The sequence below is a fragment of the Sander vitreus genome, chromosome 5 (assembly GCF_031162955.1).
Source record: "Sander vitreus isolate 19-12246 chromosome 5, sanVit1, whole genome shotgun sequence".
Classification (NCBI taxonomy): domain Eukaryota; kingdom Metazoa; phylum Chordata; class Actinopteri; order Perciformes; family Percidae; genus Sander; species Sander vitreus.
In genome coordinates, this window is record NC_135859.1 from 9008013 (window position 1) to 9071656 (window position 63644).

At 40.8% G+C, this 63644-nt stretch overlaps 2 protein-coding genes across 3 annotated transcripts in view; both read left to right on the forward strand.

Moving 5' to 3' along the window:
- niban2b (niban apoptosis regulator 2b) overlaps positions 1–13834 on the forward strand; it is a 63073-nt gene extending 49239 nt beyond the window's left edge. Inside the window, exons 11-14 of the mRNA XM_078250325.1 lie at positions 2495–2608; positions 7107–7214; positions 8414–8525; positions 12036–13834. Of these exons, the coding sequence (XP_078106451.1) occupies positions 2495–2608; positions 7107–7214; positions 8414–8525; positions 12036–12925 (1224 nt within the window). The 3' untranslated portion in view covers positions 12926–13834. The remainder of the gene's footprint in view (positions 1–2494; positions 2609–7106; positions 7215–8413; positions 8526–12035) is intronic.
- A 13607-nt stretch (positions 13835–27441) lies between these two features.
- Positions 27442–58822, forward strand: npdc1b (neural proliferation, differentiation and control, 1b). Of its 2 annotated transcripts, none has more exons than XM_078249675.1 (9): positions 27442–27802; positions 38244–38402; positions 40105–40194; positions 40282–40491; positions 45662–45728; positions 46441–46519; positions 54298–54377; positions 54516–54615; positions 56831–58822. In XM_078249675.1, exons 1-9 carry the CDS (start codon positions 27733–27735, stop codon positions 56894–56896), a joined length of 921 nt encoding a protein of 306 aa, XP_078105801.1. In that variant the 5' UTR covers positions 27442–27732; the 3' UTR covers positions 56897–58822. The 2 variants fall into 2 exon arrangements, with proteins under 2 accessions (XP_078105801.1, XP_078105802.1); XM_078249676.1 differs by having other exon boundaries at positions 45689–45728.
- Positions 58823–63644: the final 4822 nt, after the last annotated feature.

The following is a 63644-nucleotide window of genomic DNA, read 5'->3' on the forward strand; positions in this document are numbered from 1 at the left end:
CCATCTCTACTGTTCATTCCCTTTTCTCTTGGGTGGGGGGGGCTTTTTGCAAGGCAGTAACCAAATGTATTGGACTGCTCAGAGGCCATCTGTTCTGTGACGATGTATAACAGGATACAGAATTGGATAATAGAGGAGGGTTAATAATATAAAATGTAAAACAAAATTTGATTAGCAAAAGTCTGAAAAGAAAAGCTTGGAATGCCCATACATTGATGATTGATGTGATGGTCTTGGCCTGAGAAACTCCCACAGTATTCTTTTGTTTCTAATTCAGACACAAGTAAAATCAGGGTGTTAAGACAGTGTAGCATAGGATCAAAATATCACTTGATTCAGGTTAAAACATGATGGTTCCCACATTGGAATGGAGCTAAATTATTTTCTGGCATATTTTTTTTTCAAGATTTAAACACTGAAGATGTAGTTTGTATTCATATCCAGAGCAACAGGAACTCAGTCTCAGGGAAGAGATTTCAAGAGGCAGGCACCCCCCCCCCCCATGGAGAAATTACTTATCACAACTTCCTCAGTTGGGCCCGGGGCTAGTGGGGGTGGGGTGGAGGTGGTGCGGCTCAAGGTCATTCAAAGTTCAAGTACTGTTTAGAAACTACAGATACTCAAGCTGTGAAACCCTTCCTCAAGTCCTACACTGTAAAAAAAGAAACTTCAAAGCCTTAAAAATAATGGGAATTTGAACATCTACAATTCAACGACAATTAGTAGAGTGAGTCACTCCTAAATTTGAGTCGCTCCTTTTTCAACTAAATTTTTTTGTCAGCTTGAGTTATTGGATGATTTTAGTTAAAAATCACCCAATCATGGTAAAATATCTTGTCAAAATATAACTTTGAATTACATTAATATATAGCAGGGGTTTGGCAACCTTTTTAAATACAAAGTGTCTTTTTAAATTGGTCATGCTAATCAGTTTGCCATATCAGCATTAAGCCTGCCATCATCTATCGAGCCTGCTCAGGCAGTGTTATTTTTTTCCTTTGCGTAGCATATTGTGAAGAAGGCAATGAGTACTAGCCAATCGTAAGCAGGGTAGGACAGGTCTTCACGAAATGCTAATGGGGAAAAAGTCAATCAAACTATTGTAAATAACAGGCTGTGCTTCTTGATCTGGCTGTGAAAGAGTCATTTGGAATACGGATAGGAACAATTCCCCAAAACTCTCTTGCAGATGTACTGCTAGTGTGCTATTGGTTAAGCTACCTTGTGCCAATGGTGGCACGCGTGCCTAAGGTTGCTGACCCCTGATATATAGTTGAGTCCTTTTAAGTCATCTGTCTCATGTCTATGTCAAGTCTCAAGTCTTGAATACCAAGTCAATGTCAAGTCAGGTTGTTTATCAATGTGAGTCAAGCAAGTCTCAAGTCCTCCAATTTGTGACTTGAGTCAAGTTGTGCGACTCAAGTATCCCACCTTCTGCTAAACAAACACAATGTACACTGTTCCCCCTCCCATCGCTACTGAAATGTGACCTCCGTCATGGCTGCTCGGTTCGGCAGTAAATTGCTGTCTGACACTCCGTTAATTTGTTAATAAACAAACAAAACATTGTGTTAATCACAATGTACTACTACTAAGCTACTTGGCTACATCAACATGGCAAAAGTAGTTTACTACATCAGACCCATAAGCCACTAAAAATATACTAAAATGTCAGGGTTTAGTGTATTTCTTACTACAAAAAACATATGTTCTATATTTCTGGTTTGTCAGAATCAGTCACAGGGGATCATTTAGTTATTATTGACCAAACACTTGATGATGCTGCAAAACCTTAGTTAAATCATTTGAATTAATTTGTTGTGCCTGTCTGAACTTCTGACTTATGATGCTAGCTATAGACATGTGGTATAATAATGTTTGAACTTCTTTTGCATCCAGCTCCAGTCAATACAGGTTCCATGTTTAACATGCATGTTAGGGTTTTCAATCTTAAAGCTGATTTATCTTTATCTACCAGTGGTGTGAGGTAATTTAATTTACTTCCAGGTCAGTTTAAAGAAACAAAGGACAGTCATAATGTTCCTTTTGCTCAGAGTGTGTGGAGGGATTGGACAAGATTCAGCTTGTGCTGACACCTGCAAGCACAGTAAAACTGTAGGAGCGTGGGTGCCCTCTAATGGTTTGTTCACTTTCTTAGGAGAACAGGACTTAAGAAGTTTGAATGGGGGATATTTGTGTACATGCACATCATGGGACAGAGACAGTTTGACTTGGGGCACTGCGTTATTACATTTTAACCTTTTGAATGCATGAATATTTCACCAGACAATCCTAAATACATCAGTCAGTTACATATGTTACAAAGTTTGAGCTACAAATTATAATATTGCTTGCAAACGTTTTAGAACCTGCTTTTAACACAAAAAACAATTATTGCCATTTTTTTTTCCTATTATCAATACCAAATATGATCAACTTACTGATACAAATATAACATTGTTCTCTCTCTCTTTCTTTGTACGTGTGTCCACAGCAAATGGATCATGCAGTGTATACATTTGAGCAGATCCTTCACCAGAGTCTGGAGTCTCAGTGCACAGAGGAGCTCTGTAAGTCCATCCAGCGCTGCCAGGACAGAGTCATTAAGGTAAAACACGCACAGAACTGGCTAGTAGATCATCACTTAATCATAACTTTTTAATAGTTTTAAACTCTCTCAAGGGTGGTCTGGAGGAGGAGACGCGACCCGATAAGGCATCCTCTCCAGTCCACGTCATGATACTAACTTATTAATTAAAGAAGTATTAAAGTCCATATATATGTACAGACTGACATACTTTCCCCATCACTATGGTACTTTTCCATTTAATCAACACATTTGCATAGTATGTCCTGTAGATGAACAGACATTCCAACATGGTTGAATCAACAACACAAATCAAACCTTCTCCTACTATAGGCTACAGGGTGTAGTTAAGGCATGCAGCAAAATTGCAGGCCTAACACTGAACGACCTGACTACACTGCATCAGGCTAGGGTGCTTAAAGGGTAACTACGTTTTTTTTAAACCTGGACCCTATTTTCTTATGTTTTTGTGTCTAAGTGACTGGTGGGAACAACAATCTTTGAAATTGGTCCAGTATTAAAGGTGCAATATGTAATACTGACAGCTAGTGTTTATGTAATATTGCTAGACGCTTGTCTCACATAGCCAGGCATACTTCATAGCACAGTGGAGTAGCTAACGTTAGATGCTGTCATAAAAGCCCGTGCTCACACGGAGCTCTGTACCCAACTGACAGGCACATTTTTTCGGCTTAGAATTACAGTAGGAACCGTTAAAAATGCAACAACCTCGCTGTCCTCTCCACCCGACGGACAGACACACTTTCTAGGCTTAGAATTACGGTAGGAACCGCTAAAAACACAACAACCTCACCATCCTCTCCATTCAACGGACAGACACACTTCCTCAGCTTAGAATTACGGTGAGAACTGCTAAAAATAACACTACCTTGCCGTCCTCTCCACCCAACTGAACACACTTTATTGGCTTAGAATTACGGCAAGAATCGCTAAACACACTGCAAACTTACGGACCTCTCTTCCCACTTTACAGCCCCTCTCTCTTGGCTTAAAATAACTCACCGTTGTCGGCTACGGCCGCTGAACAGGCTACACATTGTAAACAGCCGTGGCCCGCTTGCCTGGTCCTCCGGTAACGTTAGCTAGCAGTTAGCAGAGTTAGCATGGCAGCGTTAGCCAGGACCAGTCGGGATCACTTTACTGGCTGTGTCTCAATTGTTTTTGCAAGTAACCAACTCGGGTATAATGTTGTATATGTATAATAATAAATGTTGAAATGACATAAAATGCCCGTTTCAGGAGGAAATTAGCCAACTCTGCGTCCTTTTGGGCTCTAAGCTGTCTCCATCTTTCAAATACATCTCCAGTATTTACCTGGGGTTTGTTACGTCTCTGGTTACACAACTGTTAGAAACATGCCGTTTTTTTTTAGGTCGGGTAGAATCTATCTCTGTTGATCCTGTTCGTTTGTTTGCTGCTTTCATGGCTGTACTAACTTTACAGCTGTAGCGCGCTGGGTTTACGTTTTTACAGGTATATCTGGCAACCCGGCCTGGCTGTCAAACTGGGCATTTGATAACAACACACAGGCCAAAACAGAAATTCCATCACGGAACGAAAATTTCAAAAGGAGAAAATACTGACATTAGCATCGTTGTCAGAAAAGAGAGGGTTTTTCAAATTAGCATGTTTCCATAATATCTGATGACGCATTGGGGTCATTTTTGGATTTATTACAGTTAATATACTACATATTGGACCTTTAAGCAAGATCACTGCTGGACTGACTCAGGCTCAGATTAATATTCTAAGTGTCTGACAACATTATGGAAAGGATCGCTTCAGAGATACACCTTTAAAACCTCTTTGAGACCTTTCTGTTTAACCAGAAACCGCTCTGAAGTCGCTAGCGCTAATCCCACCAGACTCAGCAATACTTTTAGCGTGTATAGAGCCGACATATTTTTACATGTAAATCGGTAAACTGTGTTTATTTCACCCAAAACTAGAGTTGTGATGGTTGGAAAAGTGGAACGACGACCCTAAACGGCTTTTCATAGTTTTATTTTGTTTGTCAACTTTGAATTCAATAAAATTTTATTTATAATATCAAATCATAATAGGAGTTATCTGTCTGACGGTGCCGGTTGGGGGTGTGATGAACAGTGGCAATGATAGTCACAATAAAGATAATGACTAGAAATAGTAGTTGTTGTAGTAGTTAATGGTGTTGGTTGTTGTTCATGGGCGCTACAGGGCATAGTAGGGCACAGCAGAGCACAGCAGGGTGTGGCAGGACATTGCAGGACGTAGCGGGCATTGCAGAGCGTAGCAGGGTGTAACAGGGCACAGCAGGGCATGGAGCAGGACCACGGTGACAGCTGCAACCATGATTTAGGTGCCATCCTAATCCAAGGAAACATGCTGGGCAAAAAAAACGTAAGGACTCGGGGAATAAGCTCCCCAGAGCTAGGTTAGTAACAAGCATTTCTGGGACATGGATACACACAGATGGAAAGAAAGAGGAGACCGAATTTTAGTGTGTCAAAGGAAGTCCCCCGGCAGTCTAAAACTATAACGGCATAACTAAGAGCTGCAGAGATAGGGAGGCGGCGTGCCGTGACTGTGGCTACACACCCTCCCCCGCCGGTCTAGGCGAACGCTGCAACTCCTCACTCCCTAAATACACGTAAGCTTTCTATGAAGAGAAGTAGAGATAGGGAAGGGGTGCGCCATGACTGTGGCTACACACCTTCCCCCGCCGGTTTAGGCGAACGTTGCAACTCCACACTCCCTAACTATAAGCTTTATCGAAGAGGAGAGTTTTAAGTTTACTCTTAAAAGTGGTGATGGTGTCTGCACCCCAAACCCAGCTTGGGAGCTGGTTTCACAGGAGAGGAGCCTGATAGCTGAAGGCTCTGGCTCCCATTCTACTTTTAGAGACTCTAGGAATGTCAAGTAACTCTGCATTCTGGGAGCGCATCTAGTGGGACAATAAGGTACTATGAGCTCTTCAAGATATGATGGTGCTTGACCATTTAGAGCTTTGTAGGTCAGAAGAAGGATTTCAAATTCAATGCTGGATTTTACAGGAAGCCAATGCAGAGAAGCTAATACAGGAGAAATATGATCTCTTTTCTTAGTTCTTGTCAGAACACGTGCTGCAGCATTCTGGATCAGCTGCAGAGTATTTAGGTTTTTAGTTGAGCATCCTGATAATAAGGAATTACAGTAGTCCAGTCTGGAAGTAACAAATGCATGGACTAGTTTTTCAGCATCGTTTTGAGACAAGATGTTCCTAATTTTGGCAATGTTACGAAAGTGAAAAAAGGCTGTTCTTGAGGTTTGTTTTAAGTGGGCGTTAAAGGATATATCCTGATCAAAAATAACTACTAGAATTAAGTGTATTTTAAGATGCTAAAATAGTGCTGGGCAATATATCGATATTATATTGATATCGTGATATGAGACTACATATCGTCTTAGATTTTGGATATCGTGATATGACATAAGTGGTGTCTTTTACTGGTTTTAAAGGGTGCATTACAGTAAAGTGATGCACTTTTCTGAACTTACGAGACTGTTCTGTTCTATTATTTGCCTTTTCCCCACTTAGACATTATGTCCACACTACTGATGATTGTTTATCTAAAATCTAAGTGTGAAGATATTTTGTTAAACGTGTTGAAGTGTTTTACGACACTGCCTGATCAGTTCTGCGCTTGCGCGAACACCGGCAAACTTCACAGCTCTATGCACGCATTGGTGTAAGGATGTTTGGACATTTCTGGTTACCAGAAGAAAACATTAGACAGTGACAGTAAACCGTTATGATGGCAGAGATGAAGTTTACAAGGTGTTTGCTGGAGTTGGAGTTGCCTAAAGTATCTGTTAATGATATACGGAGGGTCGTCCGGCCATCCAGTACAACACCATGTAGCAAATTAAATAAAGGCTTCAAATTTTACGTTTCATCATTTCTTTGCAACTTGAAGGTAATTTGCTAACGCTAGCTATCCTGAGCTAGAAGCCTTGCTTTGGTGTTTTAAGTCATGACTTCATCCTGCTTCAGGTTAATCATGCTTTAAATAAAGTTTAAGCATGTGTATACCTCTCACTTCATGTGTTTGTACTTCGATGAAAGTATCGGGTAAAAACAGGGCTACAAATGAGATCTCTGTGAGAGACCAGCAAACCCCTAGCAAACTATTATGTAGCTCAATGCTGGACATTTCACCCCAAATTCCGGTCACTTTAGACACTGCTTTTTGTAACAAATGCAGTGGAGGAAAAAATACACTGTCTCTCTGACACTTAGTGGGGTACAAGTAAAAAGAATTAAATGGAAATACTAAAGTTAAGTACAAGTACCTCAAAAGTATACTTAGCTACTAGAGTAAATGTACTTATTTATAGTCCACGACTCTTGTGTCAACAATCAAGTCAATCAGAAAGAGGAAAATAGATTTAGTTTTAAAGAAGCTGTTCACTAATGAAATCGCAGAAAACTTCTATGGTGGTAATAATACTTTTTTGTGTGTGGTTTTTTTCGGTTCAGAAATTTGACTATGACAGCAGCACAGTAAGGAAGCGTTTCTTCCGTGAGGCTCTTCTCCAGATCTTCATCCCCTACATGCTGAAGCAGCTCAGCCCTTCCTGTGCATCGGTGAGTCTCAGAGCATTGTGTCACCAAAAACCTCAAATATTAACGAAACTATTTTAATTCATGTGTTCCATCATTTGAAAGGAGGAAAATATCCAAAATGTATTGGCAGTGAGGTTTACACTAACAGTCAAAAGTTTGGGATCACTTAGAAATTTCCACTCCATTACAGACAGAATACCAGCTAAGATCAGTTGCATTGTTCTTTTTACATGTATGTATGTACTTACATAATTGCAAAAGGGTTCTCCAATGTTTTCTCAGTTAGCCTTTTAAAATGATATCAGATTCTTAAACAGAATGTGCCGTTGGAACATTGGATGAATGGTTGCTGATAATGGGCAATGTAGATATAGCATTAAAGATCAGCCACTTCTTTCTACAACAGTCAAGAACCCTTTTGCAATTATGTAAGCACATAATGTAATCTGAAAATTGCTGCCCTGATTAAAAAAAACAATGCAACTGATCTCAGCTGGTTTTCTGTCTATAATGGAGTGGAATGGAAATTTCTAAGTGACCCCAAACTTTTGACCGGTAGTCTATGTATTGTGTGTACTTGTGCAGTGTCAAACTGTACCATGTATCTTTGTCATCTAGCTCTAGACAGAAAAAGACTTAACAATACTAGTTTAAAATACTGTGTATCAAACAGACGGTAGGATAACCGTCTGGATTCTGCTCATCTTAATCTGCATTAGAATAATACTTTTATTTGTTACAAAAACTACCCTGAAATGAGCATGTTTATAGAGATGTCTGGTTAACCCTCTGAGGACGAAAGACGCACCGGCGCTTCCAAATGTTTGACAAAACTCCTACTCAAAAAGCTATATTACAAAATTTCATTTCAGACATTTATTAACTATTTTATCATATATAACCTAAGACTTTGGTAAATTACTTTCAACCACCGAAACAATTTGTACAAGACATCAGTTAAGGTTTGTTTTCAAAAGAGATTTGAGGAATTTCAAAAAGCTAACATCAATGTTTCACCTTTAGCGCCAAATTATCTCTTTATACATTGCTGAGTTTGTTCTGAACATTTTGATATGAAACCCATGGAGAACAGTTTTATGCAAAAACCCTTAAAAAGCTAATTGTAAAAAGATATGTGAAAATCCCCTTAGACATCAGAGGGTTAAAACAAATATTAAACTCAGATGTTAAAAGGTTTTGACTGTTGTTGTGAACACCAGGAGCTGCCGCGCTTCCAGGAGCTGATCTTTGAGGACTTTTCCCGTTTCATTCTGGTGGAGAACATCTTTGAAGAGGTGGTGCTGCACTCTGTGATGAAGGACATCACGATGGGTCAGTTTTCTACAGTGTTATTCTTCCTGTCGGTTTCTACACCCACATAGTTCATTATTTGCTTTACTGAGCTCTTTGGTTATCACTAGGTAAAAAAATATTACTAGTACCTAAAAAACCTTTTGTCTTATGTCTAACTCCCATTTCTCTGATGAGAGACAGCTAATTATATCTATTTTTCCCTTTTATTTTATTATTCATTATAAATTTATAAATTAATCATTTGATAGCCTGTTGTCGTCATGCGTTTATGATTGGCTCAGCTGTTTTACCAGATAGCAGGGGGGTGAGTCCTTGGCAGCGGCCCTTATTCAAATCTGATCCCCGCGGCCCTTTGCTGCATGTCGTCCCCCCTCTCTCTCCCCTTTCCTGTCTTCAAGCTATCCTATCAGTTAAAGGCCACAGAAACAAAAAACAAAACAGATAACAGTCCTTTCCAGGAAATTTCCTGAAAAAAATATAGTTGCATTAAGGTGACCAGACGTCCCCGGTTTCCGGGGACAGTCCCCGGTTTCGGTGACATGTCCCCAGCTGGAGCTGTCCCCGGAAATGTCCCCGGTTTTCACTGTGACTGACAGACTCGAAATTGGAATGAAAGAAAGAAAATATTGACCAAACGTATAGTTGCGCACCCTACATGCACAGGCTCAAGACAGCCAGAGCAAGCCCTGCTCAGAGCTCAGAGATGTTCTAGAATGCCCATATTTTACAATGCTAAAATGACTGTTTATTTACAGTGGTGTGAAAAAGTGTTTGCCCCCTTCCTCATTTCCTGTTCCTTTGCATGTTTGTCACACTTAAGTGTTTCGGAACATCAAACCAATTTAAACAAAAGTCAAGGACAACACAAGTAAACACAAAATGCAATTTGTAAATGAAGGTGTTTATTATTAAAGGAGAAAAAAAATCCAAACCATCATGGCCCTGTGTGAAAAAGTGATTGCCCCCCCTTGTTAAAACATACTATAACTGTGGTTGTCCACACCTGAGTTCAATTTCTCTAGCCACACCCAGGCCTGATTATTGCCACACCTGTTCACAATCAAGGCATCACTTAAATAGGAGCTGCTTGACACAGTAAGGTCCACCAGAAGATCCTTAAAAGCTACACATCATGCCGAGACCCAAAGAAATTCAGGAACAATTGAGAAGAAAGTAGTGAGATCTATCAGTCTGGAAAGGGTTATAAAGCCATTTCCAAAGCTTTGGGAATCCAGCGAACCACAGTGAGAGCCATTATCCACAAATGGCGAAGACATGGAACAGTGGTGAACCTTCCCAGGAGTGGCCGGCCGCCCAAAATTACCCCAAGAGCGCAGCGACGACTCATCAAGAGGTCACAAAAGACCCCACAACAACGTCCAAGAACTGCAGGCCTCACTTGCCTCAGTTAAGGTCAGCGTTCATGCCTCCACCATCAGGAAAAGACTGGGCAAAAAATGGCCTGCATGGCAGAGTTCCAAGGAGAAAACCACTGCTGAGCAAAAGAACATCAAAGCTTGTCTCAATTTCTCCAGAACACATCTTGATGATCCCCAAGACTTTTGGGACAACATTCTGTGGACCGATGAGACAAAAAGTGGAACTCTTTGGAAGGTGTGTGTCCAAGTATATCTGGCGTAGAAGGAACACTGCATTTCATAAAAAAGAACATTATACCAACTGTAAAATATGGTGGTGGTAGTGTGATGGTCTGGGGCTGTTTTGCTGCTTCAGGACCTGGAAGACTTGCCGTGATAAAAGGAACTATGAATTCTGCTGTCTACCAAGAGATCCTGAAGGAGAATGTCCGACCATCTGTTCGTGTACTCAAGCTGAAACGAACTTGGGTTCTGCAGCAGGACAATGATCCTAAACACACCAGCAAGTCCACCACCCGAATGGCTGAAGAAAAACTAAAATGAAGACTTTGGAGTGGCCTAGCCAAAGTCCTGACCTGAATCCTATTGAGATGTTGTGGTATGACCTTAAAAAAGGCCGTTCATGCTCGAAAACCCTCTAATGTAACTGAATTAGGACAATTCTGCAAAGATGAGTGGGCCAAAAATTCCTCCAGGGCGCTGTAAAAGCCTCATTGCACGTTATCGCAAGCGGCTTGGTTGCAGTTGTTGCTGCTAAGGGTGGCCCAACCAGTTATTAGGTTTAGGGGGCAATCACTTTTTTCACACAGGGCCATGATGGTTTGGATTTTTTTTCACCTTTAATAATTAACACCTTCATTTACAAATTGCATTTTGTGTTTACTTGTGTTGTCCTTGACTATTGTTTAAATTGGTTTGATGTTCGAAACACTTAAGTGTGACAAACATGCAAAGGAACAGGAAATGAGGAAGGGGGCAAACACTTTTTTCACACCACTGTACATGGAGTCTGGTGGGTTTAGCAAACTCAAAAAAAAAAATGTTTAAAAAAAAAGGATCTTACTCTTTAACAGAAAGGTCGACCTCCTTAGAAATCCTTTCCATAATATTGTCAGACACTTAGAATATTAATCTGAGCCTGTCAGTGGCAAAACGAGCACTTTTATGAACGTAAATACAAGCTGGACAATTGTCCTATTAACTTACAATGTAGCTTGTTTCGCCGATGCCGACTGCAGCGATACTAGGATCAGATCTTTAGGGGGCCTCAGCCCCTAATGAGAATGTGACACGGATATAGTGCATGCAAAAGTGTTAATCAAAAAACTGACAGACTCAGCCAAAGGCTTGAGTCTGGCACAACCACCTCAACCATATTCTAAACTTTCCAATGATATTAGCACCAGTTGCTGTGACAAATGGTTTGCGAGAAAATTAACATTGAACTTACATGAAATGTTATAATTTTTGCATTCTGCATTTCTCTGCACACCCATTACTCTCTGTGAAATATCTCACAAACTCTTCACTCAACACATGCATCGGTACAACAAGCGGTTCCCGGGTAATCCGGTTTTAAAATTGCAACACATTTCTACATGGTCTCCAACTTTGGGCCAAAATTAGAATGTATTCTCATGTAAACTATTTATGTCAGCATAGACATTTTTGTAAATTGCTTAGCCAGTGTATCCCACCATAATGGTTATTATATTGCCAGATCCCTTACAAATATGAATATTTTGTATATATAATATATATTTCTACTGGTATGCTTCCTAGTGACATTAATGCGAAAATATGAAGAAAAAACTATTCAACCTGTGTGTGCATGGTTACAATTCTGAAGTGCAAAATAGTTCAGGCTACAGCACAAATATTTCCATCCATAGATAAGAATAATCAAGTCTAACCTCTGAATTTCTTTTCAAAGTGCACCAGATTGATGCATTTAAATGTTAAAATAGACAAAATCTTCTTACAGGGGAGCATGCCCATGGACCCCCCTAGGGGGGCTTGTGCCCCAGTGCAGCTCTAGGTCTAGTGATGCCCCTGGGGCAGTGTCCCCGTTTTAAGTTTTACAAAGATTACAAAGACACTTTTTTTCTTTATCACTCATCATGCACATTTTGACCTCTTCTTTCTGTAGCTGTGAAGGAGGCGGCGGTCCAGAGGAGACACAACCTGTACAGAGACAGCATTGTCCTCAGCAACAGCGACCCCAGCTTGCACCTACTTGGAGAAAACCCCTCCATCGACTGGGCTGGGGAGTACGGAGGAGCCCAGGAAGAGGTGGATGGAGCAGTGAAGGACACTGAGTGTGGCAATGAAGGTGAAGGCGGGGCAGCCCAGAAGAGAAGGAGGATGAAGCAGGTGGTGTCCATGATCCAGGTGGAAGGCTCCCCAGTCCTGCCCAACGAGTCATGCATGGAGGTGCCTAGTGTCATCGACATCCCAGAAGAGGATGGAGGAGAGGAGGAGGAGAAGGATGGAGATGGGGAGGAGAACTCGGATGATAAAGCTTCTGCTGACCAAAATGTATCTGCAAGTCCCAGAGCTTCAGAGAACCCTCCAGACTTGTCAAATGGTTCTGTCTTGAAGGAAGAGGAAGCCAAGTCAGAGGAGCAGGGTAAAGAAGAAGTCCCACAAAAGGTTGAATTTGCTCCAGAAAGTGCTTCAGTCGTGGAAGAGAAGGGTAAGGGAGGGGACAACCTGTCGATGGTGGAGGAACAACCGCACTCCGACCAGGAGGTGTCAGAGGAGACACTGCCACCGCCACCTGAGGAAATCCTATCTGGGGCTACAGAAACTGCTGCAGAGAGCCTCCCAGAGGCAACATCTGACTTCCCTTTGCCTCCACATGACGACAGTGGCTTCCAGTCTCCCACCAATGAAGGGGGAGAGGCAGAGAACGACGAGGAGGATGTGGCCCCTAGCGCAGCAGTCCCACAGCCCTCAGAGGAGCACCCTGAGGTGAGGGAGACTAGTATTGCTGCAGCGCCAGGAGCAGAGACCAAAACCGGTGACCAAGACCAGTGACTCTGAGACAAGTAATGAAATGATTTCCATTTGTTAGACCTAAACAGACTTCTGTTTTTATTTTTATTATTTTTCTTTCTTTTTTGGACAGAGATTAAAACGCATGACGCATGTTGTTTTAACATATCAGTTTTTTTCAGTTCTACAACAGTTTTAGGCACCGTAATCATTTAGCAGATTTTTTTTCACCGAGCAGGGCTCAGGTGCTCATTCACAACTGTTGCATCTGACAGAAAATCCTCAGCAAATTGAGTTTTCAATCCACATATGTTTCATGTTTTATTTTCTCTTCACCTGATATTAATGTAAGCACAGTGGACGACCTTGAGTCCGTAATGGTGTGTTTTAAGCATGCAAGAACACCCCGGGTTGATTTAGCTCTTAAGTCTATCTTGTTTAACTACTGTGATGCCTTTAATAACCTTCAGCAATTTTATTTTTTTTTGTTTTTTACATGTGTTGGTCTATTTACTTATAGAAACTTACTTATTGTTTAACAGAAAATACTTTCCAGAATGTGGAAAAGTCTCACAGTTGATTTTCTTTTCCATCTCAAACTTGCATTACAATTCATTAAATTGTCTCAATGTACACATTGACATCTTAAGACTTGACTATTTCTTTTGTGTTGGTAAGAATAACACTATTTTATAAAAGTTTATCCCTTAATAAAGTAAGCTTGTGTATATTATGTATAAATACTTCTATGGACCAGTGAACTATACCAGACTGTCATTTTACATAATTTTATATAATTTTATAAGTGCCTTAGCTGATCTCTCCACCCCCTATTTTATTTATTATTTTGTAACCCCCCTTCTTTTTTGACAATGTACTTTTAGATTTATTTTACTCTTGCGTGATGCAAATGACTGTTATTGATAATAAATAATTATCCATAAATTATCAGTTTGTCGTCATGTCTTTATTATAAATACACACACACACAACTAAGTTTGTGAACTGAGAGCCAAACTCTCTTAACATCTTTGATTTATGGGATCAAGACTTCCAGGTTTAGAGTTGCACAAGGCAAGATTATGTAAAAAAAAATCCTATTAAACTTCTGAATATTCCTGGCCTTGCTAATTATTACCAATAATGGCTGCATTACATTTAGTTGTACTAGTGCAGGCTGGTTCAATGGGATGGCTTACGGGCACTTCTAAATTAAATGATAATAGAGTTACTGGTTACACATGGCAAAATGTCTGCCACAATTCTATTTATTAATTTAATAGTCTTGCTGCGTAAGAGCCTGATTAAGTCTGAAACGGCAAACTAAATATCAATCACCGCAACAGTTTTCACTCGTATTTTCCCAAATGTTTTTATACCTCAGGGTATCTGCCACCCAAATATTGTTCTATTGGGGTCTGACCTTCAATATTATGATAATAAAGCTACTTTGACTACTTTGACTTGACCTTGCCACTGCTTTTTTTAAATACAACTTTTGCCTCTCATTCACCCATTCGCACACACTGATGGCAGCAGGGCTGCAAGGCGCTGGCCTGACCATCAGGAGCAACTTGGGGTTAGTGTCTTGCTCAAGGACTTATTGAGATGTGGGCAGGAAAAGGCAGGGATCGAACCTCCAAGGTAAGCCCAGGTCAGCGAGGTTTGATAAGTGGGCCAGGCCAATTCAGTTCAATTTTATTTATAGTGTCAAATCATAACAGGAATTATCTCAGGACACTTTACAGATAGAGTAGGTCTAGACCACACTCTATAATTTACAAGGACACAACAATTCCAGTGATTCCCCCAATAGCATGCATGAATGAGTAAGTGCGGCAGTGGCGAGGAAAAACTCCCTTTTAGGAAGAAACCTCGGACAGACCCAGGCTCTTGGTAGGCGGTGTCTGATGGTGCCGGTTGGGGGTGTGATGAACAATGCCAATAATAGTCACAATAAAGATAATGACTAGAAGTAGTAGTTATAATAGTTCATGGTGTCGTAGAGCACAGCAGGGAGTGGCAGGGTGTTGGCCGGACATAGCAAGTCGAAGCCGGGCATTGCAGAGCGTAGCAGGGTGTAATAGGGCACAGCAGGGCGTAGAGCAGTGTGTAGAGCAGGACCACGGCGACAGCTGCCAACATGATGTAGGTGCCATCATGATCCAAGGAAACATGCTGGGTGGAAAAAGAACATAAGGACTCTGGGGAATAAGCTCGCCGGAGCTATGTTAGTAACAAGCATTTCTGGAACTTAATACACACATTAATAATACACACAGATGGAAAGAGAGAGGAGAGAGAAGCTCAGTGTGTCAAAGCAGGTACCCCAGTAGTCTAGAACTATAACCGCATAACTAAGAGCTGCAGGGAAGGGGAGATAGGGAGGCTGTGTTCCGTGATTGTGGCTACACACCTTCCCCGCTGATCTAGGCTAATGCTGCGACTCCTTACTCCCTAAGTATACGTAAGCTTTCTATGGGGAGAAGCAGAGATAGGGTAGGGCTGCGCCATGACTGTGGCTACACACCCTCCCCCGCCGGTCTAGGCAAACGCTGCAACTCCTCATACCCTAAATATACTAAGCTTTCTATGAAGAGAAGCAGAGATAGGGAGAGGGTGTGTCATGACTGTGGCTACACACCTTCCACCGCCAGTCTAGGCGAACGCTACAACTCCTCACTCCCTAACTATAAGCTTTATCGAAGAGGAGAGTTTTAAGTTTACTCTTAAAAGTGGTGACGGTGTCTGCCCCCCGAACCCAGACTGGGAGCTGGTTCCACAGGAGAGGAGCCTGACAGCTAAATGCTCTGGCTCCCATTCTACTTTTAGAGACTCTAGGAACCACAAGTAACACTGCATTCTGGGAGTGCAGTGCTCTAGTGGGACAATAAGGTACTATGAGCTCTTCAAGATATGATGGTGCTTGACCATTTAGAGCTTTGTAGGTCAGAAGAAGGATTTTAAATTCAATGCTGGATTTTACAGGAAGCCAATGCAGAGAAGCTAATACAGGAGAAATATGATCTCTTTTCTTTCGTTTTTGTCAGAACACGCGCTGCAGCATTCTGGATCAGTCTTAAGAGTTTTATTTGAGCATCCTGATAATAGGGAATTACAATAGTCCAGCCTGGAAGTAACAAATGCATGGACTAGTTTTTCACCATCGTTTTGAGACAGGATGTTCCTAATTTTGGCAATGTTACAAAGGTGAAAAAAGGCTGTTCTAGAGGTTTGTTTTAAGTGGGCGTTAAAGGATATATCCTGATCAAAAATAACTCCTAGATTTCTGACAGTAGTTCTGGAGGCCATGGCAATGCCATCCAGAGTAATTATATCTTCGGATAATGAGGTTCGGAGGTGTTTAGGGCCCAGCACAATGACTTCAGTTTTGTTTGAGTTTAAAGCACCCATATTATGCTCATTTTCAGGTTCATAGTTGTATTTTAAGGTTGTACCAGAATAGGTTTACATGGTTTAATTTTCAAAAAACACCATATTTTTGTTCTACTGCACCGCTCTCTCTCACTGCTGCAGATCCTCTTTTCAGCTGGTCTCTGTTTTAGCTACAGAGTGAGAACTTTTTTCTTCTTCTGTACTATCTTTGATTGCACTCGCACATGCGCAGTAGCTCAGATGTAGATCATGTCAGCTAGCTAGCTCCATAGACAGTAAAAGAAAGGCTGTTTCTACAGCTTCGGTCAGTTACAAGGCAGGATTAGCTGGGAGACTTCTAAATGAGATCGCGCATATGTAAGTAGTTCTTTTGTAGATTATGGTGAACTTGTGTGTGTTGTAGCAGTGCTTTGCTATTGAGAACGCGGTAGCATGCTAGCGTTAGTATTAGCGTTAGCATGCTACGAGCTAATGGTTGCAGTTAGCCAGCTCATTTCGGCTTGTGACGTCACAAGCTGTGCCGATTTTGAACAACTCACCCAAGAAGGCAGGACACATTCAGAAACCGTATCTCACTCAGAACAGCATGGATGGATTTTCTTCAAAGTTTGTATGTGTGTGGAAGCACCAGAGACACAAAAGAACACCCCAAATCCCAGAAAAAGTGTTTTTTCCTAATATGGGCACTTTAACATCAGAAAATTGTAGGTCATCCATGATTTTATATCTTTCATGCATACTTAAAGTTTACAGTCATGTGAAAAAATGACAACCTAGAGATTGGCATGGGGTACTTTCCATAAAATCATCTCTCAATGCAAATCAAACCAGCTATTAGGCTAACTGAAATAAAACCATGCCAATCTCTAGGTATGGTGAAGGGTATGTGATGATGTGGGGCTATTTTAATTCCAAAGGCCAAAGGAACTTTATCAGGATGCATAGTATCCTGGATCCATGAAATAACTGGCCTTTAAAAATAAAAATCTGCCTGCCTCTATGGGAATTTAACATAGGGGTGTACTTACTTATGCCCCCTGTATTTTAAGGAAGAACATTTATTTATTTACAATACATTATTCATTCATAAACAAAATTGGTGTCCTTAAAGGTTGGATTTTTCCTCATTTTTTTAATTAAGGCATTAAGATCAATTTCCAAAAGATGATTTTTTTATCCCTCTTTTTAGTCAACTGTAGCATGGGTGTCCTAATTTTTTCACGACTGTAGCTAACTGACTGGTTTTGTCTGGCATACAAGTATAATTGGGTGTCATCCGCATAACATTGAAAGTTAATTGAGTGTTTCCTAATAATATTGCCTAGAGGAAGCATATATAAGGAGAATATAATTGGTCTAAGCACTGAGCCTTGAGGAATGCCATGGCTAACTTTAGCGTAATTGGAGGATTTATTGTTGATATTAACAAATTGAGATTGATCAGAGAAATAGGACTTAAACCAGCTTAGTGCGATTCCTTTAATGCTAAATGTTCCCATCTCTGTAAAAGGATGGTATGGTCAATAGTGTCAAATGCAGCACTAAGATCTAATAAGACAAGTATAGAGACAAGTCCTTTGTCAGCAGCAATTAGAAGGTTGTTAGTAATTTTCATCAGTGCCGTCTCTGTGCTATGATGCTGTCTAAATCCTGACTGAAAGTCCTCAAATAGACCATTCCTATGTAAAAAGTCACATAACTGATTAGCGACTACTTTCTCAAGGATCTTGGCGAGAAAGGGAAGGTTAGATATAGGTCTATAGTTGGCTAAGACCTCATGATCGAGGGTGGGTTTTTTCAGAAGCGGTTTTATCACAGCTACTTTAAATGACTGTGGTACATAACCTGTTAATAAAGACATATTGATCATATCTAGTAATGAAGTGTTAACCACGGGTAACGCTTCTTTAAGTAGCCTCGTTGGGATGGGGTCTAAGAGACAGGTAGATGGCTTTGCTGAAGAGACCTGAATTGTTGAAGGTCTATAGGAAGAAAGCAGTCTAAGTATATGTCAGGTCCTGTCGTTCTTTCTACCACTCCTGCATTCAAAGGTGAACCGTTAGAAGTTGAGGGCAAAAGGCGATGAATTCCATCCCTGATTGTTATAATTCTATCATTAAAGAAACTCATGAAGTCGTCACTCCTAAGAGCTAGGGGAATAGATGGCTCAGTAGAGCTGTGGCTATCTGTCAGCCAGTGCTGAAAAGAAACCTTGGGTTGTTCTTATTTTCTTCTATTAGTGTTGAGTAATAGTCTGATCTGGCATTTCTGAGCGCCCTCCTATAAATTTTCAATTATTGCCAATCTAAACGAGATTCTTCCAATTTGGTGGAACGCCATTTTCTTCAAGTTTTCGTGAGATTTGTTTTAATTTGCGAGTTTGGGAGTTATACCAAGGTGCTAGTTTCCTTTGCTTCATCATCTTCTTTTTGAGAGGAGCAACAGAGTCTAAAGTCGTCCGTAGGCAGGCCATAGCACCGTCTACAAAATTATCAATTTGGGAGGGACTAAAGTTAACATAAAGGTGTTTGTGTGTGCTCTGTTATATTGAGTTGAGACATTGAGTTAAATGCTGTTGGAATATCTTCCTTAAATTTAGCTATAGCACTGTCAGATAGGCATCTAGTGTAGAAGCTTTTATTTCATTTCATATAGTCGAGTAGTAAGAATTCGAAAGTTATTAAAAAATGATAATATAATCCAGATTTTAGGACTACACATGACAAAAACTCTGAGAATTCACATACAAATTCAGAATACGGGCCTGGCACTCGGTAAACAAGAACAAATATAATTGTTGGTTGTTGGTTGTAATGTTTTCCATATCGGATGTTGAAGATTAAGAACAAGACTTTCAAACGAGTTATAATTTAGTTTAGGTTTAGGATTAATTAACAGGCTTGAGTCAAATATGGCTGCAACTCCCCCTCCTCGGCCTGAGCCTCGAGGAATTTGAGTATTATTATAACTGGGAGGAGTGGCTTCATTTAGACTAACATATTCTTCGGCCTAGCCATGTTTCCGTAAAACAGAATAGATCAATTTGATTATCTGATATCAAATTGTTTACCAATATTGCTTTAGAAGACAGAGATCTAATATTGAATAGTCCACATTTGATTCTCCTATTCTGTTCTATCGTTGCAGTGGTTGTTTTAATTCCAATTAGGTTGTTAAGTATACTACCTCGTTGGTTTATGTACCTCGTTGGTTTACGTTGATTTTACCTCGTTGATTTTACCGATCTCAGTCGGGGGAGAGACACCGCAGTTATGGAATTATGAATGGTTGGCTGCTCCAAAGGAAGCACAGAGGAGCGTGTAGCGCTGTACCTCTGATTACTGATATTATTGATTCTTACTGGAACGATATAACTGGTCTGTGGGTTAGCAAAGTTATTTGTAAAGGAGTGAGAGCTCATGGGAGAGTGTGACTGGGAAAGTGCGCTTGTGCGTGTGTTTACGGGGTGCAAACAGTCAGTCAAAGGTCTGGGTCTGCAGGGATGAATCCCATCCCTGCTGAACAGGGAGCCACGTTCCCAAAACAGATTAAAATTGTCAATAAAACCTATCTTGTGAATGCTGCATGTAAACTGGAGCCAGGTGTTGAGGATGAGTATTCTGCTAAAAAGGCATACTCCGCGACCTCGAGATGGAAGTCGGCCGAAATAAAAATCAAAGCACCCAGTGCTTTTTAAAGCTTCAATGAGAGTGCCGAAGTCTTTCTTTGTGCGCTCACTCTGCTGATAGGACATGTCGTTATGTCCACAATGGACCACGATGCGTTTAGTAGAGGTCGGGAGTGAGGGTATCAGGTCCATAGCTTTAGCCAGGATGTCTGCAACTTTGGCTCCAAGAAAGCAGTGTGTGACAGCATTAAAAAACCGTATATCCCGGGTGATGGAGTCACCAATAATTATTGTGGTTGGGGGGAAGAGCGGACGAGGAGTGGGGGGGGGGGGGCGTGAATGGCCGGTGACGGGAACAAAACAGCCAGTATCGGTTTCAGATGGACAAGGAAAAGAAGAGGAAGATTGCTTACCGTTTGGTGGGGGAGATTGTTTTTGAGGAACGTTGTCATTTGGCCAGTTCAGGCAAGGGAGGCCACCGGACCGTCTGACTACCGCATCCCTCAGAAGTTTTCGCCGGGAGGCAGCGGTCCTCTCCTGTGACGACAGCTGGTCAGTCGGCTTTGAAGCGGGGCGAGCCCGGATAACCACATCGGCCGTTACCGGGGGAACATTCGGCTTCGACAGGGCATCGAAGCGACTGGAGAGGCTGAGGGCAGGAGGCGGTGAAGCCCTACCCGAGGCTCTCTTTCAGCCGCAAACACTTTAGTCCAGGATGGCCTGATGGCCGGTGTCGAGCAAAAAGATAGATGTGGGCAGGCAGATGAATCCCAAGGCGCAGTATCCTGGAAGGCCGCCGAGACAGTTGTGATTTGGAGTGATTGATTTTGAGCAACGTCCAGGTAGGCGGTTAACAAGGCATCTTTGTTTTTTAAGTCCTCGGAGATCCAACGAACTTCTTTTTTTTTTTTTTTCATTCAAACCTTTATTTAACCAGGATAAAGAACTCCTTGAGATTACAAATCTCTTTTACAAGAGTGTCCTGGCAAGTGGCAGCAGCGTGGTTTCAAATAAATACAAAGACAATAACAAGTAAAAACATAGACACACTTTTACTCATCATATTCAAACAACAATGTCATCATAAAGAAAAATCTGGGTCCTAAATCAATTTTAAAACAATGACAGACAGACTGCCTTTCTGCAAGATCCTTTAAAAAGCCTTTAAAAGAATAAAAAGAGACCAACTCCTTCAACTGTAGTTCATTCTGAAGCTGATTCCATGCAGATGGTGCTGCAAAATTAAAAGCCTTTTTACCAAAGTCAGTGCGGGCTTTAGGGACTGACAATAAAAACAGATCCTGTGAACGCAAGTGATATGTCCCTGCAGACCTCGGGAGGATGTAAGCGTTCAGATAAGGAGGAAGTAGTCCTAATACTGCTTTATAAATAAAAAGATGCCAGTGCATCCAACGCCTGATTGAGAGGGAGAACCACTTGACCCGAGAGTACAGCAAACAGTGATGAGTATGAGATTTTAAGTTTCTGATGAATCTTAAGGCTCCATGAAACACTGTGTCCAAAGCATGAAGACACTGGGAGGTTGAATACATATATAAAATGTCACCATAGTCCAAAACAGACAAGAAAGTTGCATTTACAAGTTGTTTTTTTGCTTCAAAGGATAAACAGGACTTGATTCTAAAGAAAAAACTTCAACTTCAGTTTTTTAACCAAACCTTGGACATGCAATGTAAAAGACAGTGATTGATCAATAATAAAGTATTTGTAATGTGACACTTCTTCGATTTCTGTACCTGAAAGTGTACAAATGGTTGGGACATTGTTTTTAGATGATTTTCCCTTAGTGAAAGTCATGACTTTAGTTTTTTTTTAGTTTAAAACCAATTTTAAAGTAGCCAAATTATGTTGCAGGGATGTTAAAAGCAGATTTTAAATTTGTGATTACTTGACCTAAAGTGGACCCAGAACAATACTGACAATTTAGAAATAGGCCTATAGTTATTTATGTTTGCAGGATCACCACCTTTGTGAAGGGGGAGAACATTGGCAGATTTCCAGATGGCTGGTACTTGATTTGTGGCTAAAGAAAGGTTAATTAAATATGTAACTGGATTTGCTATCAAATCTGCAGCTATTTTTAGAAAATATGGTTCCAATTTGTCTGGACCTGATGATTTTTTTGGATCTAGATCTTTCAAGGCCTTTCTTACTTCTAGTACGGTTACTGTCTTGAAATGAAATAGTTAAGCTGACAGTAACTGATCAACAGAACATGCAGTGGGAGAACCGGAAACTGGACTATTTAGTGTTTCATAAAGGGAACCAGCAGCAATGAAATGATTATTAAAACTATTGAAGATTTCATTTTTGTCAATGATTTTTTTGTCATCAACAACAATACAAGATGGTACTTCTGTATCTGTTTTTGACTCCGTTAATAATTAGATTTTTCGATATTTCAGAAAGGAAATAGGCGGATTTGGCATTACGGATTTTTACAGTACATAAATTACGTAAACGCCAAAATTTCAACCAGTCAGACTCGAGCTTTGACTTTCTAGCTTGAGCCCAGGCTTGATTTCGCTCTAGAAGAAGATCAGACAAGTCATTGCTAAACCAAACGTTATTTCGCCCTTTCACTCTGTCTTTTGAGTGGGGCATGCTTATTTACCAGGTCTGTAAAACCATCATAAAAAAATGTCCAAGCATTTTCAACATCATCAATAAGACTAATTCTTCCCCAATCAAAATCATACAGATCATGTAAAAAGCCCTGCATTGAAAACTGCTTCATTGCCCTCTTAAAAATTATGCGCGGCCTTGTTTTAGGAATGTTTGTGTTCCTTACAGATGCTATAAGACAATGATTGCTTATATCATTTGCAAAAACAGAGGCACAGGAATATTTGTGAGGGGCATTTGTAAGAATGAGATCAATTAATGATGATTTTTCTGAATGTTTTAAGTTTGGTCTGGTGGGGCTATTCACAATCTGAAAAAAATTAAAAGAATCACAAAATGATTTAAAATGGTCAGATATTGGCAGAAGCCAGTTCCAATTAAGATCTCCTAATAAGACAATTTAATTATAATTCAGATTTGTTAAAAACTCCCTCAGAGAGGAAAGAGTGCTACTGTCAGCTGAGGGGGGTCTATAACAACCAACAACCATGATGTGAAGACTCTTAGAAACTTCTAAGTCAAGGGCCAACAATTCAAATTGTCTACTTATTGACTTTGAGACAATTACATTCACAAGAAATGACTTTTTCACATATATCGCAACACCTCCACCCTTTTTAGGTCGGTATGTTCTAAATAAGTTGTACCCACCTACAGTTACATCCTTATCAGAAATAGATTTATTGAGCCAAGTTTCACTTAAAACAAAAAACATCGGCATTGGTTGAAAGTGCCCAGATACGAACCATATCTATTTTGCCAACCAGACTACAAACATTCAAATGACAAAATCCCACGCCCTTTCTGCATTTAAAGCTTTCAGGGGTGTCATATAACATATTTTGCTCTGGGCCTGGATTTGGGTGGACATTTCCAGAAATTAATAGCAGCAGTATAAGCAAAAGTCTCTGTTTAGGCAGTTTACAATGTTGGTGGTTGTGGATGACTGCCAAATTTAAAAGGGCTACTCCATGAGACCCCAGATGGTTTTGCAGAGCCATAAAACAGCTTAGTCGTTGCACTTCTAATGTGCCAGAAGTGAAGAGCAACTTCTTCCCTAAGGTCAGCAATTTCTTTGTTTGCATTTTCAAGCAAAGAGGAAATCCTGTGGGGAAGTGGGGACTCGCCAGGTGTAGAGGTAGCCATGGAGCTGGCGTTAGCCTGAAGCTAATGTTTACTACTCGTAGAAAATGTGCGGTCCTCCACGCACAGGTACGTAGATTTGCGTAGATGCTGACTCTTTCTAGAGACTAAAGGCTACCAGGGGGCTAAAAAGAAACAAAAAACTAAGCAACTAGTACAATATTTTCAAAATAATACTATTTTCCTCCGCAGCCAATATGGGAAACCTTAAAGCTTGAGGGCCAGATGTACTAATGCTTTTGCGCCCACTTCAGGCGTATTTGTTTCGCAACGTGCGTGTAAGAGCATGGTGAGGTATGTACAAACAGGCCGCACAGAGGTAAAAGCGCAAACTGTCTGTCGTGGAACTGAAAATGACAAATTGCGAAAGTCAAAGGGAAAGTGGGAGTTTCCCATAAAGAGATGGGAGGGGAAGCGTAAAGTGTGCCTAATTATGTATTCCGCGGTATGTACAAAAACTGCCAATGAAAGCGTGTCTCTATTTTGCGGTGAAAATTCTCCGCCCCTTAAAAGCAGGTGTAAACCAGCCGCAAGCGGGTTTCCTCTCATATGCCTCATGGTGAAATGGCAGCAGTAATCGGAGCAAGATGAAGACATAGGCCAAGGAGACGAGCTGAAAAGAGAAGATAATGACCTCTTCTGAAGAGTCCATCATGTTGTTTTAATCCTCTGTGTCCTCCTTGGCTCCAAGCAACTGTGTGGAGAAGGGGTGGGGGCGCGTGTGCGATCACGTAAGGCTTGTATCATGTGGACGCACCAACAGTTTTGTTGTCATTACTTTGAAGTCCTCATGGGGGCGACAGAAACTACCCACTATAGCTTTAACCAGAATTATCTGCACCTAAAACTAATGTAGAACGATGTCTTCCTTGTCATACATTATTTTTTTACACTAAAACCTTAAATTTAACATCTCAGTTTATTTGACTAATGTCTTGTTCATTAGGCCAAATTAAACACAGCAGAAAGATGTTTAAAAATCTGAGTTTTGAGTTTACACCCAGCTAATTATATTTAGCTGTCATTGGTGGGTGATTTTTTTCTGTCTATACATATCAGCTATTTATGCATTATTTTCATCACTGTGAATTGCCAATCAATCAATTTATTTGTCACATGAAATCATACAAGGCACATTTCCAGTGAAATGTAATCCCATCAGCTCCTTTAACTTGTGCATGATTTATTATAAAGTATGTTGAGCTGATCAAACCACTCTTTGCAGGGCCTTGTAGGCTCTTGATGATGCAGGAGTAGAAATTCCTCAGTATTTAAGGTGATCCCAGGAATTTCCTCCGGCATCTGAGGTTAAACCGTCTCTGCCTTGCCTTTCTCACCACTGAGTCAGTATGCAGCACCCAGGTCAGGCTCTTAGTGCTACGTTGCCGACGGACATTCCGCCAGATTTCACTCATTCAAGCCGGATATCCGTTGCCTTGGGCTTCCTTTGTGTTGGCATTTTAAACTCAGATTCATGAGGAATATGGTTAACCTTTTTCTCAGATCTCTGCAAGGTAAATCCAGACAGCTAGCTAGACTATTTGTCCAATCGTTCTGTTGCACGACTAAAACAACTTTTGAATGTAGACATGTTCCACCAAAACAAGTTCCTTTCTGAGGCTATTTTGCAGCGCTACCGCGGCTTTTCTGGGTGCAGCGCTGAGGTGGAGGAAGGTATGGCAAAGCGAGACTAGGCTCTCAGTGATGTGGATGCTAAGGTACTTAAAGCTGTCCACCCTCTCCACCTGTTGATTTTAAGGGAGGGGGGTGTAGTTCCTTCTTTGCTCCTTCCCAGTCCACTATGAATTTATCATATTTAGGCCTATTTAAACAATCATGACATTTCGACACCACACATTTTCAGAAGTGTCAGTGATAGCTAGAGATGGGTGGATGATACCGAAGCTTGTTTCACTCCTGTGAAGCACATATCAAATGAGGAATACCACATGACTAATGACAGCTGAAGCTTCAACTGTCCCTGAAGCTTCACACGCTTCATTTTGTTTGACTGTTTTGAAAGTTTTGCTAGTAACTATATCCATCCATCCATCCATCCATCTTCATCCGCTTATCCGGGGTCGGGTCGCGGGGGTAGCAGCTCCAGCAGGGGACCCCAAACTTCCCTTTCCCGGGCCACATTAACCAGCTCCGACTGGGGGATCCCGAGGCGTTCCCAGGCCAGGTTAGAGATATAATCCCTCCACCTAGTCCTGGGTCTCCCCCGAGGCCTCCTCCCAGCTGGACGTGCCTGGAACACCTCCCTAGGGAGGCGCCCAGGGGGCATCCTTACCAGATGCCCGAACCACCTCAACTGGCTCCTTTCGACGCAAAGGAGCAGCGGCTCTACTCCGAGCTCCTCACGGATAACTGAGCTTCTCACCCTATCTCTAAGGGAGACGCCAGCTACCTTCCTGAGGAAACCCATTTCGGCCGCTTGTAACCTGGATCTTGTTCTTTCGGTCATGACCCAGCCTTCATGACCATAGGTGAGGGTAGGAACAAAAACTGACCGGTAGATTGAGAGCTTTGCCTTCTGGCTCAGCTCTCTTTTCGTCACAACGGTGCGATAAATTGAATGTAATACCGCACCTGCTGTGCCGATTCTCCGACCAATCTCCCGCTCCATTGTCCCCTCACTCGCGAACAAGACCCCAAGGTACTTGAACTCCTTCACTTGGGGTAAGGACTCATTCCCTACCTGGAGAAGGCACTCCATCGGTTTCCTGCTGAGAACCATGGCCTCCGATTTAGAGAGTAACTATATTACTATGCTAAATAGAATAACTGAGAAATATGGTGATGTACACTAAAGCCATAAACATAAGTTTGAGAACATTTCCACCTGATAGCAAGTAAAAAGGTAATCAAATGAATAAGCTAATTTAATCGTTAATCATTCTCCAATCACTACACGATTCATATGAAATGTTACGTTAATATCAACCATGAAGTTAAAATATGTGAACCCAAAGTGACACCACACCAATAATGTACATTAAGATGTGTCAGTAAAAATGTGTAGGCTTTTGGGATAATGCATTAATTAAATGAATTAACTAATGTAATTAGTTTATTAATTTACCCTAACCCTAACCCTAACATTGCACAATACATTTAATGCAGCACTTCAAAAGTTTACAGATTTTAATCATAACGCACAGGCTTGTTGAACTTTTATTTCAGATATGAGACTAACCATTAAAATCAGAGAGGTGTTGTAGTGTTTCAGACCGTCTTGAAGGGCTGCTATATGTTTTACAATCCACCAGATGTCACTGTGTTTGCTGTGTTTGAAGCCCTAAAGCATCAAGTCTTTCTCAGCACAAAAGAAAGAAAGCCCCAAAGCCTTATGAGGCTTCATTCACCTATTACTAGTGATAGCTCACAATCAACTCTGGTGAAGCAGAGTTGATTATATTTTTAAGGTAAGAATACTGACTCATCATATTTCCACATCTATGATCAAACATAACAACAATTTAGTTAAAGAGCACATTTCTAAAATGTGTTAGTGTTGAGAGTTGTTCTGAGTTGTACTCCTACATAGAAAATCTGCTGCATGAAGGGGGGCACTTCGGGTAAATTAGCTCTGTCTATCTTTAGTGCTATAGACGACTACTCGGGTTTTACCATAGACTGTATATAACAATAGTGGTCATTTGATCTTTAGCAGCACCTGAAGGCAGCACGGAGGGAGCGTAGCGTGTTGACGTCACACCTACGTGCCTGCCGCTATAGCTCACCAAAAGTAACCACAATCAGAAACGCTTTAACGGTGTGCATATATGTTGCACGTTCGCGGTGGAGAGCAGACACCCTGCGGCAAACACACTTGAGGGGCCGAATGACTACTGCTGCCTGCATTCTCTCCTAAATTGTTTTGGATTCCATACAGTTGTAGTTATTTTTTTACTAGTCCCGTCCTCCCTCAGCACCAGCGGGATGGGGGAATGATTAGCACCGACTCTCCTCCTCCTGCTCCTCCTTCGGTAGGTCCCCGTGTCCCCTGTCAGTCGTCGGAGCTCTACCTACGATGTGGGCCCAGCTGCTCTACCAGGCTGCGGTGTTTGCGGCCCTGTTGACGCTGAGCACCTGCTTGACAGGTAAGAAGCTGCTGCTACCTGTCATTCATACAGAGGCTTGTGTTGTGAAGCAGCCATGGGCCTCCAGGACTATCGTACATCACTCTTCACCACCGTAAATGTTTCTAATATGCACGGTACCCAATCCTCAAATGAAATTATGATGATTTACTGTAATATAGGATTGTACAGTGTCTCTGTGGTCCTTTTATCAAGAGTTTATAGTGACCTTAGGTAGCCTACTCATTCATCCTCTGTGGCATGGCTGTATTCTATAGGCTATATTCCTATGTTATCTATGACACCTGATTCATTATCCCCTATGGTTATAGAGTATATTTTAGTGGGGTTAGTCTGTTTATGATACTCAACACAGTGAGTGACCAATATTGACCTATCATGCCTGATTGTATTTTTTGTTATGAGTATTATTATTGTACAATATTTCGATATAGAGGTACATCGGTATGATGTGTTTAAATTTGTTACAGGATTTAGAACTATAGTGATTTGGCAATAAATCAAATTGTCATTTAACAGAAAATAACTTATTACATTGCTCAACAAAACGAGTAATTTAAAGACACCACCTTGGGCTTTCGGAAATTATAGTGGGTATTTTAACTATTTTCTGACATTTTATAGACTAAATAATTAATGAATTGAGAAAATAATCAGCACATTAATGATAATAAAATTAACCAATAGTTGTAGCCATAATATAATTATTTGATTATTTTTTTAACAAAGAATGGAGGCTATTAAAAATGCTCAGTGAAGGCTAAATTAATTAAAGAGATTTATTAAAATTAAGGTTGAAAATGAGTTTATTATTTGTACTACGCTATGTATAGGGCAGAGAGTGTTGCAAGAGTGTGTTTAAAGGTCCCATGGCATGAAAATTTCACTTTATGAGGTTTTTTAACATTAATATGCGTTCCCCCAGCAGCTAGAAATGGCGATAGGTGTAAATCGAGCCCTGGGTATCCTGCTCCGCCTTTGAGAAAATGAAAGCTCAGATGGGCTGATCTGGAATCAGTCTCCTTATGAGGTCATAAGGAGCAAGATCACCTCTCCTTTCTCTGCTTTGCCCGCCCAGAGAATTTGGCCCAACCATGAGAGAGGGACATCATGGCTTGAAAACAAGCAAAGTGGCAGTTGGTCAAGGCCACACCCCCACCCTCCACCTTCCCCCTTCCCCCTTCTCCCTTCTCCTCAATAACTACAGACAGAGAAATTGCTCTAGTGGCTGTAATTCTGCACCAAGGCTGAATTTGGGGAAAGAGGCTTCAGATACAGTATTAGGGGACCACTAAGGCCTATATAAAAGCATCCAAAGAGCACCATGCCATGGGACCTTTTAAAGACTTTAAATACTCTGTGCTTTGGGAAATCCTAATGGCCATATTCAGTACTTTGTGACCTTATAGACTAAATGATTAACAGTGAATCAAACAAACAATTGACGGATTAATCTAAGGCTGCAAGCCTGCAACTAACAATTATTATATTCTAAGTCTGCCGATTTATATTCTTGATTAATCAGCTCAATGTTTAGTCTGTAAAATGTCAAAATAGTGAAACATTTCTAAAACAACTTCCAATAGCCCAAGGTGATGTCTTCAAGTTGCTTGTTTTGTTTTATACTTTTTTGCTGAATGACTAATAAATTAGGTTATTTCAGCTCTAGTTTGATCCATGTAAAAGTAATAATTTCTTTTATAGCCATGTATACATAAGAGTACATTCTAAGACATAGTTGAAGATGATTTGAGATCTGACTATGAGGATGAGTTGCATTATATTTACATTCAGCCCCGCTGCCTTTTTTTTTCTGAATTTTGTGAATGTCTTGAACTATTAATGAATAGTGTGTTTACCATGATGAAAAAATGACTACTTCAGTATAGGTTAGTATGATCCTGTGTTTATATCACAGCCAATAATGCTATGCTATGGAAATGTCCTCACAGGAACATTTTGTATAATATTCAAGGATAGAAATATTAAAATACAGAATGTTAAGTCAGTTCGTAGGAAATACTCAAGTCCCAAAGATATAGATATACTGGTGTTTTTTAAATTAGTTTTTAGACACCTTTTACATTTTATATTAAAGTTGCAGTGTCTGTCAGTGCAGTCATGTGCCCCACAGTGACGCATGCTTTTGTGTCTGTCTGAGAGACGAAACAGAAATCACATTAGGCTGTGAGGTGGGAAATTGATTCAGTGCCAGCGAAATGGATAGGGCAATATGTTTCCAGTCTGCGTCCATGGGTATACTGTGATGACATAGCCTTAGTTATCATAGCAGATGTGTTGGCTGTGTTCTGGTTGTCTTCAGAAACACATTCCTGCTGTCAGAGCTGAAGAGCTTCCCGTCACTGACCTAGTATGTATTGTCACACAGTTTATTCTAAGATTCACACACACCCCTCCATTATTTTATTCAGCATGAAAACAGCAGTGCTGTAACATCAGGACATTGTGATACAAACAACCACAAATTAAAGTGAGTGTACTCTCTTGGGCTGCACAATTAATTGCAATTTTATCAAAATCGCAATATGAACTAGTGCAATATCCAAATCGCAGGGGGGCGCAATATTTGTTAAAGGCAAAATATGTGTCAAACCATTCTAAAGTAAAGTATTGTGGTGCTGCAGAGACATCCCGGCCTACAAATCGTATCCTATAGACTAAAGAAAAAATCTTTGTTTGGTACAGATCCTTGCAATTCAATAATTTTTCAATGAAAATGAGAATAATGATAGAAAAATTATCATTCCCTCCAATATCGTGAATCATATTGCAATCGCAATATCAGTCAAAATAATCGCAAATAGATATTTACCTAATATCGTGCAGCCCTACTCTCTTGATATCCCACCACAAATCCATCATCAGTCTCCACTGAAACAGGGATAATTACATTCTTTGATACAGGGTGCCACATCCTGATCATTAACTGACAGGCAAAGCTCTTAAATACAATGTTCCATCTTGGGCTGGGCGATATGGCCAAAATCTGTCTATATCCCCATACATTATAGGTCATTTCATATCTCCATAGTGATATATATGACGACATAGCATGTTTTCTGGTAATATATATATATATATATATATATATATATATATATATATATATATATATATATATATATGTGTGTGTTTAGGCTATGGACTATAAAAAAAGGTTTAGCCACAGAGCTAGCGACAACTTCAGCTCAAGCTCAGTAATTTAAGGTAGACTGGTGCTAAAGAGCTCAGAAATATAACGTTTAAGTTCTTACCTCAACTCATGATTATATCCCTGCGCTGCTTTTGCAAACAAGAAGACGAAAGTCTGTGACTGATTGAATGGTGAAATAATAGCATTTAGATGACAGCAGCACTTCTGTACATGTTTCTAAACAAAAACGCCAGTCCATTACTTTCTGCTCCCTTCCAGGTTTTAGTTTTGTTTCCATTTTATCATACAAGGGCGGGCAGCAACCAGCTTTACACAATTGATATCACTAAGAGCAAATGACAATTGGAGGGGCACACACAGGGGCCAATCAGACTACAGGGGGTGCGGGTGCCAACCTGAGCCACCACTGTCGGCCACTGCTCCTTCATAGCGCCATTCAGCGGAGATGGCTCGGCAGTAAATTGCTGTTAGACACTAGCACCCAGTTAGTTAGTTTGTTTTTAAATGTTAGGCAAGCTACTTGGAAAGTTTAATGAGCTAACCTACCAATTATTCTACATTAAATGAACATACAATGCTCATTAAACTGAAGCCAACATTAGCATTGTATGTGCTGATGGTTTTAGTTGGCAAACGCATGTACTGATGTAAGATGTCAGTGTCAGTTCATCCAGATCTGTAGCTGCATTACATCTTGCAACACCACTGTCTCAACAGTCAGTCAGACCGGAAAACTCCCACAGCGGACCAACTCTCCAGAGCTACAATGATGCAGCGCAGTTGATTTTTCTGACATGTTATTGGGACATGAAGCATTAGCTAGCGTTAGCGTCAGTTAAAATAATACTCCAAACATGGTCGTGGAGTCACCTCAATTTCCCCTGTTAACGATTTATAGCTGTACAGTTAGTGCTAGACACAGTTACTTCTTTCACTGTACCCATAATTTCTACATAGTCATGTTGTTACAACAAAATATAGTTTAATTTCAACTCTGTTCAGGGCGAATGGTACATTATTTTAATAAATGCAAGAATAACAATATTTTCGGCCAAGTCTGTGTAGTTTCAGCTCTTTTTTTTGTTTTATGTTCTAGAAATGAACTGAGTGCAGCTACTTCATCTGAGACACACAATATCTGTGTGGTCTATACTGTGGCTGGGAAACAGGGCAGCATATTGTCCCAGTGCATTCTGCTTTCCATCATCCGGTTGTAAAGCTTTGCATAGATTACCCACTGCTGTTGTAGTCTCCAAGGGCAGGCCAATTTGTGTATGAATGAGGTGTACAGTTTGATAGCAGTCGTGGCATTATTCATAGTGCAGGAAGGGTCATTGGCCCACATTACTGTTGCCAAGTAGCAAGTAGTAAAAAATACTAAACATTACAGAATCATTTCATTGTGAAAAATATATGTGCCTTTTTGAAAATAAATTAAATTCTTAAAAAAAATAGTAAATAGCTGTGTAAACTCTTTTTTTCAGCACTTACAGCTATGCCATTGTTAGACTATTAAGTATTGATTGGTAAAGATTAACAAATCATTTATATTTTTACGCCCTGACCACAGTTTTAAATTATTTTTTAAAAAGATAGGCTACATGGTATCGAGTGTGAAATAACCCCCATATTTTTTGGGGAATATGCCAACCTAAGGCCATATGGTAATCTTTTTGGTCAAAATAAAATAATTTATTTAAAATGTAATAACACCAACTTATTTCACCAGGTAATTGGGAACAAACTGTTAAAGCTTTAGTGCGTAACTTTTTGATATAAATGAACGTCCGTTACATTCAAGCTATTGCCAAATGAGTTGCTACAAAGCTAATTAAGACTATCAGCTCCACACAACTCTCTCTGTATTTCTCAGTATGGCTGTGTTCAGAAGATGTTGAAGTGTTGTCTGGCGACTTTTGCGTGCAGAAACTCGAGTGAAGATAATTACCTCTTCTGAAGAGTCCATCATGATCATGTTTTTTTAATCTTCCGTGTCCTCCTTGGCTACTAGCAACGGTGTGGAGGAGGGGTGGGGGCTGTGCGCGATCACGTAAGGCTTGTATTATGTGGACGCGCCGACAGTTTTGTTGTCATTACTTAGAATTCCTCATGGGGCGACAGAAACTACGCACTATAGCTTAGGTTGGAATCGAACCGGCGGCTACTGCGTCGAGGACTGAGCGTCTGTATATGGGCGCGCGCTCTACCAGGTGAGTTTACCAGGCGCCCCTTCTTAGATATATTTTAAACTTCATACAATAAAAACTGTGCACTAAAACAAGTGTTGGGACCAGCAGTTGTGTTAAACCTGATTTTTAACCAAAATGGCCTCAGAGCGTCTGTCTCTGAAAGACAAAAGACCATGCAGTCTTTCAGACAAAGAGATTTTCGGCCTACATGGAAAATTCCAATCAGTATCTCCTCAGAAAAGAGGGTGAAGCTATTTCACGGCAACAACCCGCAAGTCACACGTAGGTGTTGCTGCACAAAATGGCCACAGGTCAGAGAACTCTGATCTCCCATTGGTTCCTGGGACCATAAAACAGCATGGAGCTGTTCTATAAATAGCTTGAGCACCCAAAAATCTGCAACAGCCGTTGCGACAGGGAGCGTGAAAGCGCTTGTGCTAAAAAACTTCCATTTCTGAAAAAGTGGATTTAATTTCGGTGTCCAAGGAGCACCGTGGATCCTATGTTTTTTGTATCTGCAGGAGAAGGACAAACCACCTTTTTCTTCTCAAAGTCGACAGAGCTCCCCTCCTTCTGCTCTTGTTGGAGGGAAAGTTTCTCCGTGGCCGCTGACGAGCGACACTGGCCGTTCTGTTTTAACGTGGAAAGCTATGGACAGACACGAACGGACTGAACACACAGTAAGAAGGCTTAAGGTTTTCTGGGCAGAGGAATAGTGTCTTTTATTAATGTCAGTAAGGCTAATACTGCCACTTGTTACGCCATTAATATGATTTGCGATTAATAATATGCTATTGCTGCACGCTTGATTTTATTAATCTGATTGAACCGCCGAGTCCAATCTGTTTGCTGTGAATGTACTCTGATCACGGTGCATTGTTGATATGTTGTGTTGAATATTGCAGCTAGCTTGTTAAAACTGTAATTGCTACCTGCTAACTCCCCTTTCACAGAGTTGTAGTTATTGTATTGAGTGAGATAATCAGGTTTCTTTCTCTAAGGGGCTTTCTTCCCTCTTTCACTAACCGCTCACACACACACACACACACACACACACACACACACACGTACGGACATACACACGCCCAAGTGAACAGCTGGCCAACAGCTAGTCACGGACGTCGAATAGCTACACAGCTAGCACAGTTTAGTGTGTCTGTCTACAACTGCGCTCCTTGGAGCGTCTCTTTGTGTCAGCAACCCGTTAGTTGTAGAGCTAATGGGCTAGCTTAGTCACGTGGCGTTGCAACGCAGCCCACTACCGCCCTCTTGAGGCTAAATAGCTTTTGTGCACTAACACATAGCCTAGCTTCAACGAGCTAATGGCTAATCTGGGCGTGACCCATAGACATATATAAAATGGACCAACAGATCCCGTTGCTCTGGACGGAGACCAGTGAAGGATATTAGAAGCACTTTTCCAGTGATGGCTGAGCGTTACTGGGCAGCCTCCAACTGAGAGAGACGACGTAAATGTGACGTGAGCAACCTGTCTGAAAGTTGTAAGTCTTCTGGTAGCTGTGCCAAGAGAAATCTGTCATTCCGAAACTTGCAGAGACGGAGAGCGTAGGTATATGTAAGGAGATAACATAGGCACAGGCTAATTATTGCTAACTAAAATGCTAGTTAACATTAGTAATTAAACTTAAACAGCGAATGTAAGGCGAAACTGCCTGCGAGCTTCTTCTGTACTATACGGTAATTCCTCTACTATGCGACAGTAAGTGGCGTGGTTATGACACAATCGTTAGCCTGTTTTTACAAAAACGTCTACTACGGAGCCATAACGTGAGATACAAGGTAATAGAGCCTTTTATACATTGTTGCGTTTCTTTAGAAATCAACAATGGACAAATAGAGTCTTTAAATCGCTGTCAAAGTGGCGCCAAAATGAATGGTAGTCAATGGAATGCTAACGGGAGGTGATGACTTGGTAGCATCAAAATAGCGCCGTAGGAGCTACGCGTTCCTGGGAGAGGCTTACCCCCTTGGCGTCACCCCCTCCTCCTCGCACTCTCTCTCACACTCACACACTCTCACTCTCACACACACACACACACACACACACACACACACACACACACACACACACACACACACACACACACACACACACCCAGACACAGAAAGCGTCTCATCACATGCTGGTTTGTTTTTGTTGTACTTTTAAAAGGGTATATTGGTTTTAATTGATCGAAGAATTATTGATCGGCCATTGATGATTTTAAAGTTAATAAATTCTACTATACTTTAAATAGCAATTATCTGATTGTTTTGTGTATTTTTTTGTAATAATTGCTGGTTGAACACAGGTCAGTGCTCGAATTCCTTCCTTTTGTTCCTTTTAAAGAATACCAGATAGATTAACCAATTTAAGATCTGTATTTTAAAGGGAACACCACCTAAATGAGACTGTTTCACAGTTTGATTATTGGTCCCTGACTTCCAGGGTGGTGCCCCGTTTTGATTGTTTGTCATTTTGGTGGAGTTATGAATACACATATTCATAACTTTATTAATATTGATAAAACATCTTTGATAATTTGCCAATAATTGAATCTGTACCCTACAAATTCCCTAGGGAATGTTGTATTCATATAATATTAATATCTCTCTTATTTTCATTTCATGTTTATTTGAATAGGGACAGATGCTATGACAGACATTTGTGCAACAATGTACAGCATCACAGTATTTATAACTATTTCTAATGCCTGTCCCTAGAAGGGCTTTTAAACAGTCATAAAAACAAACATTAAAAACATTGCCACATTGTAATACATAAAGCGCATAAACATACATGACACATCCATCTTTTTCTACTTGACACACCAGCCTGAAACAAACCTTTTATCCTTGACTTGTGCCTCTGTGCAGTGACTCATCCACTGATGATGTCACACCTCCTTCGTTGCCATGACAGTCGCCAAGGCAACCAGTGTCTAGGTTCCTGTAGCGGAGACGAGAGCATTTCTGACAAGAAAGCTAAAGGGGTTAATATTGATAGCTGGATCTAACTATCTTCCCCAGCCACAGCTGAGCTTTATTCTTCTCTGCACATTGGTGTTGGGCTCAGATGTCTTCTGGTAACTAAGAAAACACTGTGAGAAGTACATGGATGCAATAGATACTCCCTGTGGGAAAGCACAAGCAGCAATGACTCAGTGAGAGTATTGTAGGTGTATAATGAAGGATAAACCCAACTAAACCTATTTCATTCACCTTTTGAAACTGACGGAAACAGTATTTTTTGCTTTAATTAATTGTATACATCAAAGTATTTAAGTGACGTTACGAGGATGAGAAGATGATATAATCCTGGTTGTTTGCTCTCTGATGATTGCTGATTGAAGGTAATTGTAAAATTACCATTATATTTAATGATAATATTTTATTTTGTATAGCAGCTGTCATATGACAGGTGCTATACAAAAGAGATTTTGTATAGTTGCTGCCAAAAGCTGCCTTTTTTTCTTGAGATGCTTTATAATAAAGCTTGGCTATCATCTGTAACCTTAAAGGTGCAATATGTAATACTGACAGCTAGCGTTTAAAATAGTTACTGCAGTCCAAATTCAAAATTCTAATTCCCCAGACTCGAAGTTCACGGAGGTTGCCAGGTTGAGACCACAGCATCCACAACAATGTTGCTAGATGCTTGTCTCACATAGCCAGACATTAGTCCACAGCACAGCAGGGTAGCTAACGTTAGATGCTGGCTATACTAAGAGTCATAAAAGCCCGTGCTCACGCAGAGCTCTGTACCCTACTGACAGACACACTTTGTCGGCCTAGAATTATGGCAGGAACCACTAAAAAAACCCACAACCTCGCCGTCCTCTACACCGGCCGGACAGACACACTTTCTCGGCTTAGAATCACGATAGGAACCACTAAAAATACCACTACCTTGCCGTACTTTTCCACCCAACTGAAATACACACTTTATTGGCTTAAAATTACGGCAATAATCGCTAAACACACTGCAAACTCATGGTCCTCTCTTTCCGATTTACAGCTCCCCTCTCTTGGCTTAAAGTAACTCACCGTTGTCTGCTATGGCCACGGATTATGGATATACATTCCTAGACATGAGAGTAGTATTAATCTTCTCATCTAACTGTAAGAAAGTAAAGTAGAGCATTTCCCAAAAATGTTAAACTATTCCTTTAAAAAGCCAATTAAATTATTTTTTTTAAATTGTATTAAATTTTCCAAAACTGTAATGAGTCTTAATTAGAATAGAATCTACTTTATTGTCCCCTAGGGTAAATTTGTCATGGACTCAAGAGTGCGTAGTGCATAGTAGTAGCTGCCATTACAGACAAAAATAAATAAAAAAATACATGTAAAATACAGAACACTGAGTTATTGCACACTTCTCAGGCCTATCATTACAAATCGCACAAATCTATTTACAATTTAGATTTAAATAAATATTTTGATGGAGACTGGTACAAAGGAATATTTAAAACAGTTCAATTTAGTTGTAGGGATTCTGTACCTTCTGCCAGAAGACAAGAGCTCGTATTCCATTTCTCTCCGTGCCTGCCTAAGTACAGACTGCTCATAGATGGACTAAAGGGAGAGCTTATCAGTCCTCCCCATCACCTTCATAGCAGTCTGTACCAGGCGCTGCAACTTTGATTTGGACTGTGTGGAGAGATTGCCAAACCACGCTGTCATCCAACCTGATAACACTCTCTATCACTGCCTGATAAAATAAAAACATGATGTTCTGGCTGACACCAAACACCCTTAGTCTGCGTAAGAAATACAGTCTTTGCTGTAAACGGGAACATACATAGTCTACGTGGTCACTCCAGCTTATGAGGTTATCCAGGTGGATACCCAGATACCTATAAGAAGTGACCTGTTTTGATATCCTCCCTATGAATGGACAAAGGGGTATGATCCCCCACCGACCGAGAATTAGCTTTGTAGCAGCTCATTTGGCAATGGCTTGAATGTAACGAACGTTTAATATTTAAATATTTAAAATTGAATATAAAAAAGTTACGCACTAAAGCTTTATTTTCAGAACGTAAGTAATTCTGGATCATGGCTTTCTTCACAGGATCTCATCTGTGCCCTCGGAGTTTAGACTGTGCCCGGGCAGGACGAGACTTCTGCCAGCCCGGCAGCTCACACTGCGGACCCTGCCTGCGCCCTCTGGTGGAGAACTCCCATGGCCGCTGTGTGGTTAAGAGGAGGCATGCTCCTCACTCCATTAAAGGTAGGTGGTAGCAATAAATCCCTGCATTGTTCATTATAGTCAAAATTATAAAACAACATAGAGCATACATAATACGGGAAACGGAAGCCTTTTTTGGAAGTTTGACCAATACTAGGGACTAAAAGTCATGATATCTCAGCCTCTACTGCTTCGATTTTCTATCTGTCTCTTGTGATTTCAACTTTGTGGAAGTGCATTGTTAAATCGCTGGAGTTCTTCTTTAAGTTATTATTTTACACCAAATGCAAGATTTTGACCAATATAGGTTCTTGAAGGCTAATATCAGTACCAGTATTTTGTGGATTAATGTGTCTCTCAATAAGTCTCCCAACTTTGTGGAATCTCAGGTACCGAAATTTCGACGTTTAACGTGTAAAAAAGGGGGCAAATTTACTGGTCACACGTGCGACTGGATGTAAAATTCAGTTGCACACTCTCAAATTTTCCAAATGGTCCAGACTGCGACCATTTGGTCCCAGTCTGGAGCCCTGGTTAATGCTAATGCTTGGTGGATAACAATATAGGGTTACAACAACGTTCAACACGCTCATAAAGTTATTAGTAGTATGATTGTTTTGACCATGGATAAAAGCAGCACTGGGCTAACCCACGAATGAGTTCACCAGTAACGTTAACATTAGCCTATAGATAGACGATTAATCTAATGCTAAATTAGCCAGCTAGCACACCCTGGTCTGTCTGCCTCACTCCCTAGTTACCGTTAGCCCCTAGCCAGCCAACAGCCAGCCACTATCATTACAGCAGTTCGTACCCGGCCAGCACTTAACTCCAGTGCCGGGTGCTTACGACACTAACAGCAGTTTAATGAAGCATCAGGAAACAGACCATATCAGACCCAGGCACCCGAGTCACAAACAGCGGCCATCCATAACGTTAGCTACGTCTCCGTTAGCGCTACCGGTGTTCATGCCTAAAATCTCCTTCCTGCCGAATTTCTCCCCCCTTCGCGTTTAGCTGTCTTTACAGTTAGCTAAATTAATCCGACAAAAGGTGGGATGAGCACCAAAACGAATAGTTAAGATTACAGAAAAGTGAAGGGGGAGATCATTCCGGGCTGTTTGGAGATGTTCTGCTGCTGCACAATGGCCGTTAAACATCTAATGCTGTCCCGGAGATTCCCCTGGCAATCCCCACTCACACCCGTCTCTCAGCCTCGTTGAGTAGCTAGCTAGCGTTACAACAAACCCCGTCCGCCCGGTGTTGAAACTATCCAAAAGGTGACATTGACGTGAAATATTTGTGATAGTGTGGTTTTAGCTGCTGGTTAATATTAGCTATATATATTTTGGGGGAAATGCAGCTATTTTATTAGAATGACTTGAATAAACATAACGTGAATAAACTTGAATGGGTACACTCGTCTGTGAACAGATGCATTCTAACCAGCGATGGTGTTTAACGATAAAAACACTCCCATACAACTCCCATAATTCCACGCAACTTCCCAACGTCATCAAAAGTTTACAATTCATTGTTTTGGTTGAGAGACCCCTAGCGGCAGAAAGTTACATATTGTACGTTTAAGTGAAGGATCTGAATACTTCTTCCACCACTATTTTCACTATGCAGTTTTACCTCTTTTGAGGGTTGGAATAATAATAGAGTGTTTGGATTGAACCCTTTTTGTATAAATTAGTCTTTTGTTAAAGGCAGCCACGGATCTGGTTTTATGTTCCTCCAGGTAAGGTGAGCACTTATCCTGAGCTGGATGAGGAGATTGACTTCCTCTCTGCCATCATCAGTGAACAGAGAACTGAGTCCAGGCTGCCAGGTACTGGATAGGCCAGTATTAGACTCATATTCATATTTACCCCTACATCCCTGCTGACATAACGACTAAAAATGTTTTATTCCTTAGCTCCACCTTCCCAAGACGTCTCTAAACCTAAATCCAAGCAGCTCGGTGAGCCCGGCCACGCCCATAGAGCATCTGCCACAGAGCAGCCCATAAGCCAGAGCGTCTTGTTCACCAGCATGGCTCCACCCACCACCACCACAAACCACACTCCTGCTCTGCTCAGCGATCCCATCATTCTCCCCTACCCTTCTAATGACTATGTGTTCATCAGTAAGTCTTTTCTGTTATTTAGCCATGACCTAATTTCTCTTTTTTTAATTGTACTTCTTGAGCTTGAAGTAGTATTAGTTGTGACCTGAGTGCTGTGGTGAGTAAGATTTAGTTTAATGACTATATATTAAGGTAACACATTTATAAAGAACACCACAAAAATATTAGTAGAGGATGATACAGTAGCCCAGCAAAAATCTGAATGATTTGTTGAATGAAGTGTATTAATCCATCTTAGAAGACTGCTTGATTTCAGTTAAGTTGACATCTTAATTGTCCCACAAGAGGAAATTAGTTTTGCAGCAAGGACGCATTAAATCTAAACACAGTAAGACAATAAGACATATGAAGCGTTGACCATTAGAGCAGCAATACGTGCTATCAATTAACAAGCAGCTGCAGATGAAAAGAGCAACAATATTGAAATTCCTGCTTTAACCCACTGCACCAACAATAAAACATTCTGCAGCCAGCCGGTTTATAGATCGACAGAATCTAACAAATGTACTGTCAATCAAATTCCAAAAAGTAATTGTTGTTTCCTAAAATATTTTCTTGCTTCATAGCTGATACGGAGTTCTGATCCGTTCAGATCCATTTGGGTATTAGACATATTGACACAGACCGGAGAGTATGATTTGGATTGGGGTCCTGGGTCGGCTCTCCATTCCTCAGAACTTAAGGGACCTGTGAAGACCATTAGTGCTCAGCTGTCCAAGTAACAAAAAGGCGGTTTCAGGTGTATTAGAATAAAGAGCTTTTATAACATATGGGATAAATATGTTACAATAATTAGAATTCAAACAAATTAAGACTGCAGTCTGGAAACATGGACAATTTTAAAGCAGCAGCCTACAATGTAAGAAGAGTAGTAAAGGAGGCAACAAGGGACTACAGGACGAAAGTGGATCTACAATTGCTGTAGGGCAACCCCAGACGCATGTGGGAGGGTCTAAGAACTATGAAATATTACAAATGACTGGTCAAAGATAACATCTGCTCCTCACTACCCAGCACAGGGACCCATTACAGTTTCCCTACTGTCCCAAACTATCAACGGAGGACGCCATAGCACACTTTCCACATTGCCCTATGTCCCCTGGAGAAGAAGGGAGCTATGTGAGCGTTTTTCCAATTTGGAGTAGATTTTATCGAAAATTCTTGGGAAATACCAGGATGTCATTTCCCAGATATCAACCAAGGCAGCAGCAAGTAATCAACTTGAACTGCCCTCATTTTCAATCGTGGAAATAAAAATGGTCCATCATCCATCTTTTATTTTTTATTTATTTTTTTTGATAAATTCTTTATTGAGAAAGTCACAAGATTAACAACATTACACATCACAGTTTTAGCCCTTTCTTTTCTTCAGCCCCCCTATCCCTTAACACACACACATACAATGTAAGACAATCCAAAACTAAAACCAGAAAGTGTAGCTAAGCAGCTAAGTCCCTATGCCATGTGGCTTCTACTGGTAATCGTTTGCCAGGAAGTTTAGAGACCCTCCCTCGTGTTGGTCCCACTGAGGCTAATATTATATGAAGAGGATGTGTGGGGAGTGCTGATCTCCATGGGACACCATATGCCTTCATGGCTGACCTGAACTGCAGGTAGAAGAAAAAAAGAGGATCCCGGAAGATCATACTTAGCCTGTAAATCGTTAAAGGCTCTTAAGCCATGGTCACAATACAGGTCTTTTAAAACATAAACTCCCATATTCTTCCAATGTGGGAATGAAAAAGGTATATTGCCTTTTTAAGAAGTGAAAAACTGTTGAAAATTGTGGAGTGATTGTGCCATTTAGGATGTGCGCGCACATGTTTCATTACAGTATGGAAAGTTGTGAGTAGAAATGAAATTATAGGGCCTAAACGTAATTTAGGCTTTTTTCAGTGGTATATTGGAATACACTAGATCCTGCAGTCTGTGAGGCAGCGACAAAATTTCCTCAATTGGTCTCCAAGAGACTGAAGAACCAGGATTGAACCAAATAGATAGGGGGCGTAACACAAAGGACCAAAAGTACCAGAGAGCCAGCCCTCCCTGTGCCTTGTCTCGAAGAGTTGTGAGTTTTAAACGAGGCCTCTTTCCTTTCCATATGAATTTAGATATTTATGATATTAATGAGTGTAGCCAATAGGACGAGTAAGAGGAATCATAGATGAGTAAAAATTAACACGAGGTAGTACATCCATTTTAACTATTGATATACGGGCTTGAAGTGAATTTGGGAGATTGGACCAGTGGTCAAAGTCCTTCTCTATACGCTTGTATGTACCTTGAAAGTTTTGTGCTGCAATAGAAGGCAAAGAAGGGAAGATATCAATGCCGAGATAACTGAAACTCTTGACTATTGGTATGTGGGAGGGCAGGGGAGTTTGAGATGTAACAGAATTTAAATGCATCAGTGCTGACTTTGTCCAGTTAATTTTGTAACCAGAAAACAAGCTAAATGAATCAAACGTGGAAAGCAAATGTGGAACTGAGAAACCTGTGTTGCCTACGTAGAGAAGGATATCTTCAGCATAAAATGATATCCGATGATTTGTATTGCAAAATGTGATGGGATGCACTGACGGATGTTGTCTGATTTTCTGGGCCAGTGGTTCGAGGGAGAGGGCAAATAGTAGCAGCGAAAGAGGGTAGCCCTGACGAGTTCCCCTAGACACTGGGAACTGGGCAGAGCAAAAATTGCCAGTGTTGACCATTGCCGAGGGATTTGCATATACATTTTTTACCATACTAATGAATTGTGCACCTAGCCCAAATGTATCCAAAGTAGCCCAAAGATAGTCCCATTCCAACCTATCAAATGCTTTCTGTGATAGAACCGAGCAGGGCGTGTCTATGCTACTTGCTGCATGAATAATGTGCAGCAGGCGACGCACGTTATCCGATGCTAGTCGAGTTTTAATAAAACCGGTTTGATCGTTATGTTTAATCGAGCTGCAAGCACTTCAGCGTATAATTTAATATCTCCATTAAGAAGGGAAAGAGGTCTGTAATTACCACATTGAGTCAAATCTTTATTTGGTTTGGGAAGCACTGTAATTATGGCTGTGTTAGCACTAATATTGAATTTGCCTTTGCCAGTAGCTGTATTAAACATATCCAATAATGGTCAGCCCAGTTAATCCCAAAAAGCAAGATAAAGCTCTGGTGGAATTCCATCCCACCCTGGGGACTTGCCTTTCTTCATGTTAGCAAGGGCTAACCTTAACCCTTCTAGGGAAATGGGGGCATTGAGCAATTCAGCGTCATTGTCAGACAAAGAAGGTAAATTGAGTCCCTGAAAAAAAATTGTACATGTACTGGTGTCGAATGAGATTTCAGATTTATAAAGGGTAGAGTAAAACATCTTGAATTCTGTGTTGATATCCCGGGGGTCACTCAAAGTACACAGAGGTGTTTTAATGGCCATAATATTCGAATATTTTTCATGTTTTCTCAGTCTTAAAGCTAAAAGATGGCTTGGTCTAGCTCCATTAAAATAATATGTTCTTCTGGTCCTGTGCATCAAAAACTCTGCTCTACGTCTTAACAAAGAGTTCAGTTCAGTCCTTGTCACAGCTATTCTTCCCTGTTAAGTCTCTACGCATGCGACTTGCTGTTGTGCCACAAGCTGGGTGAGGACATTCTCCAGTTCAACTATCCTGCTTAGTCTACTTTTGTTAAGGTGAGATGAAAACGCGGTTGAGGAATCCCTGATACAGCCCTTTATGGCATCCCATAACGATCTGGGATCATGTACTGAGCCTGTATTAATTTCTAAAAATGTATTTAGTCTTTCTTTAAAAAAAAGATACAAAAATCTTAATTTTTGAGAAGTGAAACATTGAACTGCCAACGCGATGCCCTAGAAGGCGTGCCCAGGAGTGTAACTTGCGCAGAAACAATACTGTGATCTGATAGAGAGCAGGACTTGATGACAACATTATGTATCTCCGAAAAAGATGCAGCTGAGGCTAAAACATAGTCTATTCTAGAAAACGTCTGATGCCTTGCAGAATAAAAAGTGTAATGTTTAGATGTAGGATTAATAGTGCGGTAAAGATCTGTTAAGCTAAGTGTTGACAGGAAGTTCTGAAAATCTTTAGATGAACGTAACTGGGCTGGCGTAGAGCGGTGAACAGATTTATCCAAAGTCAGGTTTACAAATGAATTCATATCTGCACCAAGAACAAGCGAAAAATCCTGGAGGTGCAGTAAGGTTGTAGTTAAATTGGGGAAAAACTGAGGTTCATACTGGGATGGACCGTAGACAGAAATAAAAGCGAATTTGCGCCCAGCTATAATAGTCTTAATAAAGGAAATCCTACCATCCTCGCTACCAAATATACCAATATATTCATTGAGATACTACGCTTCAGTACTACTAATGAACCCCAAGTTTTGGTGTCTAGCGATGCAGATGCTGCTACATAGTAGTAGACGCAGAAAGCCGGGTGTCTATCTCCGCCAAACGAGTCTCACTCTTCTCCACATAATCCATACACTTTGAAACATCAGTCTGTATGGACAACTGAGACACCACGTCTTCAACAAGTGCAGGGATAGCCTCCTTGAAAGCTTCCGCAACTGCTAGCTTAACTAGCTCAGCTAGCTCCTCGTTGTCAACAGAACGTGAAGTTACAGGCACTTTACCCGCCGCCTTTCTTGAGTTTGCCGCCATCACAGTGTGTAAAATACTATTAGAAACCCAAAAGTCGACAGGAACTTTTAAAAAGTAGCGTAAAACATGTATTTTATTCAATTTTGGGGGGCGATGATCGAAACCTTCTACATCCCTCGCGACGGTCACGTGACCCCTGTCCATCATCCATCTTGACGTCAACAGGCATTCAAAGGTCTTCTTTGTCTAACAAAATGTTAGCACTTTCTCCTAGCATGCTCTGAAATCTCCGGACTAACCTCAAATATGCTATGGGGTTGTATAGAACAGAACTGGTATGGTACTGTGTCACTTAGCCTCACTCTATTATTGTTATCAATGCTGTTTTCACTGTTGATTCCTGCAGGGCCATAACCGACACGACACTTTTCAGCAGCTCTTCTTCGAGCTCTGCACTCTGCTTCAAACACGGAGCTTTGAGTCAGAGATCATTTGATGCCAACAGATCTACATGGCGTGCTCTCCTTCTTACTGTGTGTTTGTATTTCTTCTCAGTCATGAGCAGTGTCTTCATTGTGGCAGGTTCGCTGGCTTTGGTCATAGCAGGGGCCTGTTGGATCAGGTAAGATATGTATTCCTCCCTTTCTACACTACTGCATGCAACTCTCTTTTAGGAGTCTCCCTTTTTAGGATTTGACAATATAGATTTGATTTTATAGATTTTAGACAATGGACTTCTGCAATTTAGGGCTGAAACTCATTTTCATTTCAAGCTTTCATTACCGATTAATCTGCCAATTTCTTTCTTGATTAAATCGATTACTTGGTTTATTCAATGTCAGAAACATACCTGTTATAATTTCCTAGATCCCAAGGAAATGTCTTCAAAGATATCCTGTGTACCATCATAGAAGACTAAGGAAACTAGTTAATATTCATATTTCAGCCGTTGGAATCAAATAATTCTTTGCATTTTTGCTTAAAACAATTAATTATCAAATGTAATATCCTGTCAATCAACTAATTAATTAATCCTCCAATTATTTGTGCTCTACTTCAATCAAAAATAAATTCTGTATACTGTGTTGTTGATATCAGCTATCAAAAACTTGCATTGGTCAGCATCTAGTCCTTTAGCATTTAGTTTAAATCATAATTTAAAGTGCTGCTCCACTAACTTGGTATTGCAGATTTATAATTTTGTAAAACCTAGACAGCAATGCATGCCAGTCAATTCCAAATGCTTTCAAAAACATCAGAAATTAAGTACTGTATACCTCTTTATTTCTGATTCACCATCTACAAGTGGGTCACTTTTTAAATCTTTTTTACAGATTGCAGAAAGGTGGGCGTTTAACTCAGAAGATGGACTACCCTGCATATAGACTGATGAGAGACCAAGCCTTTGATTTGGTGAGTAGAACATTTCTGTAATCTGTTTCCTTGTTACATGCAAAGAAACTTACTTTGGGTACTTGGACAGGTGGGAGACAAAACATGGTAAAAACACTTTTCAATCAATGCAGTTTTTCTAAACACTGATATCTTTATGTGTACCTATGCAGAAAACTACTACTATCATTTGTTTAAGTTAAACAATGGATCAACAAGCAGTCGCATGTACTGCCTTATCCACAGAGACTTATCACCCCACTGCAGTTCCCTGCAGTTCTCAGCTTTATGTTGTGTTTTAGCCTCTTACATCCATTGTTTTTAGTTTTACGGACCAGCAGCAGCAGGCAGTGGTTTTCAGCAAAAATGAAATGCTCTGGAAACTGTACACTACCTGCTCAGCACCAAACCGACAGTTAGAGACTATCTGTTTGTTCTGTCTGAACATAGTGGAGCTTTAGGCAGCTAAAGAGGCAACGTTTATTTCTCAGCAAACGGCAATGATCAGGGTCATAGCAGATTACGAGCATTTGGATGCTTGTTTCTTATATATTAACTGACGAGAAGGAAAACTTAATTTTCTTTAAAATAATCCATCATGGTCATAACTATATGCTGATGCTCTGTTGAGTTATGTCAATCTTTTAGAAACATTTGATGTAGCTAATGACCTTTGTTTCACATGACTACATTTGTAGCTATTTTGATAAAAATTGATTGGGTTTTATAATTATAACAATTGACGTATAAAAATGTCGTAACTTAAGATCAGTGGAGCCTGTGGATGATCCTGACTAAGTTTTGGGACGATTGGCCACTGGAACAAAGATGCAGATGACTTGACAGATTACGAAAACAACGAGCGCTTAATGAGTGTCATTTTCTTTGGCTAAGGAGTGGTTGGAATTTGCAACCCACCTGCCAATTTTTGATGTTTCTAGGTCTTACGGTTTTCGCTGCACAAACACTTTTGACAGAAAAATTAAATGAATGAAATTCACACAGTAGACGCTTGTGAATATAATGGCCTTACGCCGTAGGGCTGGGTATTGTGAATGATTTTTCGAATTGATTCTAAATCACAAGGTCCCGAATAGATTTTTTTTCCAGATTAAATTTCATTTTTGATTCAATATCAATTAGGTTAGGTTAGGAACATTTCAGTTACAATACCAATTTAGCTTTAAATTTGAATGTGATTCAATCTAAAAATGTGATTCCCTCTAACCTGCTACATTCATAAAAGTATCAATGTTTACATTAAGAACTGACCCCAAAGCGGTTACATACATGTACTGTTTATTTAACATGAACACACAATAAAGTGCATCTCTACAGACTCTACAATCAGTGAGTATTGAGTGACATTTTCATTCAGATATCTTGAGGTGACAGAGGGACCCCTTTGAAAATGGCCATGCCAGTTTTTGCCCTCACCAAAATGTAGCCTAACTTTGGAGGGTTATTTAACCCCCTTCCTGACAAACTAGCATGACATAGTTGGTACCAATGGATTCCTTAGATTCCATTGAAAAAGATTGATTCTTGGATTTTATGAATCAATTTTGTATTATTCAAATGGAAAAATGGATTTAAATTGGAAAATTGTTTAGTTTTTTTTAAACCCAGCCCTAGAAGAAAGAATAATGAGAAGAAAAACAATAGGGCTCCAGCGTGCGTCGCTGCTTGGACCCCTAACTAATGTTGCTCTATGTCTGCTGAATCTGTAACTGAGCAACTTTTTGTTGACACTTTCACCATGTTGTGTTTACAGCTTTTTCCTACTACTACTTTACTATTACAACTATTGTTATGTTGGATAACTATGTAATGCTAACCATCAAAAATTCATATTTCTCATAAACCACATTATAGTGATAGTAAAAGCAGTAAGTGTAATAATTGTTTATATCATATACTACAAGTTTACACATATTTTCTATTAGGCAAACAACTTATTATGAGAAAAATGAACATAATGGCTCAGGTGGTAGTCACCTACCAATTGGAAGGTTGGTGGTTCCATCCCTGGCCCTGCAGTCCCATGTCGAGGTGTCCTTTGGCAAGACACTGAACCCTGAATTGCTCACGATGCTGCGCCATCGATGTGTGAACAGTGAATGGTTCCTGTACTTATTTTATTTTTTTTATTTTTATTTTTTAGATACATTTTTTATTGTTTTTATATTTAGAACATACAGAACATACAAATACAATTTGAACAAGAACAAAAACCCTCTCCCACCCCCTACCCTCTGCGTTCTCAACAAAACAAACAAACAAAAACAGAAATCACACCTTGCTTAGTCACTCTCCTCTAATTCTTGCGATGCTGAGGTCACTAGGACCGAAATAAAGTTGCCTTGCAACCTCAGCCTGTCAGTCAGTCCCCAGGGCACACAAACCACCGTTGTACCTGCTCAGAGGAAGTGTAATGTCAACACCAACACGACTGCTTTCGGCTCGCCATTAATATCATATCGCAGTGAATGGTGTCTGCATGAAGTTTTGAAAAACTGTAACCACACTTGAAACCGCTTTATCGGGATTGCTGTGACTCTCTGTGACTTCAACAAAACTGCATAGCCGACGTAGTTTGCTCCATCCGCGCGCGCGCGTGTGTGTGTGTGTGTGTGTGTGTGGGACCTCTGCTCTCTGTCAACATGCAGAGAGGACAGATAAGCTTGTGCTTACTCTCAGGTACCGAAATTTGGCACCGTTTGAAGTCGAAGTGGATCTGCTGGTGATTTGGGTTCTTGAAGCAATGGAAAATGTTGTCCCAAACTGCCTCCCAATCAATTGCATTCCCCTCAGGGCTCAGCCCTCGCTCCCATCTCCCCGCCATTCGGGAGTTCTTCTATAGATACCCGCAACAGTTCAGCATATATCCTGGACGCCAATCATCTCACAGGAAAATCAACAAACCATTCAATGACTGGGTGCGCCTCAAGACTGTTTCCCCATGGTACTCCATAATATTTTAGGGCTGATCTTAAGCGCAGATACAAGAAGAAGGATGTCCTGGGGACCTCAAAACTAGCTCTTAGGTCTTCAAAACTCAACATACCTTTCTCATTGAATAACTGGTTTACAGTATAAATGCCTCTGTCTCTCCACTGCTTACAAGCAAAGGGTTTGTTACCAGACAAGTATGTAATGTGCCAAATTTTTGGAATAGAGTCCTCAAGATCAGCAATGTACAACAAAATATCGTCTGCAAATAATGATATTGAGCTGCTACTGGATTTAATCTGGATATTGCAGATTTTATCTTGCCTTATGGCTTGGGCTAACTGTTCAAGAGAGATTGCAAATGGCATGGGGGATGGCGGACATCCCTGTCGCGAGCCCCGCTTAATGGAAACGGCTGAGAGTGCAGTTCATTGGTTAAGATTATGGCCGTGGGATTCGCATATAAAGTATGCACCATGTCAATGAATTTGGCCCCCCAAACCAAGCCTCACCATTACTTGCCAACTAGTAGTTCCACTCTAGGCGGTCGAAAGCCTTTTCTGCGTCCACTGATAAAACCGCTGCTGTTGTTGGAAGGTTTTTGGCTTCTATTACATGAAATAGTCTACGTATATTGTTTGCAGCATTACGCTTGGGTATAAAACCTGATTGGTCAGAGTGGACTAGCTTCTCGATAAAGCGCTCTAAGCGGAGAGCCAGGACTTTGAAATAAAGCTTAATATCAGTCCCGATGAGGCTGATGGGCCTGTAATTTGAGCAATCCGTAGCATCTTTACCCTTCTTTGGCATAACGGAAATCAGCGCGGTGTTGGTTTGTTGGTGGAAAGTACCCTTCTCTATGGCTGAAGTTAAAGCGGTAGGTCCTAATATGTCTAAATACTGTAGAAGAAGTTCTGATGGAATTCCATCCAACCCTGGTGTTTTTCCTTTTTTAACTGTTTTTAATGCTGATCTAAGGTTATCGGTTGACCCAGTTCTTCTGCCTCTTCTGGGTCGAGAACAGGCAAGTTTAGTTCTTTTAGGAACTTCTGGCACTGTGTCAGATCCGGGTTGCAGGAGGACTCATACAACTTTGAGTAAAAGGTTTGAAAAGTGGCGCTGATATTCTTAGGATTTGTTGAGGTACCTCGGTCTGTGCGGATGCTGTTGATAGTAGCTCTGGATTTGCTTTGTTTTAATTTCAGAGCAAGTAATTTGCTTGGTTTACAGCCATTAAATTTTGCCTCACTCTGTGCATTATGAACTCAGCTCTCCTTCTTAGTAGATCATTCAGCTCTGTTCGACTTGTGACTAGAAGAGTTTGTGTAGATTTAGAAAAACAAGTCTTAAGAGATTGCTCTAACGATTTACAGCGTTCTTCCAACTCCGCTATCCTTGCCTCTCTTTTCCTCTTCAAAGTGACCGCAAAGGAGGATGTAAAATCTCTAATAAATCCTTTAGTTGCTTGCCATGTATATGCAGGGTCAGAAACTGAGTCGGTATTAATTGATATAAATTCAGCCAGTTTGGTTCTAAATTCTGTATCAAAAGCTGTGTTCTGGAGAAGGGAATTATTAAATTGCCATCTCCTAGATCTTTCTCCTAACATATCACAACAGAATATGGTTATCAGCACATTGTGATCAGACAGAATTGCTGGTTCTATTGCTATCGTGTGAAACATTGTCTTAAACTCACTGGAGCACAACATATAATCAATGCGGGAGTGGGTGAGGTGGCGTGTGGGAAAGAAGGTGTAATCCTTGCTAGTAGGATTGTGCATCCTCCATATATCTGTAAGATGGTGGGATTCCACAACTGCTTTAAACATGTCCGATATGCGTTTTTGGGCTTTCGTGTGATTGACCCCTGATCTATCCTGATTTAAATCAAGTACTGCATTCATGTCTCCCCCTATGATTAGTGAATAGTGGTTAAGAGAGAGCAATTCATTGGTTATATCCTGCCTGATAAGTCTTTACTGCTTTTGTCTACGGTGAGTGCACATTTCCGCGACAGCAACACGATGGAGCCCTTGGTTTTGGTGTCGTCACTGTATTTATTTTGTAGACAATTTATATCTCTTACGTAAATGTGACTCCTGTATAAGCGCCACGTCTATGTTTTTCTTTCTTAAATAGTCCAGGAATTTAGCTCGTTTGATCGGCCCATTTAGCCCCCTGATGTTAACTGAAAGGATTGAAAGCTCAGCCATCTTCAAAATTTAAACGCATAAGTGTCTCGAGTAACCTACCGGATTTTGCTGACAAATCTGTAGCAAAGGGTGAACTGTTAGCTCTGAGCAATCCTCTGAGACCGCAGACCCCCTCCCCTATTTGTAACATGCGTGACCACATCAAGCGCAGTTTGCGCAAAACTCCAGCTCAAAACTACACCTCCTGTCTTAAGACACAGGTTAATTGAAACAGGTCTAGTGAATTCCTATGGTAAACATGAACAATTTCTGGACTAAGCTATGTGAAAAACAGACCTATCTAGTTGGAACAATAAGCAGACTATGAGCTGAACAGACCGTATCCCTCATGTTCTTTCAGTCTAGCTTAAATGTTAACAAACATAGACTGTAAACTGACCAGCCAGCATTTATCATGTATTTTCAGTCTGGTTAAGTGTCCTTTTAAAGCTTGGCTCCGAAACTTGCATACAGTATCCTTAGGATTGCCAGCCAGTATTTATCATGTATTTTCTTTCTGGTTAAGTGTCCAGGGTTTCCCGCAGCACTTTCCAGTTTAGGCGGCCCGCCTTAACATGCGCCTGCTGCCTTAATTAAGTCTTCAAAAGAAAATTCTAATATCCACCGTGTTACTCTGTGCTGTAATGTACAAGTCACATCAACGCAGTCACAGGTAAACAACGTAACGGCGAGTTGTCAAGATACCACTAATCACAACGGAAAGAGCGTGAGTGTAACTGTCGTTTATTCACATTTAAAGGGATAAATCGCCATTTCACCGTTGCGTGCGCGTCTGAGTTTGTCAACAAATGTGCGGGCAGCTAGGGCATGCCCGGGCAGAGACAGGTTGATGGACTTACCGGAGTGTTGGCATATGGCAGGCAGAGAGCATTTATATATGTATCTCTGTCCTGTTCTTCACATCAGTGAGGCTTTCTTCTCTTGTTTCAACGAAATGAATACATGACGAAGTGACTGGAACTATCATCACCTCTCGTGCGTGGATTCTCAATGTCCCGGCTGTTGCCCAGTCTTTGAGACACAGCTGTTGTCTGTTTTTTTTAATCACTACACGCGGTTCACAACACACGGTTAGTTAGCGTAGTTACAGTGAAATTACGTGTCCTGTGTTTATTTCACGCATACTATCTGCTTTGAGTGAGTGCCAACCCTACCACCTTAACTAACAAATTTTCTGCGGGAAACCCTGGTGTCCCTTTAAAGCTTAGTTACGAAATTTACATAGCGCCTCAGGATTCATCATGTTCCCTTTTTTTCAGCCTGATTAAGTGTCCTCAAAAGTATAGCTTGTAGACTGAGTAGCCAGCATTCAACATTTCTTACAGTCTGGTTAGATGTCCCTTCAACGGTTGGTTCCAAAAGACACACAGCGTCCACCAGTCAATCTCGGTACAGTGGCCCAAATACCGTTAGTCCACAGGTGACGAGTCTTCCAGTCGCGGCCCCGGCATCGAACGTAAAGTCCCACCGCCACCCTCCGGTTCCTCGTGGCATGGGGTGATCCGTGCATATAGCAGCGAAGGCGAACTCTCTCCCTCCATGGGTCGCTCCCAGGGCAGCGCAGCAGATGAACATGTCCGAGTTGTGTTTAGCGTGCAGCTCGTGTTGTATCCCTTCAGGCATCCGAAGCCGCTGGATCGTAAATGTGACGCAGTCAGATTGGTCCGGTTCACATACCATGATTTCCTGCATCTCAGGTTCTGCCCCCTGTTGTTGCGAGGCATTAATTTTGGCCAGCACTCCCTTCACTGCGCTGTAGATCACTGATTTAAGCACACTTAGCCTTTTCTCCAAGACCCGGTCGATTAATTCCTCCATATTAGAGAACGTTTTCACTTCAGTTGCTCCGTTAGCCACCACTCCATTAGCTGCCGACATGCTAGCAAATTTCTCTGAACGAGTAAATAGTTTAGGCGACAACGAAACCCGCTCTTTCGTGCCTGCAGGCGTTTCACCGAGTCACCGTGATAACAGACAAAACGATTTGGCGTTGAAGAAAAAGTAATAGACCTGGTTATTTAGTGAAATACGGAGGTGGGTGCCGGAGCTCAGTCAATGTAATACATCCCTGCCCAAAGCATTTTGATGTTGAGTATATTCTTATTCTGTATAATGGTTTACCAGAACCTGGAAATACAGTGCCAAAATGAAAGTTGAACTGTTGTTAACTGTTGTCTGCTACAAAATAATCTAAATCTATGTGTTGTCAGTTTAAAACTCTTCAGAGCTCTTTTAACACAGAAAACAGAGAAAGTTTTAAATAAGCCAGCATATCATACATTTTATACTTTTTTGGGTTACTGTTGGACACCTCCTTAACAATGTGATCCAACAATTTCTTGCTGGGCAGCACAAAAGGACAAACGCAATGTGGATGAATATATTACATTACATGTAATTTAGCTGACACTTTTATCCAAAGCGACTTACAATTGCTGTATATCAGAGGTTGCACACCTCTGGAGCAGCTAGGGGTTAAGTGTCTTGCTCAGGGGACTCAGGGACACATTGGTTGATGGGAATCGAACCCGGATCTCCCACACCAAAGGCATGCGTTATATCCACTACGCCATCACCACCCATTTATACCACTGAGTTTCTAATGTCCCCTCTGCCCCTCCGTGTGTTTCAGCCTGGGGACAAGAAGCTGGCCCACAGTGCCCAGATGTACCACTACCAGCACCAGAAGCAGCAGATGCTCTCCCTAGAGAAGTGAGTCACCCCCCGAGCCCAGACGCGCTCATCCTGGGCATGTGTGTCTCCTGCCTCTTGTCTCTTGTCCCTTTCTGCCTCATCGAATCTGTGTTATCCTCTGAATATTTTTATGACTGTGTGTGTCTCTGTGTGTAGACAAAGGGATGATCCAAAAGTTCCTGACTCAGGAGCATCGACCGATGAGGAGAACGAGGACGGAGATTTCACAGTGTATGAGTGTCCTGGATTGGCACCTGTGAGTAAATGCTGCGTTATTACAGTATCTCAACTTTTATTGTAAGTTAGACTGTCTATCATCAGCTCAGCATAATTCAATGCTGAATCAATGCTGTCAGTAGGAAGCCCTTAACCAGAAATCAGGAATAAAATTATGGCAAATAACTAAATATTATATGGTATTTTAAGCCATGATGTAAAATAATGTAAAGCTGCACTGATCAATCTTTTTTTTTAATTAACAATGGCTCAAATGGCCATGTGTAATGTGAAATATGTCTCTCATAATGACAAACACACAATTACTCCCTCAGCTCTAGGGAGCATTTTAGCTTTTGGTAGCTTTTTTTTATTTTCTAGCTCACAATCAAGGCAAGTGTGAAAAGGCTCAGTTGCTTTGCACCAAACAGCAGACAACGTAAGTAATGTTAAAGAAGTAGATATTTTTCTCAGGAATTGATGGAGACCACCAGAGCTAAAAAGAGAGTGAATATTAGACTTACATCCATCAGGTGGACACAAACATGACTCCTAATGAATGTGAATATTGCTCTGTTTCTGCGTACAGTATAAATGTAGGTGATATGTGTAAGTTAGAATAGTCTTTTATTGTCATTGTACATTTACAACGAAATTGGATACAGTCCTATCAGTGCAAAACATCAGCAAAAGTGCAAACAGGTGAATAAATAAATGTAAAAGAGCCCCTAAAAGTCACTATAAAAATATATAAAAAGAAAGTAAAGACACACAAACACAGACATACCACACATACGAGGTATTCACTGCACGAATCATTCGTAATACTCAAGTAGCGCAGTTATGGCTTTTGGATAAAAACAGTTTGAGTCTGTGTCCGTGTTTTCATTGTCCTGAAACATAGTGTCTGGGGTGAGATGGATCTTTTAGTATGCCCTGGGCTTTTTTGAGGCAGCTGGAACTATAAAGATCTTCCAGGGAGGGGAGAGGCCAGCCAATGATGTTCTGGGCAGTGGTGATGACCATCTGGAGCGCTTTCCTCTCGGGCATACCACACACAGATGCAAGATGTTTTCTGCTTGTTCTGCTGCCCCCAAGTGGCCAGAATTAAAGGATTTGTTACGTTAGTTGTGTTTCCTTCAAACACTTTTGGTTCAGTACAGAACCATATATAACCCGTATGGACATGAACCAAAACACTAGATATGATCTGAATTTCCACTGCAGACATTTAAGAGTACTGTCTCTCGCTCTCGCTCTCGCTCTCGCTCTCGCTCTCGCTCTCGCTCTCCCTCTATCCCTCTCTCTCTCCCTCTCTCCCTCTCTCTCTCTCTCTCTCTCTCTCTCTCTCTCTCTCTCTCTCTCTCTCTCTCTCTCCCTCTCAATCTGCCCATCACTAATCTTACTTACTTATCTGAAAAATGCACCCTGTAAATAGCAGAAAAATACTGTGCCATTGACTTTAGACCAGGTTTTTGTTGGTTGCGCAATCGCTTTCTTCTGCATCAAGATAGGAATGCGCCAACAAGGCCTGCCCACACCTCATTTTAGGACTAACACGCCCATGGGCGCGAGTACATTACTTACACACGGTGGTCTGAAACTACCAATGACCGTTGTGCGCCGCGTTGTGCGCCGCGTTGTGCGCTGCGTTGTGCGCTGCTTTACGACGGAAATAAGATAGAGCCTAAAAAGTCTGCTCTGAAAGAAAAAGGTCCAAAGCTGGGGCTGGGTACAGTGGGGCAAAAAAGTATTTAGTCAGCCACCAATTGTGCAAGTTCTCCCACTTAAAAAGATGAGAGAGGCCTGTAATTTTCATCATAGGTACACTTCAACTATGAGAGACAAAATGAGAAGCCTCTCTCATCTTTTTAAGTGGGAGAACTTGCACAATTGGTGGCTGACTAAATACTTTTTTGCCCCACTGTATCTTTTGAAAGGTGATATATCAAATGTTTTCAGCTTCAAAGATATTTTAGAAAATGTAATCATCTATGTCCCCCATCATCAAACATCACTGAACCTGTCAATAACATGATTAAATACTAATAATAAAGTTACTGATGCTGGATGACATATTACTAGATATACTGTAAATGTGAGCATTATTTAATAATAGTAATATATTTTAAATACATATTAGTTATACTATACTCCATAGATCTAATTCCTATAAAAAAATAAATAAAAATAAAAGTATTTATGATAATGAACTGTTACCCAGAATGTGTTCCTCTCTCTCTGTCCATCTTTAGACTGGAGAAATGGAGGTGAAGAACCCACTGTTTGATGACTCCACCCTTCAAAGGTTCCACAAGTAAACCTGGACATTGAGATGCTTCACACTCCCAATGCAGCATTTGTGTGTACAAATAGTTGAATTTACACACATACACACACTCCACATACACTGCTCTGCTCAGTCCAACCCTTGAAATGGACAGGATGGAGAGTGTAAGGTACAGAGAGGAGAAAGACGATGATGAACGACGCGCTCATGGACATTTAAAGGACGTCACAGCGCTATTTTTTTGTTGTTGAAGCAGGACTGAATCTGGGACCAGTGCCTCCAATTCTACAGCCACATTCTGTTCTTTCATCACTCTTCTTTCCTAGTTGTGTTCAAAAAATTACAATCAGCCAATATCAAAGAACTCAGTATAACTTCCGACAGGTAGCAGACATGCATATTGAATATAATATCCTGTGTTAATAGAAGCAGAGTCCAGGCACTGAGCTACGACTCAGTTTTTCTATCAGGTCATTGATTGATAGACCTTCATCAATATCCATGTTTATTAATCAGTACTTTTGAATTCATGGAGTTCTTACTGCAGGCTTTGGTTTTATTTAAGCATTTTTTTAAATGTGATTTTAATATTTCACGAACACACCGTGATCTTTATCAGTATGTTATGTAGTCATTGTGTTCTCAGTCCAGTTCCTCTATGCATGAATTGATGACAGTGTGTTATGAAACCTGAGAGTCAATTTGCATTTACAGTTCTTACAAGTTTCTTGTGCAAACTTGCTATATTTAACATATAACTTGAATGATTTCAAAGTACTTTGAAACCTTTTTACCTAGAACTCTGAAACAGAGCAGGGCCATCCTGTATACATGGTATCTCACTAACATGGCTTGTCCCCATGGTTATTGTGATCTGTAAATAGCTGCTAACGTGTACAGGAATGAGATCTTACCTCTCATGGCTCACACATGTTCCGCTAGATTCCGGAGCGCTGTGTCAAATCTTGAACTGTTGTTTGTTTCCTTATCATTGACTATACTTACAGGGTTCCTACTCATGTGGAAAGGACAGGACATGTCTCAGAAAGAAGTGATATCCAGGTTTTGAAAACATATTTGACCTGTTAGATCAGTTATTGTGCATTATAGGTTTTTAACTGAAATGTAATAGTTTTGTTGATTAAGGGGAAAGCAGAGCTTATCCGCACACTATGACATAGCTCCCGAATGTTTATTAGAAGTGAACAGGCAACGTTTAAATCCTACCAAGTCTTCACCAGGCATAACATGAAAAAGGGGCAAGGTTCATGTAGGTATAAAACCGATTGCATAATGTCAAGTACAACCAATCAAGCTAAATGCTTTAGATTATTACTTTCAATATGACAAGACACATTGTCATAAAACAAATCAGTATCATGAAAATCTAAATAAACAAACGCTGACAATATTTAAATATATTTGAAACTATTTCAGAGACTCTCTCCCACAGTGGAGTACCATATTAAACTGCATTTGACCTGCACATACCTACAATATGTCAAAAATATATATATTTATATATGTACAGCGGATATAAGGAGTATTAACACAGGATACTTAAACTGTTGTAAAGACTGGTTTAATCAAACCTACTGAGGTTGTGGAACAAAATGAAGGACTATTTATGGTTGGAGGGATGAAGGATTACCCGAAATGATACAATTCTCATATTGTTTGCCTTTTCTAAATGTTACATTGCTCTGCTGTCCCTTCAGGAGTGCTGAGAGCTAAACAAAAACAATGTGCTTGTCTTGTTTTGGTAATTGTCTCTCTAATGACAAATGGGTCTTGTGAAGGAATTCTCGAACAAGTAACTACTTAAGCTAGCTATCTTTGATACGGACTGTTTTCAGACTCTATATAATCGGTTCTGAACACTAAGGAGAACTTCTTTACCACCATGTTTAGCATGCATGTGGATATACCAGAGCTGAAATGAAATAAATATTTATATAATCTGAAGTGAAACATGGTTTGTTGTTTTTCTTTTTTCAGAAAATAACCACTAATCACAATTTTAAAATGTCTTGTACTTTTCTGTCATTTAAAGGATTCATTCACCCACACTTTTTGGATTAACATACTGAAAACAGGGACTTTGTAATCTAGAAGGCGCAGACCTGTCCAGCTGCCTTCATGTCAGCTTTGTGAACAATGTATAATAATTTAGGCAATTTTAGGTATTTTTACAATGTTGCTGCATTTCTTTTGGACAAGATGATAACGACCATGAGACACTGAGGAAAGGAAAATCCACTCACCATTGTGTGAACTCTCCTGCTGATTGTGCTAACTTGCCATTTGAGATTTTTAAATGTAAATATCAAAGAAAACACCAAGGAAAATGTGTGAAAAGTAGCAAATATTATTATTATTCAATTATTTGTTTTGGTTTCTTCAGAACAAACGAGAAAGAAGAAAGAAAGAAACACAAACAATCATCCTACAACATCCACCCTTCCCTCCCCGGAGACTGGCGAGCACAGACAGACAAAAAAAGAGACAAAAAAGTACCACCATGTAAAGAAATATACAGAGGCATAAAATGTTGCGCTTATATCAATAATGGTACTATGGATAAAAAAATTTAAATAAATAAAGGCAGTGTTAGATATCCATATTAGAATAGGCAAAGACGGGCATTAAGTAGTCTATATCCACAACGTTCCACTTCCGGGATTGCCGTCGGATGCACGCCTTTTCGCGGATGTCTGTTTCCTGCCGCTTTCTTTGTGTTGGAATTTTAAACTCCGGTCGATTTATGAGGACTATGGTTAACTGTTCCTCAGATCTCTGCAGGGAAAATCGAGACAGCTAGCTAAACTATCTGTCCAATCAGATTTTTCTCTTGCACAACTAAAGCAACTTTTGAACGTACACGTTCCACCAAAAGAAGTTCCTTCCCGAGGCTGTTTTGCAGTGGCTCCGTGCCGAGCTTAGCGCCGCCCAAAACAATTGTCATTGGTTTAAAGAAGTGACAATAAACCAGACCACGTTTTTCTCCCATCGCCGAATGCTGTGTGGATTAGCCAGACCCTCCTCCGCAGCGCTGTAGAGGAAGGTCTGGCAATGCGAGACTAGGCATTAAGTGACATTGTGTAAATTATAGACAGTGTTATAATTATAGTCCAGGAATGGTTGCCACACTTTATGGAATTAATTCATCAATCCCTTCGAGGTATACCTGAGCTTTTCCAGTTTCAAGTGAGCCATGACGTCATTGACACAGCGACTGTGGAGGGTGGGGGTTACACAGAAGTAGTCTTGCTTTGCCAGACCTTCCTCCACAGCACTGCGATGGAGGGTCTGGCTAGTCCACACAGCAATCCAGATGGGGAGAAAACCGTGCTCTGGTTTATTGGCATTTATTTAAACTAGGGCTGTCAAACGTTTTTTTTTTTTTTTAATCACGATTAATCGCTGAAGTTCTATAGTTAATCGCGATTAATCGTATATTTTATCACAGGATTAAAATTCTATTATTTTGCATTTCAGTACAGTTTTTAAGTACATATTAACAATCGAAAGCAATTTTTACTAGTGTATCTTGATTGGGAATCAAATGAATGCAAAGAAAGTTACTTTATGAACTTGATTTTAAGATTTGTAATTATGTATTTACTGTAAACAAAAGAAAAATGTGTGACTCCGTCATTATTGCACAATTCCTCCAAGTACCTAACTAAAAAACAAAAAATCCCTATACTTACTAGAGTCAATATAGTGTTTAGTAACTCCTACATAATGTTGATTACTCACTGACGTCCAGTGATCACTGGTTAATGAGCAGCTCAAGTCCGTGTTAACACAGCCCATCTCCACTCTTACCCAGTGACAGAGAAACAGGCTGGATAGTCCGGTACACTGTTGTTTCCACAACAATAAAAACACAGCAGTCTCTGAACTCGTGTTGGGAGTTTCGTTGAAGTTGGATGTAGTCAACTGCTGCTCGCTCCGGCCACCGCTGCTGCCCGCTCCGGCCTCCACTGCTGCCCGCTCTGGCCACCGCTGCTGTCCGCTGGTCAAACTAACCTGTACGGCGGGCCACAGCAACCTCTTATTTCCGAACATTTATCTCTAGCATGGTCTAGCATCACGTTAACTGTACTACTATGCTTAGCTCCGTAGGTGGTAGCTCAAGCTTGACGTGCTTTGATGATATTTTAATTCGGCTTTACACAATGTGCATATGGCTTTCGACTTGTCTACGAGCCGTCCGGGAGTTTTGGAAAATAAAAAGCGCCATTCGGGATTTCATTGCTGCTGTCTTTCTCTATCATGCCTGCAGCCTGCAGCCATATGTCAATGCCTGCAGCAGCAGGATGTGTTACGAGGAAGTGGCAGCTTGATAATAAGTAACGGTGCTGCAAAGGGTCAAAATAGTAGCCTGTTAGGCACGACGCAAAGCCGAGTGAAGTGTAAAATAAATTAATAAATGCAATTAATGCTATTAAAAAAAAAAAATCGCATTGCGTCGGCCCTTAATCGCATCGCGATTAACGCGTTAACGCTGACAGCCCTAATTTAAACCAATCACAATCGTCTTGGACAGTGCTAAGCGCTGAGCGGAGCCGCTGTGTCGCTGCAAAATAGCCTCGGGAAGGAACTTGTTTTGGTGGAACTTTTGTACATTCAAAGGTTGTTTTAGTCGTGCAACAGACAACTCAGATTAGACAGTCTAGCTAGCTGTCTGGATTTACCCTGCAGAGATCTGAGGAGTGGTTAACCATAGTCCTCATAAATCGACTGGAGTTTAAAATTACAACACAAAGAAAGCGGAAGGTAAGAACGCTAAACCCAATGTCACGCAGTGTCAATGTTAGCTTGATGCTAGTCACGCATTGGCAGACATTGGCTAAGAAGAAGTCTCCTGTTCTTGAAATTTGGATTTTGAATATGTGTGGTCCTCCATGTGTCCTTCAAACTTGCCGGGGCCGGTAAGCTACGATACCCATTAGCAGCATTAGCAACACCTGTGAGTTTATCATGTGACAGAGGCTGAGCAGTATATCCTGTATGTCCCTTACTAGCTAACGTATTTCAAGATGGCGCATGAATATGGAGCATCTACCCCAGTTCATGTGAATGCAAAAGTAAAATTTCAAGCTAAAAGGAATACTTGGAATTGATGGTGGTGGTAAATATTCATGAAAAAGGACACGTTTGTGAACGGGCAACACATATTTTGATAATGAACAACTAACACGTTACACACTGGACCTTTAACATGGCGGCGTTAGCACCAGTCAGGATCACTTCACCGACTGTTTAAAAAAATAAATTGCGAGTAACTAACTTGAGTACTCTATTTAATTTAATGCGAGCACATGAATGTTCAAATGAATGAAAGACTATCCCTACGTTAGCCGTGATATAAATGAATGAAGCTCAACGCTTACCTGTTTAGGAGGAAATTAGTCAACTCTGTGTCCTTTTACCCTGCAAACACGTCCAGTTGGGGCCCACATGGGCCTCACTTGGGCTGGTTGGACTTTGGCTGGGCATGGGCACAGAGTGGGCTTTGTTGTTGGCAAGGGGGTAAGCGTCTCCTCACAACCCAAACCTCCTATGGCGCCATTTTGATGCTAATAAGCACTCACCCCCCATTAGCATTCCATTGACTGTCATTCATTTTGACGTCACTTTGACAGCAAATAACTTTACATCTAAAGCATTTAAGAAACACAACAATGTATAAAAGGCTCCATTACCTTGTACCTCACGTTATGGCTCCATAGCAGACGTTTTTGTAAAAATAGGCTAACGATTGTGTCATAACCACGGGACTTACTGTCGCATAGTAGAAGAATTACCGTATAGTACAGGAGAAGCTTGCAGACAGTTTCAACTTACATTAATTACACTGTTTAAGTTTAATTACTACTGTTAACTAGCATTTTAGTTAGCAATAATTAGCCTGTGTCCATGTTATCTCCTTACATATACCTACGCTCTCTGTAGGTTTTGGTGTATAAATGTAGTATGTTAAATGCAATTAGGTCGAGCAGACAGTCCAAAACATTACAAGCTTGCCTCGGCTCGCAGACAACTCATGAGTTGCTGACAACTCACGAGTCCTCAATGACTCGTGAGTTGTTGATGACTCGTGAGTTCTCACGGGAGTCAGTAAATCCCCACGAATCAGCCAAATCAACCGGCTACGTTGTTATGAGTGAATCTGATTCAGACAAGTGAGCATAGCGAGCGAGTGAGGTCTCTCCTCGAGCTCAGGGTAAAGCAAATCAACAACAAAAGCCATTCTTTCACTTCTGAAATAACATACAATGTTCTGCACGTAGCCTAGCTAGGCCTACTGTAGGTATTGGTGTATAAATGTAGTATGTTAAATGCAATTAGGTCGAGCAGACAGTCCGAAACATTACAAGCTCGCCTCGGCTCGGCTCGCAGACAACTCAAAGACTCATGAGTTGTTGATGACTCGTGAGTTCTCGTGGGAGTCAGTCAATCCCGCGAATCAGCCGAATCAACCGGCTACGTTGTTATGAGTGAATCTGATTCAGACCATGGATGCATTAAGAGAACTGGATACAATGTTTGGCGGGAAGCCCCGTACATTCCAATGAGAGTGCTCAAAAGCGCATAAAGCAAACATGGAGCTCGGCTCTTCCGCATTGTTGGCCCATAACGCTGGTTGGCTCACGATGGACATGCGCACTAGCAACAATTTGTTTGTGTTGTCGTAGCAACCGGTAGCAACATGCGCGTTCATGAGCTTCTCTCTCATGTCTCTTACATCCCCGGTAAACGTAGCTAGC

What these genes read in the sequence shown, in the direction of transcription:
- npdc1b (XM_078249675.1), top strand. Translation starts at nt 27,733, where the DNA reads ATGTGGGCCCAGCTGCTCTACCAGGCTGCGGTGTTTGCGGCCCTGTTG. An exon ending in TGCTCCTCACTCCATTAAAG is followed by an intron (nt 38,403 to 40,104) that starts GTAGGTGGTAGC and finishes ATGTTCCTCCAG; the next exon opens with GTAAGGTGAGCACTTATCCT. An exon ending in AACTGAGTCCAGGCTGCCAG is followed by an intron (nt 40,195 to 40,281) that starts GTACTGGATAGG and finishes TTTATTCCTTAG; the next exon opens with CTCCACCTTCCCAAGACGTC.